At 36.5% G+C, this 72,089-nt stretch overlaps 2 protein-coding genes across 2 annotated transcripts; one reads left to right on the forward strand and one right to left on the reverse strand.

The window, feature by feature from the left end:
- Positions 1-1,599: 1,599 nt before the first annotated feature.
- On the reverse strand, positions 1,600-6,892 carry LOC111886886 (adenine phosphoribosyltransferase 4). The gene is made up of 6 exons (XM_023883128.3): positions 6,731-6,892; positions 6,491-6,601; positions 2,982-3,074; positions 2,677-2,826; positions 2,518-2,576; positions 1,600-1,888 (listed from the first exon to the last, which is right to left on the reverse strand). The coding sequence occupies exons 1-6, from the start codon at positions 6,816-6,818 to the stop codon at positions 1,808-1,810; spliced, it is 582 nt and encodes a 193-aa protein (XP_023738896.1). The 5' UTR covers positions 6,819-6,892; the 3' UTR covers positions 1,600-1,807.
- Positions 6,893-13,170: 6,278 nt separating this feature from the next.
- Positions 13,171-13,944, forward strand: LOC111886893 (uncharacterized). Its single transcript, XM_023883134.1, has one exon. The coding sequence runs from the start codon at positions 13,171-13,173 to the stop codon at positions 13,942-13,944; it is 774 nt and encodes a 257-aa protein (XP_023738902.1).
- Positions 13,945-72,089: the final 58,145 nt, after the last annotated feature.

Here is a 72,089-nt window from a genome sequence, read left to right on the forward strand (position 1 = left end):
TCCCCGTTATTAGGCGTTATTAGACTGCGCGTTACTCCCCGTTACCACCATAACACGTTATAACGTGTTTTTTTGTCATTTTCCTAATAACGTCGTGTGGGCGTTGCCCACACCTACCAGTCTTATATTTTTGTCAACATAAAAATTTGAGGGATTGTTAGCCCTAGGGGTGTTCAAAACCGGATATCCAAAAATTCGGATATCCGAAATTTCAGATAGTGTATTTTTAGTATCCGAATCCGTATCCGAACTTCGGATATCCGAAATTTCGGATACGGATACGGATTCGGATATTAAATCGGATATCCGAGAAATTCAATCCAAAAAAAAAATCTTATTCACTGTATGAAGAAGGAACATGAGATTGATACTTAGAAAAAAATATATCTATCTAGTTTTATATGAAGATCGATTTGAAGTTTCAATAATATTAACATAAAGTGAACCAACTTACGATATTATATTTGACATTTCGTTGTATTTGACATTTCACTAAGAATATATATGAAGATACCTTTCACACATTAAGAAACAACAAAGTTTGTTGATAATTAGATACTAAAGAAAGATATTTAAAGCATAGTTCAAAATATATTAAAGAATGATTCAGTTTTTACTTTGAAATATTAAAAACCACAAGCGCAAGGATTCATTCGTTTAAGTCACCTTCCCATTCACTATTTTTCATTTTGATGCAATAAAAATAAGATATTTAAACAATAATTATAAAAAGTTGTCTAAAACGAAAATCAAAAGAAGATAGTACTAAACGCTATTAATTTTCTTAACCATTTTAAAATAATAAATAAAATATCTAAAAAACAAAAAGGGAACTTTTTTTTCGGATTTTCGGATATCCGAAATATCCAAAAATTTCTAAACTCACTATCTGTATCCGAATCCGAAAAACCGGATATCCGAATTTCGGATATCCGAAAATTTGGTTATCCGAAATTTCGGGTATTTTCGGATTTTTCGGATCGGGTTTTCGGATTAGGATGTTTTTGAACACCCCTAGTTAGCCCCATAATTTGTATTTGATTTAAAGATGACACTTAGTGATTAAATGTCATTTTAAAAAACTGATCTTCTATAAGACTACAAGATTTGTCTCGTTAGCAAATCTCATGACATCTATTTTAGATTTTTTTTTTATATATATAGTTCTTTAATTAGCATATGGGTAGTTGGTTGTCTATCACAATCTCCATCTTGGTATGTCTAAGCTAATTACAAATTTGACCCTTGAAGGCTATGAAGATTATTAATGATTCAATATCCTAATGAAAGATATAAAGTTAAAAGCAAACATGCATGTCTCAAGGTAAGGTACATTCCTTTATAAAGACTCTTCATAAAGTTCAAGCAAACAAACAACCGACAACCTAACAAAATCTCTAAATATCATTCAACTTCATACATTCAAGAATTGTTAGTGTATCACATATCAGTGTAATACAGTCTTTTATTGTATTGTATGTCTGTATAGATTGGAGTTTTGGAGATTAACCACATATTCTTACAAGAACAGGCTAGAAAAGCATAAATGCATTCTATACAAACAACCAAACAACACACACACACACACACAGAGATAAGTAGATTAAAAATCGTAATTGATTGCAAAGAAAAGATGCATTAACCGATAGTGTATATGAATCCACTCATCCACCCACATAAAAAGAATCAAGTCAGAAATCGAGTTTTAGCACCAAAATTTACCACTTGATTTGGGACGAAAAGAGAGTTATGGCCCAAAGAAAGACCCCTCTAATGTACACTTTTTTTTTTCCATAATACAGGAAAGTTATGATTGTTTAGTTGGCTCAAACTGCGACTCGACAAGTACGTACAATTCCTTCCCATGCGATCTCAATCGCTCCCGACCCTACAACAATTTATTCATATTTATTTCAGTTAATTACACTTTTCGTCCCTCGGTATAGTCAAGTTTTGCAATTTTGGTCCTTATTAGATGTCCTTATTCATGTTCTAAGTGACTATTTTTTGGTCCCAGCTTATTTTTGCAATTTTGGTCTTTATTTGATGTTCATGTGACATTTTTGGTCCATATTCTAAACGAAATAACTACGTATGGTCCCTGAATATAGTTGATTTTTGCAATTTTGGTCCCAAAGATTTCTCTTGTAATCTCAGTCCTTATTAGAGGCTTTTGAAAAGTAAAGTGACTATTTTTGGTCCTTTGGTATAGCTGATTTTTGCAATTTTGGTTCCAAAAAAAAATTATTGCAATTTTGGTCCTTATTTGAGATTCTTGAACACTTTTAGTCCAAGTTCCAAGTAAAATGACCAATAGCTGATTTTGATCCCAAACTTAATAATAATTTTACTTGGAATACGGGACCAAAACAATTACAAAAAACCTCAAATAGGGACCAAAATTACAATAGAAAAACTTTTGGGCCAAAATTGAAAAAAAGCAGCTACACTCAAAGACCTAAAATGTAGTTTACTGTATTTATTTTATATATAAAGTCTTAAAGTCATGTGCAGTACCTTCAAGTCTGGTACTTCAATTACACAAGCACACCCCACCACTTCAGCTTCAGCACGCTCTGTGATATTAAAAAAAAAATCAATATTATTTATTTTATATATTAAATATTAATAATAATAATTACTGTCACATGTAAGTAAATAAAGAAAATTAATTACCAAGTAAGTTGATTGCAGCACAAATGGTACCACCAGTAGCAATTAAATCATCAACAACAAGAGCTCTGTCTCCAGATTTAACTGCTCCAACATGCATTTCAAGGCAATCTGATCCGTATTCTAATATATATTTTTCTGATATCACTTCACCTGTATTATTTATAAAACAAAACAAAACAAATATATATATATATATATATATATATATATATATATATATATATATATATATATATATATATATAATTAATTTTTGAATTTATGTAAAAATAGAACAAAGGGAGGAATATATATGCTTAATGTACCTGGTAACTTTTTTGGCTTCCTTAATGGAACAAACTTTGCTCCTATTGCAAGTGCAATTGGTGGACCAAATATAAAACCCCTTGCTTCAATTCCTGAAATTAATCAACCATTTTTTTTAAAAAAAAAATTATTACTAAAACATGCCAAAAAAAAAAACAATTTTATTGTGACAAAAAATGAAGTGGTACTCTACTTTTATAATAATTATTATGCGATGAAAACACAATCTATTTATAAATTTAATACGTATGATATAATTTTATTGGGTTTGGTTCAAGGGCAAAACGGTCATTTTGAAAAAAGTGACTGGCGTCAATGAGAAAGGGTGAGCTTGGTCCAAGGGCAAAATGGTCATTTTTCTATATTTTAAATACTGAAGTAAATTGAAATTAATAAAGAATACAAAGGTGATGTAAAGCGGTAAAGATAATAATTATAATTATGAGTAACTGTAAAGTAGTTAGAAACAAACAAATGTAAATACTAAAGAAATTGAATTTTTATTTTTTTTCTATCGTTTTTATTTTTAAGTATTTAAGACTCACCCATATTAATCATATGTAACAATAAAAAATGAATGGTTAATTTGGTGGCAGGTATCTAGAAGCCCACTCACATTAAAGACAGGGTGTTTTTTTTTTTGATAAAATATTAGGGAACATTGCACAAAAACTATTATATTCTGAGTATTTAACTATTTTTTTTTTGTTTAAACGCTAATATTTTATTTTTCCATAAAAGTTTCAAATTAACCATTTTGACAAGATACTCAAAATAGTTAATTTTGAAAATTAACAGTGAAATTTATATAGAAAATTTGTATGAAACTTTAGGGAAAAAAATATTAGTGGTTAAACTGCAAAATTACCCAAAATTTAATGATTTTTCTTTTTTGTAGTTTGGCCTAAATATAACTTAGAAAAACTGTAGCTACCATTTTTTTTTCGATTTAACCACCACAAAAATATTTTTCTGATTTAACCAATGAGATTTTGATTTTTTTTTAAATCCACTACATAACTCTTTGAATTCTATAAAAACCACTATTGTTTGAAACTTGTTCGTGTTTATGCACCCGACTTTTTTTATAACTAAACCTTAAATTGTTTTATAAAAAAACAACTTTAGCCATAAAATTATTCTTCAAATGATATTTTTTTTTTGCAATTCATTATCAGGGAACACTTTTAATGTTAAAAAAAAAAAAAAAAACAAACTCGGTGATTAGACAAAGAAAGATTTTTTATGAAATTTGGCCAATATGGTTTGAAATTTTTTGAGATCTTTGATGTACATGAGAGACTTTAGTTTGAGGGATGGGTTGTTATTACTTATTACTACATGGGACAATTTAATAAAAGATGCAACATGGCCCATCCTTAAAGTTAAAAAGAATACAAAAATGTCATTATATGGCAAAAGTTAAAAGAGACAACAAGTTAACAAGTGATGGTACCTAACCTAACATGGTTGTACAGTTATACATATATATACTTTTGTTTGCACCCAAAATCCAATTTTTTTTTAAATTGTTTTTATTTAGTTAGGATTTTCATTGGAACTTACAAGAAGTATTTGTAATCCTTAGGATTTGTCAAACAAACAAAAAAAAAAAACTAATGTGCCAAAAGTTCATATGCATACTTTGCTTTTATCATGTATACTTTGATAGTCTCACTAGCATATAAAGACATGTTTAATTAATCCCCACAAGTTAAAAAAAATAAAAAGACTAAAAGCTTTACTTCAAGAAAATTGAGTTTAATATCCAATTTAACAAATATCATATTGAGGACATGATTAGTTGAGTAGTATAGAATTTTTTTTTTTGTAATCTGTTTGTGCTTTTCATACAGTATTTACCTTCTTACCAAACAAAACAAAAATAAGACAATCTTTATCTCTTTTAATGAGAATCTTTATCCATTTTTTTTATTTACTTTTAGGCATATCCTTTTGATTGACTTTCTTTTCTCTAAAAGGTTCTTTCCCTTTACTCCTTTAGCTTAGGTTCCTTGTTAATTATTAGGAAGGATTACTTTTTTTTAACTTTAGGTTTCCTTGTAATTCTCAAACTATGAATAGGCCTTATTACCCATTGAATAAAAGCATCTAGAATTTGGGTGATAAAATTATGAGTATTTGTCAGAAATCCTAGCAAAAAAAAAGCCCATGCTATGCATCAAATGTAAAGAATCATTTTATAGATTTACAATTTGAGGAGAAAATGAGAAATCTAAGTATAGAAAGTAGAAACCTTTGAACACCAATGATTGGTTTAAATTCAGATCAAAGTAAAAAATAATAATTATATATTCTTTGACCCACAAAAAATAAAGCTCCTAAATTTTCATGCTACTAGACAAGAGATGGCAGAAGTGCACACACTGAGCAACCGAACATAGTTTCAAAAAAAAGATAAAATTTTAGTTTTTTTTTTTTTTTTTTAAGAAAACCAAACAAAGCCCAATTGATTACACTAGCCAATCCACCTTTTATAATGATCTACCCAACAATAATTGATCAGCAGAATATGACACCAAGATACATACAATCATGATCCATAAAGAGAGTGTAAGCGTGTGGGGTGAAGAGATGAGGATAAAATCAGTATATAGTATATATATGCACACACATTTAGAAAAGTGAAAAGGAATTGAGGCTTAAAATTGAAAGCATCTCATCCAAACAATGGAAAATCTTTAAAAAAATCCACAATGTGATGAAATGAAATCCAACAAAATTAAAAAGGATCTGTCCCCATATTCAAATAATCCATCATCACACCCCTATGGACCCCACTTGCCTTCCCCCTCAACAACAAGAACCACCATTATATTATCCCACCCAAAATTTGGATCTTGAAAGAGAGAGATTCACATGCTTAGCAAACAAAGACCACTCTTAGCCGCTCATACAAATTCATAGCAAGTAATCAATGACAAAACTCCCTCCCCTCAATTTCCCACTACCTATCAACCACTGAAATATAAATATTGAATGCTCATGTCATTTCACTCCAAAACAAAACAACAAAAAAAGTTTCATATAATGCCACTTGAAGATTTTGTGTTGTAGCTTAAAGGCATAAATAAAGGTATCCACAAACTTACCAAAAAACAAATTTTACAGTATATTTTCTTCTGAATCAACTTGTTTTCATTGGTGTTAGGGACTGACCTTCCATCACGTCACGTCTAGGCAGCTATTTTCCACTTATATCTAGTGCAAATCGTACGATATAGGTTTTGAAGATAACAAAAACAAATACAGTAAAACAGTGCACATCAAAATCCATGGCAGAGTAAGATCACAATGCATATTGCTACACAACAGAGCCTGTTATAATGTTACCCTAGGGTTTTTTGTTTGTTTTTATTTTTGTATGTAAAGTGCAGCATTTGACCCTACCTCGAAATAAATAAACGGCGAAAAGGTTAAGCACGATGAATTTACTCGATTTCACAACGGAAGTGGACAAAATTCTGAAAAATAAATAAATAATTACCTGCAATTACAGAAATGTTTTCATGTTTGTAATGCTCAACGAACAAATCAATCGTGTCTTTGAATGCCTTCGGATCAAGCAACAATGTAGTGATGTCTTGAAACATTATACCTGCGAATCATATAAACAAAAAAAAAATTCATGAATGTGTGAGTCTGTGAGATTATGTATGCTCTCACAAGTCACAAACACGACGAGAGAGAGAGAATCCATACAGAAACCAGTGAGAGACGTGTGTACCTGGTTTCGGAAAGTTAGGGATGACGCGAAGTGCGGATTTGATTCCATTGATACGTCCGTCGGAGCCTCCGTTTTCGCCTGCGGACATTCTTACTGTGATGTAGCAGTTGAAGAGAATTAATGGCGGATTTGAGGGAATATTAGAGTGGGGAAAATGAGAGGGAAACAACTGTATTTATAGGAATATGCGAGAAGGATAGAAGGAGAAAGCTTTTTCAACTTTACTGTTTAAGGGGGGTGGGTGGGCACACTGCACAAGAAGAAGGGACTTGATTGAAATTTTAAATCAACGTCTCGAGAAAGATGAAAACTTTGATCAATTGGCAAATATAGTCCTTGTAGTTTTAAAATTAGCTTTTCACATTCTTTATTCTATTTATCTAGACAAAATTATAAATTTGGTCCCTATCGTTTGTCAAAAATTGAGACTTTGGTTCAAAAAGTTTTCGAGTTGCACAATGGTCCAAAATAAGAATTTTATTGTAGGTTTTGTCCAAAAAAATTTTAAAATATTTCAAATGATGGATATGCTCTTTTAATTTTGTCTTTTTCATTTTCTTTTATTTGTAACAATTAAATAAAAAGATCAAATAAAATACCACATCTCTCTCTCTCTCTAAAAAAAACTATCTCAAAAAATTGAATTAGCATTTAACATGTTGTTTGTCTCCTTCTTTGCTTCAAGTTAAACAAGTCAATATATTTTAGAGGTTAGGGATGATTGCAAGAGGTAAAATCGATTCAAATTAATGTGTGATTTGTTGGTTTTGATTGGTTGGTTTGAAAGCAATTAAGCATAAGAAGAATCAGAAGCTTAGAACGTGTTTAATTTGATATCAACAAAAGGGTATTAAATTATTATCATTAAAGTCGTTGAAGAATCAAGAATCAGAAATAAGGAACAAACATATTTTTTGTTTATCACAATGGAATGTGTCGTTGTTGTTAGTGTGGGTTTTGATTCGATCAGTTGTTTGTTTTTTTGGGGATTTTGCGAACGAAAACCTGGTTCCATTTGTCGTCAACAACTTATTCGTGAATGCCTTATTCTCTCTAACATTGAGCCTAAACAAATCAAAGTTTGGTTTCAGAATCAAAGGTATAAAACCTACAAACCTTTATCTCTTCTTCCTCTTCAACTTTATAGCTTTTCATGTCCTGATTTTTGGTTATTGTGTTCGTGTTCGTGTTATTTTTCATTTATCTTGTATTGTACTATAGATATAGAGAAAAACAGGGCAGAGAACCTTCACGCCTTCAAGGCGTGAATCATAAACTATCAGTAACGAACAATCTCCTTATGGAAGAAAACGATCGATTACAGAAACAAGTGTCGCATCTGGTGTATGAAATGGTTTTTTCGCCAACATACTCCTCAGAATGTAAACATTTTTCATTGAAAATGATTTGCATTACCATTTTAAGTTCTATATAATCGATTCATTGAGATTTCTCATATTGTAGACGACCCGTCCTTTGTGAGTCGATGATGACAACTCATTTGACTCAGAATCCACCACATGATGCTAGTCATGCTAAGTTAGTCACGATTCATTCATTTTTTTCTTTGTTTTCTTATACAATTAAATAACACACTATGCATTTATTTTTGTTAATTTTGTAAACAAAATATTGAATTGAAGTAATGAAGATCCATTCTTTGAGGTGTGTTTTTTGAGAGAGAAAGAAGTGGGAGAGAGAGAGAGGTGGTTTTATCTTTTTTATTTAATTGTTACAAATAAAAGAAAATGAAAAAACAAAATTAAAAGGGCAAATCCATTATTTCAAATATTTTTAAAAAGTTATGGATCAAACCTGCAATAAAATTCTTATTTTTGACCACTGGTATATCTCCAAAACTTTTTGAACCAAAATTCTAATTTTTGACAAACCATAATGACCAAATTTACAATTTTGTCATTTCTTTATATATGATTGAAGGGTTAATTTGTCTTTTCATAGACTTAAATTTTGATCTATTTATTATTTTGTTACTATATATTTTCATTCATCATATGAATGTCTTCTTTATATTTTACAAAAGTTCCTTTTTTATTAGTACTGATATGATATTACAAGAGCATGTATTATAAGTAAAGAAAATATCAATGGATCTGCTTGTTTGTAAGTTATATTTTACTCAAGTTCTTTATGTATAAATGAAGGATTAGTTTGTATATACATACCTTAAATCTTGATCGCTTTATTACTGCATATTCTCATTTATTATATTACTAGTTTATAACTGGCGGAAACCACGGTTATAAAATTAATTCATTTTTCATAGCAAAACTTCATAATTATTAATCAGTTTTCTTAAATAAATTATTAATTAAGAGATATATTAAAAATTTAAAATTAGTTATAACTTCAAATTTAACATATAATTAAAAAAGTAAATATTTCTATAAAAAGTTTAAAATCTATTATTTAAAACCTTAAACTCATTAATTGTGATAGTGATTTGTCTAATATATCTCACTAGCATATGGCATAATATTAATATGGAGTTGTATTAGAGTGACGCATGGCAAAAAGAGATTAAAATTATTTTTTTATTAATATAGAGATATACCATGGGTAGGCGAATGTTGCGGATGTGTATATTGCCCAGAAGCGATCTACCATGGGTAGGCGATTTGGTTTTGTACGTTTTATTAAGGTCAAAAATAATCAGGAACTGGAAAGGAGACTGTGTGAGTTATGGTTTGACAATTATCATGTTTTTGCATCAATATCTAAGTTTAATAGGCAGAGCCAAAGCAAGTCCAACTTAGGGTATGGGCAAACTGATGCTAAACAGAAACAAAAAACAAGTGAATGGAAAGATGGAGAAAGGCAGATAAAGAAATCTTATGCCAAGGCTATTGTGGGGGACGGGAACAGCGAACCTAAGAATACCAGTTCGATACGGAAGGTAAAAATAGGGGGCAGAGAACTAACAGGCATGACTGATGTCCAGTCAACAGTGCTTGCGGAAGTAAGGGAAGCTACTTCAATGTCGAATTTAATAAACTTATGCTCTAAGGAAGGATTTTTTGCTGCCAAGATTCGGTATGTAGGTGGGATGTGGTTATTGGTGTCATTCGATTCTACAAAAGCCTATAAGAACTTTTCTTCTAATGTTGGTATCCAGAATATCTTTTGAAGGAGAAGATGAGTCTTTTGGTTTAAATTCAGATAAGGAGAATGAGGAGTATGGTCAAAACCATGAAGATGATAATGTTAATGAAGTGAACAGTGAAACTGAACCTATACAGGGGGTGGGAAAAAGTAATGAGGCTGGTAATGATGAAATGGGGAAGAATAAACCTCCAAATGCTTATGTACCATTGGTGGGTATTGATTTCGGTTCAGCTAAGAGAATTGACCTTGATAACGTTCAGTTAGAGGATCAAAGGAGTAGTGATAGTATCTCGAAGCCACCTAGTTTCGAGGGTAAGGTGTTCAAAGAATCTCACGATTCTTTTCACTATTCAAATGACAATCCTAGGAAGTCGTGGAGTACGGGGTCGGTAAAGATTTTGAAGAAGGCTACTCCATCTGTGGGGGTTAACTCTTGTGAAGAGGTGAATAAGTTCATTGAGTTAGGAAAAATCTTAGGATACGATGTGGAGAATGCTAAGGTGGATTTGAAAAACCGTCTAATCGGTATGGGAGTGCCTCAATCTTTATGAATTGTGTTTCACTTAATGTTTGTGGCCTGAATACGTCAAAAAAACATAGTTGGGTTAACGAGATTTGCAATAGTCATGTGGTGAATTTTATTGGTCTTCAAGAAACCATATTGACTCGGGTTGACCTTGTCAAAATAAGGGCTCTTTGGGGTAATTCGACCTTTGATTTTGCTTGTAGTACAGCTAGGGGATGCTCGGGTGGTATTTTATCGGTGTGTGTGACATCCCCAAAATCACGGCCAGAAAAGACCGATTTTGTTTATGCTTTATAAAAATCAGAGTACTTCATTTTATAAAAATGTTGCGGAATTTGTTCCCAGAAAAACACGATAAATACGTTATTAAAACATTTTCGAAGAAACGTATTTATTTCATTTTAAAACGTTTGGGATGTCATTGTTAATACAGAAACATAAGCATAAACATAACTTACAATTAATTACACTAGTGATCTACATCTCTTTAAATCTCTCAGTGTAATGTCACTTCATATCGTCACCTGTGATGTAAATAAACTGAGTGGGTCAGGTTGGGAAACCTGGTGAGTACATAGGGTTTTCAACCCACAATAATATAGTTATTATGTTTAAACAATCAAACAATCAACCCAATTACCCATCCCCGTTATCTTCTTTTAGTCTTCCCTAAAGATATTATCTCAAGGGTCATCTCTTATATCATATTTACTTTTCATCTCCTTACATCGTATTTCCTTATATGATTGTTCTTACGAACTGTACCTAAGGATCATCGCCTACATTGCATAGACAATACTAATCCGGGGATTACTCCCTCAATATGTGTCTAGCAAGAGTTAGGGTATCATCGCATGATTACGCAGCCACAACATCGCCTGGACTTGTAAATCATGATAAGGGTTAGTCTATCATCGCATGAATACGTAGCCACAACATCGCCTGGACTCGTACTTCATAATAAGGGTTAGACTATCATCGCATGAATACGTAGTTACAACATCGCCTGAACTCGTAATTCATCACCTACAGGTTGCTAGCCTGCTGGTGTTTCCACGGGGTTGTCTATAATAGTCCGTGGTCGCCATCTATACTCTGGTAGATGACTACATCTCCAAATTGTCGGACAAGGTTGTAGTATCCTACATCACCAATTCATAGTCACCTATCTATCATCACCTATCTCTCATTATTTTATTTCATCACTCACCAACTATTTCATCTACCCATGTTTTATCCCAACATATTTGTAGATATAAAATAAATATACAGTTTAAATCATTTAAAACATGTATAAATCATTCATCCAGCATAGACAACAAGTATTCAAACAATATTCACACATAGCACGTAATTTATATTAAAATACTTCATATCTATGTGTAAGATGAAAGTAACTATGCACTCACTTGAAAGGTGGTGAGTCGGCACTCGGACAACACTTCGTTACTCTTAAAACAATTATCCCTTGACGAAACCTAGTATCATTACCACTAGAGTTTAGTCTAACGCTTGACGAGACTAATTTAATAGTCTAGCTATTATTACTATTATATAAGCGTTAAATAACACTCAATATAACTCATAATAATAGCCTAAATAATTATTTTAAGGTCCTAACAATGTTACTATAATTAAATAAAATCTATATTAAATATACTATAGGCGTAGCTCACTTACAGCGGGTTTTTATTAAAAATCGGGCTTCGCTGGAGCAGCGTTTCCGAGCCGAAAGCTTTTCTTCTCGGAGCCGTCGGGCGCTCCGGGGCTTTCTTCTCGTGATAGGGAGGTTCCCTAGACTTGGGAGGGATTTAGGGAGGCTAGAGAGAAGTTAGAGAGAGAAAGAAAGGCTTATGGTGTGAAGAAAATATGAGGAGTTCACCCTTGTATTTATAGGAAGTGTATAGTAAAGTAGTCTCCAAGCTTCGTCCGTAACTTTTGCATACGAGCTCCGTTTTTGTCTGTCTTTTTACTGTTGAGTTCCTATTAATGAGATCTTCAACTTTCATTTAGACCTCGTTGGCTAATTCTCATTCTATCTCGGATTTACAAAACTGTATCAAATTCGCCGCGCTCGAAAAGTAGGGACTAAGCTTCGTCCATAACTTTTGCATACGAGCTCCATTTTTGTCTGTCTTTTTACCGTTGAGTTCCTATTAATGAGATCTTCAACTCTCATTTAGACCTCGTTGGCTAATTCACATTCTATCTCGTATTTACAAAACTGTATCGAATTCGCCGCGCTCGAAAAGTAGGGACTAAGCTTCGTCCATAACTTTTGCATACGAGCTCTATTATCGACGTTCTTTATATCCACGCGTTGGTATTTACGAGTACTATAACTTTCATTTAGATCCCGTCGGCTAAAAATCGACCGATCTAAAATTCAGATTTCGGGCTGTGCACTGCTATGCTAAATCTTAGAAAAAATCATAACTTCCTCATACGAAGTCAGATTTGGGCGTTCTTTTTATCGATGTTCTTAGTTTAACATATTCTACGACTTTCGTTTAGATCGCTAAGGCTAAATCTCGCTCTATCGTAAATTCACTATTTACGCTTCCCGGTATCGTGCCGGTTCCGTCGCGAAACTTCAACGGGTCATAACTTCTTCGTTATAACTCGGTTTTCGGCGTTCTTTATATGTACGAAAACCTTGTAACATACTCTACAACTTGATTAAGATTATTTATTCTAAATAATCTTTTGTCGAAAAGTCGTTTTCGACCCCTATTGCCTCTAAATTGACTAGCCCGGATTTGCGGGCGTTACAGTGTGGGATAATACAATGTTTAAGAAGGAGAGTATTCACTGTCATGAAAATTTGGTTATTGTTGAAGGCACTTGGATCAGGACAAATATTAAATGTATTATGTTTAACGTGTACGCCCCTCAAGATGCTAGAAAGAAAAGGGAGTTATGGCAATATTTGATCTCGTATATGTCCAAAGTAAATGGTGCTTTTATAGTCTTTGGTAATTTCAATGTGGTTAGATCTTTTAATGAAAGATGTGGGAGTTTGTTTTGTGCTTCACAAGCTACCGATTTTAATCAATTTATTTATGAGGCATATCTGTTTGATATTCCTATGGAGGGCCGAAAATTTACTCGAGTGGATAAGGTTGGTGCTAAGCTTAGTCGTTTTGATCGATTCCTTATTTTTGAAAGTTTGTTAGATGTTATTCCCGATATCTCTTGTATTGCTTTGGATAGGAGGTGGTCAGACCATTGCCTGGTGCTTCTGAAGAAAGATCAGAATGATTATGGTCCTATTTCTCTTAAGCTGTTTAACCCGTGGCTTCAGATGGATGGTTTTTCCGATGTGGTTTCTCAAGCGGTTAGAGATTTTAGCCCAGATTGTAATCTAAACAAGTGTATTAATATGAAGAACAAACTTAACTTCGTTAAGGCCAAGATTAAGGGCTGGCAAGCTGATATGCGTAAGTTGAAAGGGGAACAAAGAAAAGCGTGTATTAACCGGTTGCTCAATATTGATAATCTGATTGATAGTGGGGTTGCTTCGGATGATGTCATGGCCGAGAGAAAGAATATTCTCCAATAGGTGTCGGATATTGATAATGCGGATACTTTGGATTATGTTCAAAAAGCTAAGGTCAAGTGGGTGATAGAAGGAGACGAGAAATCTAATTTCTTCCATGGTATGCTAAAAAGAAAAAGAAAACAGATGGCTATTAAAGGAATCTCGCAGGATGGTATTTGGGTGGCTAACCCAGATAGCGTTAAGGAGGCATTTTTAGAGTTTTACAAAAACAAATTCAAGCATTACAACATGGTCAACTTGGGTACTCCTAGTGCTCGGTTCCAAAAACTTAATGAATTCCAGGTTGAGTCCTTACAAGCTTATTTCTCGGATGATGAAATTAGGGATGCAATGTGGTCGTGTGGGAGTGATAGGGCTCCGGGGCCTGACGGATTTATGTTTCGGTTCTTGAAACAATTCTGTAGTTTGCTTGAGAAGTATGTGTATGATTTCATGCGAGAGTTTTTTTTATATTGGTATCATTTCGCCAGGGTTCAACTCTTCTTTTATCACGTTAATCCTTAAAGTTGAAAATCCCACTAAGATCAAGGATTACAGGCTGATTAGTCTGATTGGGCTACAGTATAAGATAGTTGCGAAGTTATTGGCTAATCGATTGGCTAAGGTGGTAGACTATTTAGTCAGTCCGGTTCAGTCTGCTTTTATAAAAGGTAAACAGATTCTTGACAGACCTCTTATGGTCAATGAAATTTTTAGATGGTCCAGGTTGAAAAAATGAAAATCTTGATGTTTAAAGTATACTTTGAAAAGGCCTACGGCTCAGTTTCATGGGAATATTTAGATAAGATTATGGAGGTTATGGGATTTGGGGAGAAATGGCATATGCGGATTAGGGGTTGTCTGCAGTCTGCTAGGTCATATGTCCTTCTGAATGGTAATCTGATTGTTGAGTTTCAACTGCAGCGTGGTCTTCGTCAAGGAGATCCATTATCCCCTTTTTGTTTATCTTAATCATGGAAGGTTTACATGTGTGTATGGAGGATGCTATTCACAATTCGGTTTTTAAAGATGGTTCTATTGGAGATCAGAATCTGCATATTTCACACTTTTTTTATGCGGATGATTCTATTTTTATTGGAGAATGGGATGTGGAGAATATTAAGAATTTAATTATAATTATTAGGATTTTCTTTATGGTGTCTGGGCTTCAGATTAACTTGCATAAGTCCAAATTGTATGGAGTTGGTGTTGAGCAGGAGGCTATTGCGCAGTTAGTTGCATGTACTGGGTGCGGTGCAGATTCTATTCTTTTTATTTATCTTGGGCTTCCTGTTGGTCAGCTCATGCATAGGAAGTTGGTGTGTGACTCAGTTTTTACTAGGTTTCTCAAAAAGCTTTCTTTATGGAAATCAAATATGTTATCTATTGGGGGCAGGTTAACTTTGGTTCGTTCGATGCTTGGCAGCTTGCGCACTTACTTTTTTTCCATGTTTCGGATGCCTATCTCGGTTTCTAAGGATTTGGAAAGAATTAGATCTAGGTTCTTTTGGGGAGCTGATGATCGAAAAAGATTTTTACACTGGATTAAATGGAAGATGGTCTTAAATGATAAAAAAAACGGTGGCCTTTCTATAAGTAGTTGTCACCCCCCCCCAAAACCGAGAACGGCGGAAACGTTCTAGGGCGGAGGACGTCATGTAATATATCATAACAATGCAAAGTAGTAAACAAGCAACAACATCATCCATTGCATTAATAGTATAATTTTAGTTATATTTAAGTTCTTTCATAGTATAATTCTACAAAATGAATATTCAAAATACAAGACGAGTCTTGACCGCTCCGTCTTCACAGAACTTGGTAGTCGTACCTGTCTGTCTGTGTCCTGGGAATACAAGTTATTTTGAAAGCGAGTATCAACAATAATGCTGGTGAATTCATAAGTATTTATGTGACTTTGATTTGTAAAGCTGTAAAGAAAAACCTGTAAATCTTTGAAGGAAAGTTTGTACCAATGAACAAGTTTGTAAGTAATTGTAAACGTTTGAAATCCTAGAAAATCCCATATTTTCTACTAGTATAAAAAGTAGTCTTCTACTAAGACCCGACTATTTTAAATGTTTGCTATTTGAAATCCAATATTTGCCCATAAGTGGGTGGTAGTTTAAAAGTCCCAAAACTGAACTACCATGGTGTTGTTCATATCTAAAATAATAGATTTTGTGTACGTATATAATTGCTAAGGTACTTGATAACCCCGTAAATCAACGTGTTTTTAATACTCCATGTGAGTTTTATAACCATGCTAATGACCCAGACTGGTTGTAACAACGTTCTTCAGGCGTTGGAATGTTATGACATTTGTCACCTCATACCTGCCGGTCTAACTGTAGCTAACAGTTTAGGTGCGGGATTGTCAATCCCGTATAGATCTATACACAAGTATCACGCTCCCCCTACAAGGGATTATGGTATATAATACAGGACTTAATAATGCATACTCGAAAGTACGTGAAATGTCTCACAAACCTAGTATAAAACAGATTTACGTGTGAAAATGTCCATTTGTTCTTGTATATGAAAATATCTCTTTGATATGGTACTTGTAGTATGTAAAATTTCATGAATATCTAGTACACTATCTTATGTAATTGTATCTCTTGTAATTGTATGTCTTGAAATTTGTATGCCTTGTAATTGTATGTAATCGTATCTCTTCATATAGTATGTAATGTATTAGTATAGACTCATTAATAAACTGACTATTGTGTAATTCCTTGTACTTGGAATGGTAAGTAGTATATCCTAACTATACCTATTATAGTTACTAGTATTGTGCATGTATAACCGAAGTATGCCTTTGCTATCCAAAGGTACTGAACCAACTGATGGAAACTTTTATGTATATATATGTATACATGATATATATATATATATATATATATATATATATATATATATATATATATATACGCGTGCATTTGACAATAAAAATATAAAAGAAGTTTTGTAAAACCTTTGAAAAGTTTAATAATTAAGAGATGATGACTTGATGTCAGTTTATAAAACGATTTGAAAGTAGTTTGTTTGATAAGAACAATTTTAAGTATAAGAAGACTTTTGTTTGAAACACGATTCTAACAGCGTTTGAAAGGAAACATAAAGTATGTAAGACAATTTGATAAAGAGTTTTTAACATGTAAAAATGTTTGTCGTAAACTATTATAGTTTTTCCAAAAGTTTGTTTCGTTATATAATAAACCCTAGTGAAATGCTCACTTGTTATGTAAAGTGTAACTTTTGTAGTGACATAAATGAGCACACATACTCAAAGTAAATAAAGTGTTTGGTTCGTATATGTAAAACAACATATTTAATTTCAAGAGACAAGATGATACCGTGATATGTTTCGCGTACGAAAGGCTCCATGTAGTGTTTATGAATCACATATGATTTACTTGATAAAAATGAGTATTTAGTGAAACTTTGGGTTACACACGATAATAACCGTGTGTTTACTTGTATTCCCCCCCTTAAAAGTGTATAAAAAGCATTGATAACACATTTGAAAATGTAGTTTATAGGGGTATGAACTCACTCGTTTGGTTTGAAGAGAGAGAGGCTAGAGTTGAGCAGAACTTCGACCGCGGAAAGTTGCGTCTTCGGGTTCTTCGGGGATCTCGGTAGCGTAGATCTTTCGTCGGGGCTCGGGTACGGAAACCGAGGGTGTCAGGATGGTCTCTGGAGCTCTAGGGTGTGTGAAAGTGAGAGAGGATATGAGAGATATGTGTCAAAACCCGTAGCTCAAACCCTCTATTTATAGTGCTGGAGGATCGCGTACGCGGGGCGTACCACCGGAGTATGCTGGGCGTACTTCGGTTACGCGGGGCGTAAAAATGCGTCACGGCTTACGACTCCGGTCTAGCTAGCGTAGAGCACTCGAGTCGATGGGACTTGACATTGGGTCTAGTACGTTGGGCGTAATCCAGTCTCTCATCTTCTAAATTCCGTAACTTTCGCGTACGGGCTCCGTTTTTTGCGTTCTTTATATCCACGTGTAGGTGAGATTATGCTCTACAACTTTCATTTAGACTCCGTCGGCTAATTTTGACTTTATTTTTTTATGATATATTTTTAATAGGCCGAGACTGCTAAAGTCCGTTAAAAATTCATAGTTTCTTTATTCGACGTCGGTTTTCATTTGTCTTTTTATCATTTTACTCCTATTGTGGAGATATTCAACTTTCGTTTAGGTGGCGATAGCTAACTAACACTCGATCTTCAATTCGAGTCTTTAGCCCTCTACTACTGTTACGAAACTTAGGAAAATCGTAACTTCTTCATACGAGGTCCAATTTGGGCGATCTTTTTATGCACGCTCACCATTTAACGAAATCTACGACTTTTGTTTAGATACTTAAGGCTAAAAATTATTGTATTGAAACTTTGCGTTTTCCGCTTAATCGGTGTTGCCGGGTTTCGTCGCGAATCTTAGATTAGTCATAACTGCTTCGTTATAACCCGGATTTTTGTGTTCTTTATATGTACGAAAACCTTGATACAATTCCTACCACTTTATTTAACCCAAATAATATTTTAGGAAATTTATATTTTGGCCTAAATTTGAGTGGTGTTACATTATATTGTCTCAAAATGTCGGGTTGTCACAGTAGCTTGGAATCGTTTAGTCACTCTTTGTTGTACAAATGGCGTTGGCAGTTTTTAAATAGCCCTAATCTTCTATGGGTGGATCTTATTAAAAGTTGTTCCGAGAGTGATGGAGGGTTCTGCATGGCTTTACGGTCCAATTCAAAGAAAGGAGTTTGGATGGGGATTGTTAATACGGTTTGGGATATGCATAATAAAGGCTTAATTCTTTTTTGACTCTATATGTAGGAAGTTGGGGAATGGTCATAGTATTAGGTTGTGGAATGATGTTTGGTGTGGTGACATTATGTTGAGAGCTAGATTTTCTAGGCTCTATGTTGTAGCTAGTGATGTTGATGCATTGGTTAGTGACTATTGGGATGGACAAGATTGGAGGTTTCAATGGGTTCGGAATTTTGATGGTGGGGTGTTGGTTGATCAAGCTTTGCAACTGAGGAATTTGCTGCAGTCGGTACATCTTTCAGCTAGAAGAGATTCTTGGCTTTGGTCATTTGGTTATGAAGATACGTTTTTGGTGAAAGAGACTCGTCTTCAATTGGATCGGGCTATTCTTCCTTCAGGTGGTTTGGCGACTAGATGGAATAGGTGGCTTCCTATTAAATTTATCATTTTTATTTAGAGAGTGGTGCTAATTAGAATTCCCACGAGAGATAATTTGGATAGAAGAGGGTTAGACATTGATTCGGTTCTGTGTCTGGTTTGTCAGCAGGCTCGGGAGGACATAAACCATTTGTTTTTTACTTGTTCGGTGGCTTTACAAATTTGGTTTAAGGTGGCGAAGTGGGTGGAGCTTCATATCCATTCGTTTTTTTCTGTTGAAGAGCAGCTGCAATGGGTTGATGGGTTGACGACGGTGCGCTCTAAAAGGTCAATTCTGGATTCGGTGTGCTCTACTTTGCTTTGGGTGTTGTGGACGTTTCGAAATGACATCGTGTTTGGGAATAAGAAGATGAAAAAGGAAATTTTGTTTGATTCCGTTGTTTCCTTTTCTTTTAATTGGTATCGTGCTAGGAATTGTAAGGCCAGTATAAGTTGGACCGAGTGGTTGAAAAACCCGGTCATTAACTAATTGTTTTGTTGTGGTTTTGCTAGTTTTTCGCTAGCTTTTAATTCATTATGCCGTTCAAAAAATAGTTTTTACATTGAGGTGGAAAGCAAACAAGTAATAAGTTATGTTGCTATCCATTTATGGATGAGAAAATTAATTTTTTTGTAAATCTACATCTATAGATCTTGGATCATAACATTACTACACATCACCCGTTGATTTATTGAGAAGATCTATAGCTTCTAGTACAAGAAAACCAAAAGTATCAAACACAAATGATACAAACACGTGTTGATTTTTGATGCACTTTTTCTTATGTTTTGTGACTTTGCATGATGTAACTTTTAAAGCAACTTGTCTCACACTAAAACCCCCATTCCTTAAATCTAGGGAAGGGGAAACCTTTGTAAGATCCACGAATATGTGTTTCCCTCTAACACATCCAAAAATTAAAACGTTGGTAGCGATGAGTGTTAACCTTCCTTCCAACTAGTCAATCAAATAGTTTACATGTGCTTTTTAACAAAAACTCGACACACTTAAATACATCAAAGAGAATATCCATAACCAAGGTTCTAAATGGCGTGAGGCGTGACGTGGCGGCAAGGCCAAGCCTTAAGCTTAACGAGTCATGGCGTTTTTCAAGGCGTGATGTAAGGCGACGATTTTGTATTAATTTAAAATTATATTACCACATAAATATAAATTTATATTAAATATAACAACTTTTTAGAAGTGTTGGATCAATAACTAATAACAAAAAGTTAACAAAAACCACAATACTTGTATCTCCGATTTGAAAAGACATAACAAAGAGAAAAAATTGTGTCTCAAACGAAAAAACACGCGCCATAACACGCCATAACGCGCCATGGCGCGCCATATCATGCCTTGTCACGCGTCACGCCTAACAGCAACGTTATGAAGCTTTTCGTAACGGTGAAGCCACGCCTCATGCCATGGCGCGCCTTTTAGAACACTGTCCATAACCATATTGTGTCAGTACTTAAAACCGATGAACTATCTACAATGTACGATATGTGCCCTCCAAGGAATCCAAACATGCCTTACGACAATTTAAGAATATGTCATCAACCGAAAATAGAGGAACCGTGAGACAACACATAAGGATAGTTTGCGAATTCCCCTGATGACACATGTTGGCGAAGACCATCTATAAGGATAATCAGGAGAAAATTGTGAGCATGTGGTGTGCAAGTTTATTAAAAATGACACTCGCCAATGCATTTTGGGCTTGGGGGGGGGGGGGGGGGGGGTCCTTATTAGTGAAACCATTAGAATCGAAGATTGGAATTGTATCGCGAAGATAAGCCAAAACACAAACATGTCATATACAAGTTTACTAAAAATGGCATTCGTCAATGCATTTTGGGCTTTAGGAGGAAGGGGTGGCCTTATTAATGAAACCATTAAATCGAAGATTGGAATCGTATCACGAAGATAAGTCAAAACACAAACATAATCAGAATCCATACAACATATATCATTGTCTCATAAGATGTAGTATTGTAACACATAAGATTTTACGAGTAAGACGACAAAGGCATGGATTTATGGTACTCTGTAAAACACATGTATAATAGCTTCGATGTTTAATCTTGAGTGTATTTGTTTTCTCTATGTGGGCAATAAAAATATACAAGTTAATACTATCGAATAAATAATTTACAAGCTATCACTTGGTCACTTATACACTTATCCCCATGTGCTTTGTAATTAATAGTCTTTCAACAATAAATACATTCATGAAAACAGATGAAATTTATTTATTTCACTCATTAAGTTTTCCGACCATAATATCGTTAGAAAAAAGCAATATCGTAGCGTAAGATCTTATATGTATAAGATGAAAAACAAAAACTATAACTTTTTGGTTTTTGGTTGTTTGCCAACAAGATACATCACCTTGGTTGGATGATAAAACAAGACAAAAAGAGAGATAAATGGTGTAAAGGACAAATAAATTTATGTTAATGTTGACCATTCTTAAGCTTATACTGTTCATTGGACCACATTAGTTAGTGCCTGGACCGGACTTTTCTATCAAGGTTTTTAAATTGAAGGGCTGTATTTGTATTTTACTTATAGTTAGTGCCATTATTATAAAATTTTCAAAGAAAGGAAGATGAAAATTGAAAATGGCCGAAGGGTATCACGAGGCTCTCCCCCCGCGATTGCGGTTTCGCGCGTTCTTTCTGTAAATTCCGAAAAAACCCTACTGTAAAAAAAGGACAATACAACCCCTCCTTTTAACTCATGGACTATGTTTCATTATTTTGTATTTCGTATTTACCTTCTTAATAAATAAAAATAAAAATAATTTTGTCATTTATTATTTTCTAATATATTATGTCATTTGTTTTTTTCTTATTATTTTCATTTTATTTTTTTTTTCATAATTTTATATTATGATTTTTTCATTTTATTATATTTCACATAATATTTAAATATAATAATAAATACATATTAATTTTATTAATATACTTTTCTTCTATTTTTAAAGTTAATAAATTAAAACCTCATTAGTTTCCTTTATTTATTTATCTAAATTAGTTGTTTAAATTTAAAAGAAAAAAAATACTTTATTTTTAAATAATTCAATATTTTTTTTCTCATTTTTTTACAATATCAAAGATTAAATGTTTAGAATCAAATATTTAATTTTTCTTTTAAATAAACTCATGTAATATATGTGTATCTTACCTGGTATATATAACAAAAGGAATGTTGATTTATACAAGCTCTTTTATAAGAGTTGGGCAAAACGATTTTTCAATTTCTAGAGTTTATTCTTTATCGAAAAAAAATCTAAAAATATATAAATTCATATATTAACATTGTGAATGTGAAAAATATTTTTTGGATTTACCGTGTGAATCCGGATTCACGTTGTGAATTTTCGAAGATTCACATTGTGAATTGGACGTAAAAAAAATCGAATTTTGTATCATTGGAAAAAAGATAAAAAGTTATGAATTTCTGTACTTTTAGGGTTTTTTTTTTTTTTTTTTTTTTTTTTTTTTTTTGGATAAAAGTAAGTTTTAAAAGTTGAAAAAAAGATTGGTTCCTTGGTTAATTATGCTTCTCTATTTAACCTCACCATATATATATATATATATATATATATATATATATATATATATATATATATATATATATATATATATATATTATTTTTATAAATAACATTCTATCAAAATAATTAATTAAAACGATGATTGTTTTAGAATATATCATTATAGAAGTTTTTTTTTAAATTTAATTTAATAATTTTGATAATAAAAACTGATGGAATATATATATATATATATATATATATATATATATATATATATATATATAGAGAGAGAGAGAGAGAGAGAGAGAGAGAGAGAGAATCAATAAAAAATACATAAACCTAAAAAAACCCTAAAAACTTTAAAAATGTATAAAAAAAATATTTTGAGATATTTGATATTTTTTTGACTTTGCAAACATAAAAATCGCTACTTTTTTTATAAAATCGCTGAAAAAATTATTTTTTTTATAAATTTTATTTTCAACAAATTTGTTCCAAAACCTGGGATTTTTAGCCCTATAAAAAAAAAAGATTTGATAGCTTAAAGTATTTTTTTTCTATGTATTACTATTGTTTCTCTTGGTTTTAGGGTTTCCAAACCTTTATGCTTTTTCATGCATCGTTTTTTGCTCATTTTCATTTTTACAGAATACGATTCAATAAACATTCTGACAATATTCAAACATAATGAGAATAATAAAGAAAATCTATAATAACCTTATAGACGATTTCATTAGTGAGAATGTGTGATAATGACGATCGTTATGTAAGATTGAACGTATTCACATTAACAAATAACATATTTTTTTTGTCATTCTCACGGAATAGCATTGTCCACACGTCCGTACAATAGATGTAAATTCACATTTGAACCCCCCTCCCCTCTCTCTCTCTCTTTCTCTCTCTCCTCTCTCTCTCTCTCTCTCTCTCTCTCTATATATATATATATATATATATATATATATATATATATATATATATATATATATATATATATATATATATATATATATATATATATATATATATATATATATATATATTGCCAAATACACGTTCATTGTTTCACAAAAACATCTATGCCTCATATTATCCTTTACCTATAATAAAGTATTGCATTTTTTTAAAATTTATTGTGAGAACTAATTTTTTAAAGACAAAATTGCAAAATGGTCCCTGTGGTATGTATTTTTTGGGGTTTCAGTCTAAACTTCGACTTTTTTTGGATTCATGGTTCTTTTGGCCTAGTTTATATGTAGAATTAGTCCCCCGACTTAACTTCCGTTAAGTTGTTGTTGTTAACAACCTCATGTGCCTCCCACATGAAGGTATATTTGTCTTTTCACTTTTAAAGGACCATTTTTGCATCTAAAAAATATATATATTTAAAAAAAATTAATACCTATTTATTTATTTTAATAATTAAAAAATAAAAGAGGTCTTTTTCTCTCTCTCTCATAAGCACTTAAGCCAAAACACACCACCCATCTTCTTCTTCAAGTTCATTAACCTACATCTAAATATCGGTGAAGAACTATGAATCATATCTCCTCCACCATACTTATGTCCCCTCTAAATCTCATCTTCCCCCTCATTTTTTTTCTTTCTCTGATGAGACCATCTTCTGCCTCTGGCCAAGCCTTCACTAGCGACGACATCGACTTCATCCTCTTCAATCCCCCACTGCATCTCCTCTACCCTACACCTTCACCATTTGAACTACATTTTCTTCCTCCTCCCTCTCCACCAGCCACCTGCGTCATCAAATATACCCATTATAACCTAATTGATTTGACATTTAATATGTGTGAAATTAAGAACATGATGGGGGTGCCCCTTTTTCTCAAGATCGATGCGCGTTCCCTTTTTCTCAAGGCCGATCCAACCATTTTCTCTTTCATTTTTCCCTATAATCACACAAAAAAAAATCAATATCAGCCCCTTCCCTTTCAATCGACTTGCAGGTGTGTGTGTGTGTGTGTGTGTTCTCTCTAGTCGGCCCAATAACTCAATAAGAAGCAAGATAGATCTATTTGTTTTGAATTTGTAGGTCTGATTTAAGAGAAAAAAGAAAAATGAATAACGAGATGGGGGAGGGAACATGTGTTGGTTGTTTAGTGCTTCTTTCACGCAGGTATCAATAATCGTGGCTAGAAATAGAAATAATTGTTGTATTGAGGTTGTTGTGAAGATGATGGTTAGTTTAGGGATGTTGGTGGTCGAAATGGATCCTTGGTGGAGTTGTCTTTTATCCTCCAAAGGAACAAATTGAAGATGATTGTTAGATCATTCATCCCAGGTTCATCAATTATGTGTTATTTAGTTTTAAGTGTGTTTGTATGTGGTTTGATTTGTAGAAGGAATATGTAATGAAGGAGAGAGAGAGAGAGAGAGAGAGAGAGAGAGAGAGACCTCTTTTATTTTTTAGTTATTAAAACAAATAAATAGGTATTAATTTAAAAAAAAGATATATTTTATTTAGATGCAAAAATGGTCCCTTAGAAGTGAAAAGACAAATATACCCTCATATGGGAGGCACATGAGGGGGTTAACAATAACAACTTAACGGAAGTTAAGTCGGGGGACCAATTCTACGTACAAACTAGGCCAAAAGGACCACGAATCCAAAAAAGTCAAGGTTTGGATTGAAACCCTAAAAAATGCATACCATAGGGACCATTTTTGCAATTTTGTCTTCTTTAAACGAAATAGGCAAAATATTTCATATTTTGACAAAAAAAAATTAACATTTTACTTGTAACAAGTCCGACCGATAAGGACGTGTTTGCATAGATCGTGTGTTGGTTACATAATTCGTAAAAGAAATAAAATATAGTTGCATCGGTTGTTAAAAAAAATAAATATGGTTGAATAAATAAGTATTTAGCTAATGTCATGTCATAATGTGATTCTCATGTGTTTTGCTTGTTATGCATGTACTGTTGTGTTGTTCTTATTGACTTTACACCGTTTGTCCCTTTTACAATTTGTCGGGTTCATATGCTTCTTTATGATGTATATACATTTTTGCTTTCACTAACTTACTTTTCTTTGTGATCCTCATTCTCATGTTATCGTTTTTTTCATATGTTAGAGGTCGTCTTTATGACATAATCACTTTTCCACTATAGAGGCAAGATTGTCAACGTCTACATCTCCATACCACATTCTAATGGGATTCTTGGGTCTGTTGTTGCATGTCATAATGTGATTGGTTCCCAATTACAATGTTGTATACATTGGTCCTAATGAAAACATTAATAAAAAAAATACTATGATGCTTTGTGAAAGATTTCTTCTTGACAAGCTTTGAGACAAATTTTTTGTTATATTTAATAATCCCAAGGTCAAACAATCATATGTTTTACCTTCATGATTCTTACGTGTAACCTTTTACATTCGAATTTACCATTTCAATGAAAGGCAATACTTATAATATATATTTTTATCATCACAGTTCTCCATTTTCTTTGGCAATGATGACAATAAAGACCCCATAACCATTCTCCGCATAGGCGGTGTAACATTAATCATCAAGGTAATTTACATTTTGACCCTTAGTATGAGAAAGTTTGCAAGGTTGGTCCCTTGGCACTTAAATGAAAAACGTGGAGCTATGTGTGTACGTTGGGCGTACGTGGTCAATGTTCAAACCCTAATTTTTAGGGTTTGAGCCCTATTTAAGCATCATTAACTTCCAAGACCTTCTCCCCCCATCAACCTCCATTGCCAACTTCGTCCATTTCAAACTCTAATCTCCATTTGTGGTGTTGTGAGCTCATTTTGGTGTTTGCTGTCCACTTTTGAAGGAAGGAAGCCTTTGGAAAAGCAAGGATGGAAGTCCAAGCTTTGTAGACCTAAGTCTTACACTCCTTGAGCAACCTCTATAATGTATAAATCTCTGAACTTGTTGGTTATTTCATTAGATCTTGCTAGATGTGGAGTTTTGTGCTTATTAGTCCCACAATCTTGGTTTATTTGGGTAGGAGCTACTCTGGACCAAATGAGTTGTCCTTTTGGATGTTTTAGAATGTCTTGAGTTATAAAAATGGGATCTTGATTGCTCACATCCCTTCATGCATCCATTTTGGTGGCTTAGAACCTTAGGATATGTTAGGGTTTTGGTGTTGGGCTCTTAATATCCATGCAAGATTATAAAGTTGGAAACCTTATGATTTAAGATGTTATTTAGGACTAGATATGGGCTTTAGACGAAACGACTTAGTATATTAAGCACTTAATAAAGGAGAAAAGGTGGCAGTCGAGTACGATGGGCGTACTTGAGGGTACATTGTACGTACCTGGTTAGGACCTCGTAAGTTGGCCAAAAAAATACACTACGCGGGGCGTAATGGCTAAGTACGCTAGGCGTACTCAGCCTGAGTTGACTCAATTAAATTTTTGGCCTTTGAACTTGAACGAAATTTTGACCAAGTTTGACCTAAGGGTATTTTGGGTATTTTGAGTTGTGACTTGAGTCTAGGTCACTGTTTTCTATATAGGTGAACCGTAGAGTTAACAGTTGGAGCAACGTTCTTTTCGACTATCTTTTCAAACTGTGAGGTGAGTTTTTCTCACTGTACTTGTAGGTCGAAGGCACCAATGTCGTCCTAGTAGATTGTGTATTATGGTTTAGATTGTTGCTATATTGTAGTGAACTGTTAAGATCTTCATGATGATCCGGTTGTTGTTATGTGGTTTTTTGCTTTACATGTTGACATAGTGTGGTTGGGTTGAGACTGTACTGCTTTGTGCTACCGGTCAAAAACCTGGGAAATCCAACCAAAAGGTTGTAGGACGGTGGCAATCTAATTGTAAGGTTGTGGGCCAAAATAGGGAAATCCAACCGTGAGGTTGTGGGCCGGGGCAATCCAACCGGAAAGTTGTGGCCCAGGGGTAATCCAACTGGGAGGTTGTAGACCCACTATGTATTATTTGTATACGTTATGTTGTGTGGTAATTGGGGGAAACTCACTAAGCTTTAGCTTACAGTTTAGTTTATTTTTTCAGGTACCTCAGATGATCGGGGAAAAGCAAAGGCGTGGACGTACACATCCTTCGGTGATATGTTTGGGAGATTTTGTTACATTATGATTATGGGATATTTGTATTTGATAATTGGTTTTGTCTTCGGGGTTGTTTGAAAACAATGATTTTTCCTTAATTTAAAATGAAAAATATTATCATTATTTTTGGGATGTTACAAGTTGGTATCGATGCCCTAGTTTGAGAGAATTGGACGAGCATTCATGTGACTCCAGACTCAAACTGAGGATCTGTAAGATTTTTCAGAATGGTTTTCAAAATTCTTTTCAATAATATCTAAGGAAGGATGAGATGTGTACGATCAACCAGATCAACAAAGTGTACCCCAACTTACCACATTGTTATTTGTTTATGATTTTTATGATAGAACTATATGCTAGTGATATGCTAAGGATATTCAGAAAATGCATGCTAGAACTGCCTGATGTATGATGCCTAATAGCCTAGGAGAACTTCTTGTATGATATATGAAACTGACATCATTATTGCAGTTGCTTAATGTGTGTATCATGGTTGTGCATAACTAATATTTTATAACATGAGAATGTTTGGTTTAGCCTTATTTTTTTCCTTGCCTGATTGTGGGCTTAGGGTAGAATCAAGTATTCGATTGTCTATGGAATCTAGTGTTATGTATGATTAGCATGCACGAGTGACTACAAGGTTGGTGGAAGTTTCATGAGTGAGTCTGTGAGGAGTCGATTGGATGAGGAATGATTAGCCGTTCTCAAGATACAGTGAGTATAGGGTGAATGTGTATCCTAGTTGCGATTTTTTTAGGGTAGTTTGTGATAATTTTTTGAGACAAATACATGTAGGTGTGGAAGGTAGTATGGGCCCATACTACTGGAAGCATGAGACCCGTACGCGTAGCAAGGAAGTCACAAACACTGAGGGTTTTGACTCTTTGTGATGGTTGTAATGGTATAATTGTGGCAATTCTGATATATTTATTGGTTTATTTTTAGTATGGTGTTCATGAGAGGATCTGGTTTTGGATATGGACCGGGTGGCCAAGATAGGCCAGGGTTAACTGATGATCAGATACAAGAGTTAATTGCCATTGAAGTGGATGATGCTTTCCGGAGTTCCATTTCGGAGTTGTTTAATTCTATCAAGACCACTGTGATCGAGCTATTCGATGATCACTTTGTTGCCCTCACTGATACTGTTGCTGCTATAGCCACCATAGTCGTTGTTGTTTCAGGAGGCCGAGGAGGAGGTATATTTTAGTACTGGGACTTCAACAACATGAATCCCCCTGAGTTTGATGGGGTCAAGGACCCAATTTGGATATGAGATGGATTTTGGATGTGAAGGACTATTTTTTCACCTGCTTCTATCCAGAGGACTGGAAGGTTAGGTGTGCCCTGAACCTCCTTTGGCTGAGCGCAAAGGACTGGTGGAACCTAGTGACGGGTTCCTACACTCCTGAGAAGAGGAATGTTGTTACTTGGGAGCAGTTCTCATATATTTTTCTCACGAGGTGTGTTCCCCTGGTGGATAGGGAGAGATTGGCTCAGGAGTACTTGGATTTGAGACAGACGATGAAGTTGGTGACAGAAATCACCAAGATGTTCACTGAGATGGATTTTTCTATCCCAAGTTTGCTGCTTCGAAGTAGGCTTAGATGACGTGGTACTTGAACATACTCAAGACAGATATTCGGCAGTTTGTGTCTATAGTACCTTCACCGAGCTTCAAGATGTCGCGAGGAGGCGAGAGATTGAGATAGAGATCTAGACAAAGGAGCAACATCAGGCTCTAGTTCATTCCCATCCTGCAACGAAGCGGTTGAAGCTCACGAATTCACGATATGGGTTGTACTTGTGGCAAGTATGCCAAGGTTCATGAGGGTGCTTGTCCATTTTCTCCTAGATGCCACAAATTTGGCAGGGAGGGTCACATAGCCAGGGATTATCGCCACCAACTGTTGGATTAGTGTCTAAATCCATAACTATTTTGGTATGCACTTGACCCGATGGTGCATGGTCCTTTTGGGTTGCCTTCACCAAAGCAACTTGATAGGATGAATTATGGACAGAGAGGATTAATTATAATATATCAAAGGAGAAATCATAATGTTTAATTAATATTAGTCAAGAATTAATAAGAATTAAGTTTGTGGCTAAAAGACATTAATTAAACTTAAGGGACTAGAACTGTCAATTGTATGATAGTTGAATATTGAGCTAATGGACTCTATATTAGAGGGGTGGACGAATTCTATGGGGAAACCCATTAGAAATCGTCCTAGGCCTCTAAGGAGGGAGTCAATGGGTTGCTTAGGGCTTAAGCATCCAAATTAGGGTTTCCTTGTTAGATAACCCTAATAGCCTCACTATTTAAAGAACCCTTGAGACTCAAAAAGCTAGTGAACTTGTTCCTTAGGGTTTTCACACGTTTTGGGCAGCCTCATCTCTCCTTGTTCTTCATCCTCTTGCTCTTGGTGTTTGTTGATAGGTTTTATGCATAAGAAAAATTCCTATGTGCTCATACAAACCCTAATGCTTGGATCTAGGTTTCTCTATTGAACATGATTTGATTCCAAGACTTAGAAACCCTAATCTAGCATACCAATAACAAAAATAACATATAGAATCAGATTTAGATGTTTACCTCTTCAATTGTTGGCTTAGATCTTCTCTTGAGCTTAGAGTCACAAATGCAACTCCTCTAATGGTTCACAAACCCCACAAGCAAGAAGGCAATATGAGAGAGGGAGAGAGAGGCTAGAAATTGGCCTAGGGTTCTCTTAGAATCAAGTGGTAGCCGAATTCAATGCCCTAGGGGTCATATTTATACTTACAGGTTACTAGGGTTTCAGTCTAAACCCTAATGGACAACTTAGCCACCAAGCAGCCCAAGGAACCTTCTGGAATAAGGCCTTGGACGAAAATATGATGGATATCCATCATAATTTCGTTCCCCCTTAAGCCCATTAGGTTTCCTTAACCCAAAACTCAACTATCATACATTTGACAGTTTATACCCCTTTATTCAATTAATCTCTTTTGATCACCAAATTAATTCCTAATTAATTTATGACCAATACTAATTAAATAAATATGATTTCTCCTTTAATATATTATTCTTATAATATATTAATAAATCATAATACTCTCTCTTTCTCCTTAAATTACCTTGTCAAGTTGCTTTGGAGAAGGCGACCCAAAATGATATTGCACAACCGGGTCAAGTACATACCAAATATAGTTACGGGCTTAGACACTATTCCAACAGTCTCCCACTTAGATAAGTCTAGTAACTATATCTCACATATGACTTCAGAAACCGATTAGCAATCGTAGCTCTTATACTTTGCTGTCAACTCTGATCAACTTGTCCTTTAGATAAGGGATCGTATAATCCTCTGTTCTGGATATCATGCTGATAATGCTTATTATCCAGCATGAGTTCCTTGATTTTAGATTTGTTTGACATAGAATTTAGTTGAACACATCAACTTCATTCTGATCGGGCCCGACATATAAGTCAAACCAAATCATCAAGTGGACAATATCTCACTTTTATTCTCATAGAATAAAAGGAACAGATCAACTTCGACTCATATGCATCCATTATTTACTAATTGAATTATACATAATAATGCATTTTATAACATCAAGTTACTGATGCGTTTACACATTATCAATGCATAACCAACCAGCAAACAACAATCATATCTCTAAGTTTTAAGACTATATGATGTTATCGCTTTGCGATCACTTAAGGTAAAATACCACGAAGTGATACAACAAACTTGGGTTTATTCCAATGCTCAACTCATATTCATAAGCACTCATGAACTTTGCAGCAAACCTTTGCTATGTCCAAAACCTTTTAGACAATCTACAAACAATTCATGACAGTCTTCATTCATATCTACTTCCAAAATATGATCGACCGTGGACCTTTTTAAATAATCCTATCATTCAGGAAGTCAAAACATGCAAAATGGAAATAATAGATAAACAACCAACACAAGATAGTAGCTTTACTCATAAATAACACATTTTATTTATTCATCGAATGTCAAGTACAAACTATCTATCACACATTTCCTATCTAATCCAAACTTATATCATCCTTCAGCCTAATGCTCCTAGCGTGCTTGACCCTACTCAGTCCCTTCGTAAGGGGATCTGCTGGGTTTTCTTTTGATGATACCCCCTTCACAACGAGGAGTCCCTCTTCTACCCGATGTCTGATAAAATGGTATTTTCTGTCAATATGTCGAGATCTACCATGATCTCTCGGTTCCTTGGTCAAGGAAACCGCTCCTTCATTATCACAGAAAATTTCCATCGGCTCTTTTATGGATGGCACAACTCCAAGGTCTCCAATGAAGTTCTTCAACCATATAGCATCCTTTGACGCTTCGCTCGCTGCAATATACTCTTATTCGCACGTTGAATCAACTACGGTCTCTTGCTTGGAACTTTTCCAAGTCACTGCTCCTCCATTTAGGGTAAAGACCCAGCCCGACTGCGATCGGAAGTTGTCCCGATCCGTCTGAAAACTAGCGTCACTGTACCCTCGTACCCTTTAGTCATCACTCCCACCGAGGACTAGAAACCATTCCTTGGTCCTCCGAAGGTACTTAAGAATATTCTTAACTGCAATCCAATGAGCTCTACCAGGATTCCCTTGATATCTGCTGACCATGCTCAAAGCGAAGGCCACATCAGGGCGAGTACAAGTCATAGCGTACATGATAGAGTCTACTGCAGAAGCGTAAGGTACTCGGCTCATATCAGCTATCTCTGCCTCTGTACCCGGGCTCTGAGTCTTACTCAGCTTGGTATTGCTTTGGATTGGCAACTCCCATTTCTTGGAATTTTCCATACTACAAAGCTTTAGTACCTTTTCCAAGTATGTATCCTGACTGAGTCCTATCAGTCTCTTTTCCCTGTTTCTTACTATTCTTATCCCCAGAATATAAGCAGCCTCTCCGAGGTCCTTCATAGCAAAACATTTCCCAAGCCAGGATTTGACCTCCTTCAAGGTTGGGACATCGTTTCCTATGAGTAGTATGTCGTCGACATAAAATACGAGGAAGCTCACTATACTCCCACTGGCTTTGACATACACACAAGATTCATCTTCGCTTCGCAGAAAGCCAAACTCTTTAACCTTCTCGTCAAAACAAAGATTCCATCTGCGAGACGCTTGTTTCAATCCATAAATGGATTTCTCAAGCTTGCATACTCTATTTGGATGCTTCGCATCGACAAAACCCTCTGGTTGATTCATGTAGACATCCTCAGCCAACTTTCCATTAAGGAAAGCGGTTTTCACGTCCATCTGCCATATTTCATAATCATGAAATGCAGCTATGGCAAACATCACCCTAATAGACTTTATCTTCGCAACTGGTGAGAAGGTCTCATCATAGTCAACTCTGGGAGTTTGAGTAAAGCCCTTCACAACCAATCGTGCTTTATAAGTATGCACTTTCCTATCCATGTCCGTCTTCTTCTTGAAGATCCACTTGCACCTGACTGTCTTACGACCCGGTACATTATCAACCAAATTCCAAACTTGGTTGTCGTACATGGACTGAATCTCACTGTCCATCGCCTCTTTCCATTTCGCAGAATCTGGGCCTGCCATGGCTTCCTTATAGCTGCTAGGTTCATCCAAATTTACTAGTGTACTATCACTAATAAATGTATCCCCTTCAGTAGTAATATGAAAACCATAAAACTAGGGTGGAACACTAGCCCTAGTGGAACGTCGAAGAGGTAAGGACTCGTCAACAGGAGTTTCCTCCTCAAGTTGAGTGCCAGTGTCAGAGGTTCCTTCATCGTTTTGATCTTGAATCTCTTCAAGTTCAATTTGCCTCCCACTGTCTTCTTGGCTTATCAATTCCCTTTCTCGGAAAACTCCTCTTCTAACAACGAAGACAACATTGTCACTCGGTCTATAGAAAAGGTAGCCAAAAGACTTCTGCGGATAGCCGATGAAATAACACTTCTCACTACGAGGTTCTAGCTTGTCGTGAGTCTCTTGTCTTACGAAAGCCTTGCAACCCCAAACCTTGATATGTGCCAACGAGGGAGCCTTCCCTGTCCACATCTCGTGAGGAGTCTTGGAAACCTTCTTGGTGGGAACTAAGTTAAGTATGTGGGTGACAGTCTCTAAGGCATACCCCCAGAAAGCTATTGGTAACGAAGTTCGACTCATCATAGAACGAACCATGTCCAACAAGGTCCGATTACGTCTCTCAGCCACACCATTCAATTGTGGCGTCCTCGGAGGCGTCAATTGCGAAACGATTCCGCATTCTTTTAGATAGTCGTGAAACTCAAGACTTAGGTACTCTCCTCCTCAGTCTGACCGAAGCATCTTGATTTTCCTGCCCAGCTGATTCTCCACTTCATTCTTAAACTCTTTGAAATTTTCAAATGTTTCCGACTTTTGTTTGATTAAGTAGATATATCCATATCTGCTATAATCATCTGTAAAAGTCACGTAGAAGCGGCAAGCATCCCTTGTGGTGGATCTAAAGGGACCACATACATCGGTGTGTATGAGATCCAATAAACCCTCACCCCTTACACAAGTGCCAGTGAAGGGTGAATTGGTCATCTTCCCAAGTAAACAAGATTCACACGTGTCATCGTCCCTAAGGTCGAATGACTCCAACACTCCATCATTTTGGAGTTGGGCTATGCGTTTCTTGTTGACATGGCCAAGGCGACAATGCCACAAGCATGCTTTGTCTAAACTAGTATACGAATCAATATTCAAAACATTATTTCCTAAATTATCAACAATCATCACAGATTCATAAATCCCATTACAAGGTAATGCATTGAAATAAAAGACACCATTCAAGTAAACATTAATAGAACCATTACTATTATAAAAAGAATATCTGAAACCTTGTCTAAACAACCCGTGAAATGAAATAATGTTTCTTGCCATATCTGGCGAATAACAACAATTTTCTAAATCTATCCCTAACCCATTACTTAACACTAAAGAATAAACACCGACTTTGGTCACAGGCGACGATCTTCTATTTCCCATAATCAGGTTCATCTTCCCATGTTCCATCTTTCTACTTCTTTTTAGGCCCTGCATATCAGAACAAATGTGGTAACCACACCCTGTATCAAGAACCCATGAAGTAGCAAATGATGAGTTATTAGATTTAATAGAATACATACCTGCAAAGGTGGGCTTAATCTTCCCATCTCTTATGTCCTGCAGATATTGTGGGCAGCTTCGCTTCCAGTGGCCCTTTTGGTGGCAATAGAAGCACTCTGCTTCTTTAGGATCGGAAGAGGGCTTATCAAGGACAACTTTGGTCCCACTTGAGGATGAACCATCATGGGGTTTCCCCTTATGGTGGCTCTTACATGGAGCCTTCTTCTTTTTGCCCTTTCCTTGACCTATCGCCATCACAGGAGCGGCCACAGCAGGGGACGGTGCAACGGATTTGTCTTTGAGGTTGCTCTCAGCAGTCCTCAAGAGTCCTTGGAGCTTGCTCAAGGAGACCTCCTCTTTGTTCATATGGTAGGTCATCCTAAACTGATTGTAGCAGGAGGGCAAGGAGTGGAGGATTATGTCAATAGACAAATCCTCATCAAACTTAACATTAAGTTTGAGAAGATGATCAACATACCTCTGCATTTTCTACAAATGAGAGGTTAGGGATTCTCCACTCCCCATCTTAGTGGTGATCATGTTAGTAATGATCTCATAGCGCTCTTGCCTCGCGCTCTGGTGATACCTGTCCAGCAAATCCTGATGCATTTCATACGAATACATGTCCTCATAGGACTTTTGGAGTTCGAGGTTCATGGTGGCCAGCATGATGCAGTGAACTTTCGTGGCATCACGCTCATGGGCCTCAAAGGCGGCCAATTCCTCAGGAGTAGCAACATCTGGGATGATCTTCTCAAGCTTATCATCGAGGACATATTCTTTGTCCTCGTAGCGTGTGATCATGCGAATATACCTCATCCACTCGTTGAAATTTGAACCATCAAATGTCACTTTCTGACACAAGTTCATCAACGAGAATGACCCAGAAGCATTGTTGTTGTTGTTGTTGTTGTTTGCAGACATCTGAAAAAAAAAGGAACAAAGTTTGATTAGAAATGAATCCCTAATTAAACACCCAAATGAGAAATTAGGGCTAGGATCCAACAACATTATTTACAACTTAGAAAGGGATGTCGTACTCTAAAAGTAAATAATTTGAAGGTAAGTGAATGATGATTCACTAATTCTCATCATGAAAAATGAAAAAGGCAATTTAGGTTTTAAATGTATTGAAAACTCCTAGATCTTTGAGATTCATTGAACTTTTCAATGGCATGTTTAAATCTCGATATGCATTTCAAATTTGCGACTGGGATACCGAGGATCGCAAACAAATTTGTGAATAACCATGTGAACCAACGTGGTGCACTCAATGTCTCTACCACCTAATCAATGTGCCGGTAAACCACACACGCTCCATTGATCTATGACAAGCATCGAGTCACCCTTCGCTACCAATGTCATCCCCAAATTGATGTGCCGGTTAACCACACGCGCTCCATCAACGTTTGACAAGGGTACGAAGTGTAATTCCATGTATTAGCATCATTTTCACATTTTACCCTAAAGTAACTAGGAATGGGAATTTATAAAACATGTAGTTACTTTATATTTAACATTATACTTTTAATGAGGAGAGGGTTGCCCTATCCTACTCGTTCGTCTAACGACCCTCCACCATTCAAGCAAGCGGTAGGTGTGAGTGTACACCTATTAAGCGCCATTTTATAGGCAACAACCTTATACCCACCTTATACACCGGCTTCGTGAATGAGGCCTACTAACGGTAAGACTAGCATTTTAAGTTATATATATATATATATATATATATATATATATATATATATATATATATATATATATATATTAATTAAACTTGTAATAATATATAATAGTATAGGGTTGAATTTTAAACTTGTAAAATTCTACGGGTTTGAAATTTAAATTACTCAAAATTAAACCTTTAATCAAAAATTCAAATTTCAAAACTTGAGGGCAAGTTTTTGAACTTTTCAAAATACAAGGGATCAAATAACAAATAATTCAAATTAACTAATTAATTTCATAATTATCTTTATTTGACCTAATCTTATTTTAGTAATTAGATAATCACCAAATAACTTTAAATAATCCATATTTATAATATAAACAACTAATATTTAAAAGATTTTAAATTATCTATTGTTTTGGCAAGGATAATCACTTAATTAAGATAAAATTCGGATTTTAACTTCATAAAACAATTTAAGCATCAAATCCAAGTCAAAACAGTAGCTAAAACCCGAAATATCCTCTGCCTGACGAACTGACTCGCCGAGTCAGACCTGGACTCGCCGAGTAGGGGCCAACTCGCCAAGTCCAGATACTAACTCGCCGAGTTGAGTCGGGCAGGGGCCAAAAACTCAATTTTCAGCAAATAAAACAGTTAAACATCATATACAACTGAAACCAATCAAATCTCTGATACCACTGATAGGTTTTATTCATAAGAAACATTCTTATGTGCTCATACAAACCCTAATGCTTGGATCTAGGTTTCTCTATTGAACATGCTTTGATTCCAAGACTTAGAAACCCTAATCTAGCATACCAATAACAAAAATAACATATAGAATCAGATCTAGATGTTTACCTCTTCAATTGTTGGCTTAGATCTTCTCTTGAGCTTAGAGTCACAAATGCAACTCCTCTAATGGTTCACAAACCCCACAAGCAAGAAGGCAATATGAGAGAGGGAGAGAGAGGCTAGAAATCGGCCTAGGGTTCTCTTAGAATCAAGTGGTAGCCGAATTCAATGTCCTAGGGGTCATATTTATACTTACAGGTTACTAGGGTTTCAGTATAAACCCTAATGGACAGCTTAGCCACCAAGCAACCCAAGGAACCTTCTGGAATAAGACCTTGGACGAAAATATGATGGATATCCATCATAATTTCGTTCCCCCTTAAGCCCATTAGGTTTCCTTAACCCAAAACTCAACTATCATACATTTGACAGTTTATAACCCTTTATTCAATTAATCTCTTTTGATCACCAAATTAATTCCCAATTAATTTATGACCAATACTAATTAAATCAATATGATTTCTCCTTTAATATATTAATAAATCATAATACTCTCTCTTTCTCCTTAAATTACCTTGTCAAGTTGCTTGGGAGAAGGCAACCTAAAAGGACCATGCACAACTGGGTCAAGTACATACCAAATATAGTTACGGGCTTAGACACTATTCCAACATTTGTGAACTATTAGAGGAGTGACATTTGTTACTCTAAGCTTTCTAAAGTCATTACAAGGAGGATTTGAGATTGTTATTGCTACATAACAATCAAGGTAAGATCTAAATCCCATTCATAAGTTAATTTGATTAATTGTATGCTAGATCTAGGGTTTAAAGTCTTGGATGAATTGCATGTACAATATAGAAACCTAGATCCAAGCATTAGGGTTTGCATGAGCACATAGGATGTCCTTATGGCTAAAACCCATCAGCAACATGTACTGCCGAGCTCCCGAATTTGTTACCAGTGTGAGAAAGTAGCCCATATGAAGGCCCAATGTCCCTTTCTAATTTAATAAATTATACTTTTAATTTAATTAAATGTAAACCAAAACTTTATGGGTTGATTAAGTCTCTTTTAATTATACACCTTAATTAACTAATAAAACCATAAGGGCGTGATTTGAACTTTTCAAAACAATACTAGGGTTTTAGAATTTAACATTTTTAAATTAAACTTTTAATCAACTTTTAAATTCCAAAACTTGAGGACAAGTTTTGAAACATTTCAAAACATTAGGGTTTAACTTATTTAAATTTCAAAACCAAAACTTTTAAGTTTTAATTTAAACTATAAAACCTAAAGGGATTAATTTGAAACTTTTCCAAACTTTGTCAAGAATATTCTAGATCACATAATTCAAATAAGGCAATTAACAATTAATTGATGGTTATCTAATTAGATCTAGTTCAAATTCTTGCAAGATAATGATCAAATAATTCATATAATTTAACATTTATCAAATAAGGTAACAATTATCTAATTAGATGACCAAAATCTTTTATTTTGACAAAGATAATCATAAGGAATCAATAAAATTCGAATTTTATTAATTTTAAACAATTATGGCAATTATCCTAAGTCAAAATAGGTAAAAATCCCTAAAATCCGCCCGACTGACAGCTAAACTCGCCAAGTCCCCTTATGGACTCGCCGAGTTCACCCTACTCGACGAGTTTGTCAGGCAGATGGCCAAAAACTCGATCTTGCAACATGAATAAATGTACTAGGTATCAATACAATAGAAACCAATCAAGTCTCTGATACCACTGTTGGGTTTTAGCCATAAGAACATCTTATGTGCTCATGCAAACCCTAATGCTTGGATCTAGGTTTCTCTATTGTACATGCAATTCATCCAAGACTTTGAACCCTAGTTCTAGCATACAATTAATCATATTAACATGTGAAAGGGTTTTTAGATCTTACCTTGATTGTTATGTAGTAATAACAATCTCAAATCCTCCTTGTAATGACTTTAGAAAGCTTAGAGTCACAAGTGTCACTCCTCTAATGGTTCACAAACACCAAGAGCAAGAGGATGAAGAATAAGGAGAGAGGAGGCTGCCCAAGAACGTCCAAAACCCTAAAGGAACTCTTGGCCACGTTTTTGGGGCTTAAGGGTACTATATATACATGTAGGCCATTAGGGTTTTCAACTAGGAAACCCTAATTTGACTGCTTAAGCCCTAACCAGCCCATGGACCCTTTTAGAATATCCCTTGGATGATTTCTAATGGGTTTCCCCAAAGAATTCGTCTAACCTATTATTCCAAGGTAATCTATAGCCCAAATGCAATTATCTTATAATTACAGTTCCAGTCCCTTAAGTTTAATTAATCTCTTTTAGTCACAAAATTAATTATCAATTAATTCTTGACTAATATTAATTAAACAATATGATTTCACCTTTAATATATTATTCTCATAAATATTAATAAATCTTAATTAATCCTTTCTCTTCATAATTCATCCTATCAAGTTGCTTTGGTGAAGGCAACCCAAAAGGACCATGCACCATCGGGTCAAGTACATACCAAAATAGTTATGGACTTAGACACTAATCCAACATATATAACATTAAAAGTCTAATATTATATATGTATGAGTAAAGTGTCAAGTCTTACAGTTAGTAGCCCTCATTCATGAAGCTGTTCTATAAGGGGTGTTTAAGGAAATTTCCTATAAAATGGTGATTGAATGGGTATCCACTCTTACCCACCGCACTCTTGACTAGTGGAGGGTCGTTAGCCGAACGGGTAGGATAGGACAGAAACCTTCCATTATAAGTATAATGAAGTACAAAAGTAACTAAACGCTTTTACAAATTCCCAATCTTAGTTAGTTTAGGCAAAAGTGAATTGATGCAATTCCATGAAATTACACTTTGTACCCTTACGAAGACATTCGTGGAGCGTGTGTGGTTAACCGACACACTAAATGGGTCTAAACAAAGGTAGCAAAGGGTGACTGAATGTTTGTCATAGTTCGGTGGAGCGTGTGTGGTTAACCGGCACATCGAATAGGTGACTGTAACATGTGAGGGCACCATGTAAGTTTGCATGGTTATTCGCACCCACTTTGTGATCCTCGGCATCCCAGTCACAAACTAGAGGGGCATATCGAGATTTAAACATGCCATTGAAATGTTCAATGAATCTCAAAAGATCTAGGAATTTTCAATAGATTTAAAACTTAAATTTCTTCTTTGTTTTTCATGGTGGAAATTGGTAAATCGTCATTTACCTACCTTCAAATATTCTGCAACTAGATTACGACATCCCTTTTCTAGGTTGTAGCGTATTATGTTGGGTCCTAGCCTTAATATCTCATTTGGGTGATTTATTAAGGACTCAATCAATCAACTAACTTGAATTTGTTTTCTCCCATTTTGTAGATGTCAAAGTATGACAATTATGGTATTACCAAATCACGTGGAACAAGCTTTCCACATGAAGATGATGTTCCATGATTCGATCGAGGAACAAGAGATCATGCTTCACTTCCTCCACCACCTCCTATTATTCTTCCTAACCCACAAGTTCAAAAGATTGAAAAGTTCAAACTCACTCAAGCCCTTTTGGCAATTAAACATGAAGAAGGAAAGTCAGTGTGTGCACACATCCTAGAGATAAAGTCACACATTGATAGATTAAGAATGTTGGGATCTGTTGTCTGTGAGCAGCTAGCTGTTGACTGGGTTCTTCAGTCACTTCCTGACTCATATAGTGAGTTTGTAAGAGAGTACTATATGATGAACCACGACGTAACCCTCATTGATCTCACCTATATGCTTATTAATGCTGAACCAGCAATGATTTGGCGCACTGGAAATGCAAAGTTGATTGGTGGATCGACCTTCCAGACCTCTATGGATATAGGCAATGGCAACGAAAGGCATGCCATGATCGAAAAGTTTGATCATAAGAGAAAGGCAAAGTCAGAAGTAGTTCTGTTTGCTGTTCCAAAAGAGTCAATTTGCTTTTATTGCCAAGAGAAGGGGCATTGGAGACGAAGGTGCCCTATTTATCTAAGAGATCTAAGAGATGGGAGAGTCAAAACGTATGGCTCTGCTTTAGGTAAAATCCATTAACTAACTCTTTTAAGTTCCTATTCTAGATTCTTAATACATAATGTGATAAGATTACAATTGATTTTTTGTAGGATCGAAGAAAAGAGAGGAAGCTTAAGGGAAGAAGTGAGCGAAATCTAATCGTGAAGAAATGGATTTCGATCGCATTACTAGAAGATTAGAATCTTGAGCTACTACTTAGAGTTATAATAGATTGGTAAGAAATATGTATTAGCATAGTTTTTCAATGAATTGCATTGTAAGGACAAATTTTTCCGCAATAAAATAAATTTTGATTTTATATTATTTATTTATCCTTGCAATGGCGTGTACGAAAAATTGATGTTTGAATGTTTCTATTATTAGCAATAATGGTTTTGATTCTTAATAATGTTATTTGTGGAAATGTCGATAATTTACCAAATAGGGAGAGTTTCTCATCGCCCAAGTTTCAATTGGATAGAAACTTGGAATCATACAACGAATATTGCATGATGAATGAGAAATTTCATATTTGGAAATTAGACTAATTCGTTGACAAAGTGTCAAGTGAAGGACTAGGAGATCGAGAAAACAAAGTTATGTGTTGATCAAGTCCACCACAAAGGTAACAAAGATATTCGTCATGATTTACTAAAAGTTTAGTAAATATGATTATACTTATAGGATTAAGTGTAATTCTGAATTGATTGAAAAGGTTTAAATCAATAGCAGAACGAATAAGAAGAATCAAGTAGGCAGAAAGATAAAAGTTTCTCTATTTTAAGAAGAAGTGAGAGTACCTTTTATTATGTTTTATGATAAGTCTTAATGATTAAGAACCATATCTCAATTGATCCTCTAAATGAGTCTTAGTACAATTGTATGTCTGAGAAGAGGAATCAAGAATTGAAGAAATGGTTAAATCAAGAAGTCAATCATACTTCGTTCCAAAAACAAGTCTTAGAGTTAAGATTGTGACATTGAGTGACAAGTCTTAAGAAGGTTTATAACATTCATCAAATGTGGAAAGTTGTGATGTCTTGGATAAGACAAAGACCAACTAGGACCAATTTTATGAAGTGTTTTGTCTGGATAAAAGCTGTGCTAACCCTTGAATATTTGTTTGTCAATAAATGTTTATTGACAAAAGAATATTATATGTCAAGGAGTCAGTGGGAGTCTCAATGGTCTTGAATGGTTTCAAGAACAAATCAAGAATAAACCTTATCGATCATCACTAGCACACGAGTTAAGGTTTACAACCTATCGTGTTGACACTATCTTGTTTCTGTGCGATTCCAATTGAGTTAATTATGCATGTGAGTTCTTTGATTTCTCATTTGAATGCATAAAAGGAAAGGACCTTGATCAATGAAAAGTACATTGATAAGAAAGGATGAGCTGCTTAACTACTTGGAAGACATGGTGGGCAGCCGCGTTACCATAAGGCAAGAAATCAAGATTGAGAAGGTTCGGTCCATATGAGTTTGGGTTTGTCGCAAACTTTGGTTTTGACAAATTTGCATGGATAGGAACACATACACCATTAAAAATCTAAGTGTCATAAGATTCCCTCCTTCATGAAAATGACTGTGAGGAAATGCTTTCACTAAGAGAGATTTTAAGAAGATAGTGATTGTGAAAATTGTATTCTCAAATTCGATTATGGTTACGGTATCCCTTTCCATGATTCGAATTGTAAGATTTGGCAATTAGTCTGAATTGTTTAGACACACATATGAACTATCTAAGGCAAAGGTGTATAATTTTGAGAAGCTTGATAAAGGATTATCAAAGCATTAGAAATATGAAGTTAAGAAATTCAATAGGAATTGTTTTCTGGAAGTTAAGCTGTTTCTAAATAAATGTCAAAGCTAGTGGGAGCATAAGAGTTATGCTTATGTGATAATAATTATCATATTAGGAGCATCAATGTTGTGCTTGTATGATTATTATGGCAAGTATTGCAAGTTAGCAATATTAATTATAGAAAACAAGAGTTACACTTTGCAAAGTTGTAATGGTTGAATAGTTGTTTTGCTATAATTAAGGGAGAGAATATTATGCTTCATTTCAAATCTAAAGGCTTAGGTTGTGGAATGTTAATAAATTTAGTCAAGGATACATAGTGCGTTCTCAAGTTTCAATTATGATTATGGCATCCATCTTCATAGTTCGAATTGTGAGAACGTGACACATAAAATATTATGGCAGAAGATTGATAAAGTATCATATCTTTATGTAAGACATTATGCATCATGTCCTATACGCTTCGGGTAAAGGATCGATTGCAAATGCTACAATATTTGACCATTCTAAAATTTTCCAAATGTCTAGCGCATTAAGAGGGAAAAAGGACAAGAATCGATTTTGACTAAGATAATTAAACAACAATCAAAGGACGATCCAAAGCTCGCTGAGGATTGGTCGCTTGTGAGTAGTTGGAAGTATGATATTAGATGGACCATATCAACAGTATTATGAATAGATAAGAATCTATTAAGAATGAGTTGTCATATGGCAAATATGGAAATGTTTCCATATTGGGAGTTAGATATTAAGAATCTATGTCTAGATTAGAAATTTTTATGCAAAAGGATGTTCAAGGAATGTACTTTGAGTGAGAGAAATCACATCCATGGAGTTGTATTGTAACAATCTCAAAAAGAGGACTTTGTAATTTCATTGGCAATAATGCTATGACTTTACGAAAGGATCATTGCATAAAATGTTAGAATCTAACATATTCTATAAGTATTCTTATACTTATGATAAGGATTGGGAGTTGTGAAATGAGTATGATTGGAAATGTGTTCATTTGATCTATTTCACAAAGTAAGGACCGTAGGTAAACATTGTGTGCATGTTAAGAGCATGGGACAAGTATAGTTATAATTCAAGTAAGAAGTTGATTACCCGAAACAACAAATAATGAGTAATCGATATGGTGATAAATAAAAGGTGTTTTATTTATACTCAAAGGTTTGAGGCCTTATGGGATTAATATTATTGTGTTTCACTTTGCACGTTTTGACTTCCTGAATAATTTAATTGGTTTAGAACAGTCAAATTATTCTAACGGGCTACAGTCGTTCGTATGTTGAAAGTAGGTACGAATGAAGACTGTCGTGAATTGGTGTGTGGATTGTCTAAAGTGTATTAGACATAAGCAAATGTTTGCTGCAACGTTCATGAGTGCTTATGAATATGATTTGAGCATTGGATTAAACCCACGCTCACATGGATCACTTCATGGATTTTATCACGAGTGATTGGTGAGACGATAACATCGTATATTCTTGAAACCAAGATGTGTGAGTTGTATCTTGCAAATCGGTTGCACATTGATAATATGTAAACGCACCAGTAACTTGGTGTTATAAAACATATTGTTGTGTGTGATTCGGTAAGTGAGTGCAAGCAAGCATTGAATCAAAGTTTATCCGTTCCTTTTATCCAAAGTAGGATAAAAGCGATATCTTTGGGCCCCTCGATGATTTAGTGATGGCACCTAAGTGCTTGGCCAATCCGGGACTAATTTGATGTGATCAATTGTAGTCTGTTGTCAGTCATCATAAATCGGAAGTCGGGAAATAGTATAGAGAGAATGATTAAGTTCATGTCTCATATCTATACGGTATCTAGAATGGAGGAATATATGATCCCTTATCTAAAGGACACGCGTATCTGATAAGATCAGAGTTGACAGCGGCTTTTGAAAGCTACGATTGCAGATCAGGATCTGAAGTCATACGCAAAATAGTTATTAGACTTATCCAAGTGGGAGACTGTTGGATTAGTGTCTAAATCCATAACTATTTTGGTATGCACTTGACCCGATGGTGCATGGTCCTTTTGGGTTGCCTTCACCAAAGCAACTTGATAGGATGAATTATGGACAGAGAGGATTAATTATGATTTATTAATATATTATGAGAATAATATATTAAAGGAGAAATCATAATGTTTAATTAATATTAGTCAAGAATTAATAAGAATTAAGTTTGTGGCTAAAAGACATTAATTAAACTTAAGGGACTAGAACTATCAATTGTATGATAGTTGAATATTGAGCTAATGGACTCTATATTAGAGGGGTGGACGAATTCTATGGGGAAACCCATTAGAAATCGTCCTAGGCCTCTAAGGAGGGAGTCAATGGGTTGCTTAGGGCTTAAGCATCCAAATTAGGGTTTCCTTGTTAGATAACCCTAATAGCCTCACTATTTAAAGAACCCTTGAGACTCAAAAAGGTGGTGAACTTGTTCCTTAGGGTTTTCACACATTTTGGGCAGCCTCCTCTCTCCTTGTTCTTCATCCTCTTGCTCTTGGTGTTTGTGAACCATTAGAGGATTGACATTTGTGACTCTAAGCTTTCTAAAGTCATTACAAGGAGGATTTGAGATTGTTATTGCTACATAACAATCAAGGGAAGATCTAAACCCCATTCATAAGTTAATTTGATTAATTGTATGCTAGATCTAGGGTTTAAAGTCTTGGATGAATTGCATGTACAATATAAAAACCTAGATCCAAGCATTAGGGTTTGCATGAGCACATAGGATGTTCTTATGGCTAAAACCCATCAGCAACCTCTACCGGCGAGCTCCCGAATTTGTTACCAGTGCGAGAAAGTAGCCCATATGAAAGCCCAATGTCCCTTTCTTACTGCTAAACCTATGCAAGCACCAACTACTCATACCCTGCAGATCACTGTTGGAAGCCAAGGTAAGGTGGAGCCCCGAGGGCTCGAGGTCGAGCTTTCCAGCTCATATTAGAGGAGGCCAGGGCTGCGCTAGATGTTGTTACTGGTATGTTTTCATTTACTTTTCTTTCAAGTTACTTTATTGTATGCTTTCGATTATGATTCATCTGGGTACCTTCTTAGTGAATTCCCTGCCAACTCTTATACTTTTTGACTCAAGTACGATTCGGTCGTTTGTGTCTCAGTCCTTCAATAGGAGTTTTGATATGTCTCTTTGAGAGTTGGTGTGTCCTTTGCGAGTTTCCATCGCCAACGAGCACGGGGTTTCTACCTTGAGTATTTATTGGGGTTATGTTATGGAGATTGTCAAGCTGCCTTACCCGATTGAACTGATCCCTACCCCACGGGGGTGTATACGTGATATTAGGGATGGACTGGTTGAGTAGGTTTGCTGTGATGATTGACTGGGATAGATAATGGGTGGTAGTTCGAACCCCAAGAGGGGTAGAACTGACTATTTATGGAGAGGGTACCACGGTAGGATCAACCTTTTTTGTTTACTGTCGTGGCTCGTTAGTATCTTCAACATTGGTGTATGGGTTGTCTTGTGTATGTGGTTGATACTCGGGTAGAGAAGGGAGTTTCGATTTCGGATGTACTAGTAGTCAGAGAGTTTTCATATGTGTTCCCGGAGGAATTACCCGGTGTGCCTCCTAAGAGGCGGGTTGAGTTCAAGATTGATTTGGTCTCTAGTGCAGCCCCGATTGATAAGGCGTCGTACTACATAGCACCACCAGAGATGCAGGAGTTGTCCTCTCAGCTTTAGGAGTTGTTTGGCAAGCATTTTATCAAACTGAGTAGTTCGCCTTCGGGAGCGTTGATTTTTTTTGTGAAAAAGAAGGATGGGTCTCATCGCATGTGTATTGATTATCGGGAGTTGAATAAGTTAACTGTGAAGAACCGTTACCCATTTCCACATATTGATGATCTTTTTGATTAGTTTCAGGGTGCATCTTGGTTCTCTAAGATTGATTTGAGGTCGGTATATCATCAGATGAGGGTTAGGGAAGAGGATGTGGAGAAGACCGCGTTTCAGACTCGCTATAGTCATTACATGTAACGCCCAAAATTTATTAGGTATTATGATGCTTCTTATTCAAGTTATATTTGTGATATGTTTGGAATTTGGGGGCAGACACATACGGTGGGCATACAAGGTGTACGCACGGTGTACATATATGAGGTACAGAACAGGGAGTCCCCATGCGTACGCTCGGTGTAGGTTGATCAGATGCAAAACCTAAATTTTAGGGTTTGCACCCTATTTAAGCAACTTATAACCCTCCAAACCCTTATCCTCTCAGCCTCCCTTTTCCTCAATATGCCCAACTCAAATCCTAACTCCATTGCATGTATCTTGAGCTTACTTTGAGCATTTTAGTGTTGCTTTGGTGATTTTGAAGAGCAATGAGCTTGAAGAATGAACAAGGACTTGAAGAGAGCTTGTAGATCCAGAAGTTTGGCATCTTTTCTGACTCATTTGAGGCATCAAGCTCCAACCTTGACCATTTCATGCTTAGATGTAGTCTTGGGGTGTTTTATGTCACATTTTGGTCCAATATTTGAGGTCCTTTGAGTTTTGGAAGAATCTGTCCATAAGAGCTCTCCTTTTGAGCTCTTGGAAGCATTTAGGACCATAAAAATCAGATCTTGATGGTTTAGCCCCAACCATGCAAGTGATAGATGGCCATAAAGTGAGGTTATGGACTTAATGTGTGTCTTAATCCCCATCCATGCATGCAAAAGCATAAAGTTCATAACTTTATGGTTAAGAACATTGTTAGGAGCCTAGATCTACATTCTGGATGTTAGGGCTTAATGGATTAAGTCAAAAGAAGGATTTTAGGGTGAATGGCAGGAACGATAGGTGTACCCCCTAGTATGTTGTGCGTTTCGGGCAGCTTCCCGCTTCTGGTCAAGGCCAGCGTATGCCAGGCGTACATGCCAGGTACGCCGCGCGTACGCATACAAAGTGGTTAACGTGGGTTTTTGGGCCTTGAGAGATTAGGCCTGAAATTTTTGGGCCTCATGACCCACTGTGGAGTAAGGCCTCTGGGCCTAGGACTGCGATTTATGGTATTGGGCTTTAAAGCTTAAATGAATGGACTTGGGCCTTAAATTGATTATGGGTTGGACCTTGGGGGAAAAGCCCATTAGGGCAAGGACTAGGGGACCTTGCCTTAGGACATGAATTAGAAGTTGGGCCATAAGGGAGTCATACTTGGACCCAATAACTAACCATGGGACTTATTATGCTTTAAGGAGAGGAATCTTGAGCCATCCGAGGAGTACGATTTCGGCACGCACAGTTGAGATGAGTTGCCTTCCTGGTATAAGTGGGTCGATGACACCAATGACGTCCTACTATTAGTTGTTTACATTAGAGATGATTGTCTTTGTGATACTTGTCTAGTATGCCACTATTTGTTGAGATTTATGCGCTTGTATGCTTTGTTATCATGTGGTAATGGTAGGGGTGAAGTAGACCCCGTGACCTGTCGAAAGAGACTGAAAGGGTAGGCCAACACCCAGATATGCCAGGCAGTATGTGATTTATGTGCTTATATACTAGGATATTATGTGGTAGTGTTAGGGATGAAATAGACCCCGTAACTGGTTGAAAGAGACCGAAGGGGTAGGCCAGCATCCAGATATGCTAGGTGGTATCCGGTTGAAAGAGACCGAAGGGGTAGTCCAGCATCAAGATATGCTAGGCAGTCCGGTTGAAAGAGACCTAAGGGATAGGCCGACACCCAGATATGCTCGGTGGTAACCGGTTGAAAGAGACTGGAGGGGTAGGCTAGCACCTGAATATGCTAGGTAGTATTTTTATTGTATGGTATGTGGTATGATGGGGGAACTTACTAAGCTTCGTGCTTATGGTTTTCAGTTTTGGTTTAAGGTACTTCTTCTTTGAAAGGAAAGGATTCGGCATGATCGCAGCGCACCACACTATGATTTTCCGCACATGAGATCTTTAGGAGTTGTACTCTGATTTGTTTTCTTATGACATGTTTTGGATATTGATTTTGATTATGACATATGATGACACTATTGATTTTTTAGACTACTGTCTTTTATAATTACATAATTAAAAATGAAATTTTTGGTCATGAATTTTGGGATGTTACATTACGAGTTTGTGGTGATGCCATTTGGTCTCACAAATGCGTCGGCGACATTTATGGACTTGATGAATCAAGTGTGATGGCCAATGCTCGATCAATCAATTATTATTTTCATTAATGATATCCTGGTTTATTCCAAGACTAGGGATCAGCATGAGGAGTACCTTTGAGAGCTTCTAAGAGTTTTGAGGAGGGAACGGCTGTATGCCAAGTTCTCAAAGTGTGAGTTTTGGTTACGGGAGGTCCAGTTCTTAGGACACCTCGTTAACCAGAACGGAATTATGGTCGACCCGACCAAGATTGAGGTTGTTATGTAGTGGGAGGTTTTGAAGTCTCACTCAGAGATCTGGAGTTTTTTTGGGATTAGCAGGGTATTATCCGAGATTTATTCAAGATTTCTCCAAGGTTGTTGTACCCCTCACTCGTATGACAAGGAAGGGCGTGGTAGGCTACATTTGAGACAATAAGACAAAAGTTATGTGAAGCCCCAATGTTGACCCTCCCTGTGACATCCCCAAAATCTCGGCCGGAAAAGACCGATTTTCATTTATGCTTTTAAATATTTTCAGAGTAAATCCTTTTGATTTGAAAGAGTTGCGGAATTTGTTCCCAAAACAAAACATGATAAAATAATATTCATCAAAGCATTTCATCAAGAGATGCATTTCATTATATAATCAAAGCTCGGGATGTCATGTTCCGATACAGACCATAAAGCATAAACGATAAACATTACAAGTCATTCAACAAATATATACATATACAAACTTGTAAACAAAACAACAAGATGATCCATCCATCTTACGCCCTTGTGCCACTTCCTGTAATACAAATAAAACTGAGTGGGTCAGGCTTGGGAGCCTGGTGAGCATATAGGGTTTTCAACCCACAATAAATAAGTTATATTTAATTTCACCAACCAATCACTATCCCGATTACCCATTCCCGTTATCCTCACTTTACGTCCCTAAAACAACTATCTCAAGGGACCTAATCTAGGATTTTCATCGGGACGGACATCACTGCGAAGGGGTTTCCTCAACAATAGATATCCTAAAGGCAACCATGAGGGGGATAGAGTACACCGGTGAACACATCGTTCACAACACCTACAGGTTATGAACCTGCTAGTGTTCCACTGGACTGTCTAGAAAGAGTCCGTGGTCGTTATCCATACTCCGCTGAATAACTAGATCAACAACAACAACAACATCGAGGCCTCTCATCTGTTTATTACACACCAACTATCTACCCATGTTCTACCCAACATATTAGTAGATAAAATATATATTTTTCATACGTAGTTTAAAGAAAACTTGTATAGCATGCTTTAATCAACACATATATCACATAACAGATGAGGCACACACACACATAACGCATATCTCATAAAGAGATAAGCAGATCTATAAGATAGAAGAGAGTGAATACTCATTCACATATAACACAGCCAAATATATACACATAGCACGTATTTTTATATAAAATACTTCGTATTATTGTATTAGGAGAAATAACTACACACTCACTTGATCAGAAGACGATCCGACAGCACTACGGCTTATAGAAGTAGTATTCCTCAGCAGATCTGGAAGATCTCCTCGAAAATCGAACTTCTCGCGGGCAGAGCTTCGACTCGGGAACCGCGCTTCTCGGGATCTTCGGGATCTCGGGACTTGCCTCGGGGCTAGAGTATGATACCGGGACTTCGGGGTAGTTTCGGCACGAAAAACGATGCAAAAGACTAGAGAGAAGAGAAGAATTTGAACAACAAATGAGGCTGCCTTCGGATCCTTTATATAGAGGCTGGAACCTCGGAGTACGCGGGGCGTACAGGCGTACGCAGCGCGTACGCGTCCGAAATCGTCACTGCATGCGTCATCCGAAGTGTCGACACTATGCTGAGTACGCGGTAGCGTAACCTCGTACGCGGGGCGTACTCCGGATCACACCGGTGACACGGCTTCGGATAATACCTTCGATTTATAATTAAATTTAAATATAAAATGATTAATAAACTTCGGAAATTCATAACTTCTTCATACGAACTCCGTTTTCGACGTTCTTTATATCCACGCGAAGGTGAGACCATGCTCTACGACTTTCGTTTAGACTCCGTCGGCTAATTTTGACTTTATTTTTATTAATTATTTTTAATAGGCCGCGACAGAAACTTTCGTTATAATTTCATAACTTCTTCGTTTGATGTCCGTTCTCGCCTAACTTTTTATCGCTTTGATACCAACAATGAGATCTTCGATTCTCATTTAGATTGCTTCGGCTAACAACCGCTCGATCTCAAATCGAGTAAAACAGGCTGTATACCGCTAAGCCGGAACTTCGATAAATCATAACTTCCTCATACGAAGTCAGATTTGGGCGTTCTATATATATTCGGAAACCTCGTTTCAACTACTACAACATTAACCAAAGATATTAAGTTTATTTCACTCTTAAATTTTGACGCTTATTTTTGTTCTTAATTAATCAGACCACGTAATTAAGCAATTAAGCACAAAACACATAATACTCAAATAATACATTCTTATTATTTCAAAACGGGTTACAAAGGTTAACCTAGACTATTATATTGCTAAAAACGGCAAGCCCGGAAACACAGGCGTTACAATTCTCTCCACCTTAGAATGATTCCGTCCCCGGAATCACACATCAACAAACAAATGCGGATAGCGACCCATCATGTCACTCTCCGTCTCCCAGGTGAGATTCGGCCCATTCGTGTGTTTCCATCGGACAAGCACTAACCCAACCATCTTGCGTCGCAATTTCTTAGTCTTTCGGTCAACAATTGCCTCTGGTTCTTCAATCAACCTTTTGTTCTCATCAATTCTCAATTCAGAAATTGGAATTATGTCGGGAACTTCTCCCGTGAACTTCCTCAAATAACACACATGAAAAGTGTTGTGAATTCCATTCAGTTCTTCTGGTAGTTCGAGCTTGTAAGCTTGGTTCCCAATCCTCTGAAGAACTTTAAACGGTCCAATAAACCTTGGACTTAACTTTCCCCTTTTACCAAATCTTATAAGTCCCTTCCACGGCGAGACTTTAAGCAAAACCGAATCTCCAACTTCAAAAGTCATCGGTCTTCGCTTTTTGTCAGCATAGCTCTTTTGACGATCCTGAGCCGCTAACATTCTTTCCCTAATTATTTTCAACTTTTCAGCAGTTTGATGAACCAACTCCGGTCCCATAAACTGCTTTTCCCCAGCCTCAAGCCAACAAGACGGCGTACGACACTTCTGTCCATACAAAGCTTGGTAAGGTGCCATCTTAATGCTCGAGTGGAAACTATTATTATAGGAAAATTCTACCAACGGTAAATGTTCATCCCAATTACCTAGGAATTCCAGAGTACATGCTCTCAGCATATCTTCAAGTGTTTGTATCGTTCGTTCGCTCTGACCATCAGTCTGCGGATGGTAAGCTGTACTTAAACACAACTTGGTACCCAATTCCTCTTGTAGACTTTTCCAAAACCTCTATGTGAAACGGCTATCACGATCTGACACAATCGTTAACGGAACACCGTGAAGCCTCACAATTTCCTTTACGTAAGAATTCGCAAGCTTCTCCATAGACCATTTCTCCCTGGCCGCTATGAAATGCGCACTCTTAGTGAATCGATCAACGACCACCCAAATCATGTCGTGACCATTCTTTGTTCTGGGCAGTTTAGTGACAAAATCCATAGCAATGTCTTCCCACTTACCCATAGGCACAGGCAAAGGTTCTAAACTCCCGTACGGTTTCTGATGTTGTGTCTTGACTCTCGCACAAGTCACACACTCGGCCACATACTTTGCAACATCAAGCTTCATCGTCGGCCACCAGTAGTAGGGTTTCAGGTCCCTATACATTTTAGTGCTACCCGGATGAATCGAGTACATGGTCTTGTGAGCTTCTTCCATCAGAAGATCTCTGACTCCTCCTGTCTTAGGTATCCAAATCCGATCTTGGAACACCTTCAGTCCATGACTGTTTACACCGAACACCAACGTTTTGCCCAAACGTTCCTCCTTTCTGTCATTCTTCTCAGAAGCTTCGCTATGAGCTTTCTTTATACTTTCCAAAATAGTTGAGACAACTTCAATTCTCAACGCTCTTGGCCTTTTCCTTTCGGGATTGACTTTCCGACTGAGAGCATCAGCAACAACATTAGCTTTACCGGGGTGGTAAAGTATCTCGCAGTCATAGTCTTTAAGTAATTCTAGCCAGCGTCGTTGCCTCATATTCAATTCTTTCTGATTAAAGAGGTATTGGAGACTCTTATGATCAGTGAAAAGTTTGCACTTCGTGCCATAGAGGTAATGCCTCCATATTTTCAGAGCGAAAACTACCGCTGCCAACTCCAAATCATGAGTCGGGTAGTTCTTTTCATGCTCTTTCAGCTGTCGAGACGCATATGCTATCACCTTTTCTCTTTGGGTCAAAACACAACCCAAACCAACACCAGACGCATCGCTATAGACAGCGAAGTCTTCAACTCCATCGGGTAGAGAAAGTATCGGTGCCTCGCATAGCTTCTTCTTTAGCTTCTCAAATGCTTCCTGATGCTTCTCACCCCAAGCATAAGTAGCTCCTTTGTGGGTCAAAGCTGACAATGGACTAGCGATCGAAGAAAAGCCTTGGATAAACCTTCGGTAATATCCGGCTAATCCTAAAAAGCTTCGAATCTCCGTGGGACTTTTTGGTTGTTCCTACTTCGTCACAGCTTCGATCTTCGCTGGATCAACCATTATCCCTTCTTGGTTGACCACGTGACCCAAGAATTGGACTTCACGAATCCAAAAATCACATTTGGAGAACTTAGCATACAGCTTCTCCTTCTTCAAGACTTCTAACACTTCTCGCAAGTGTCTGCCATGCTCCTCCTGGCTTTTCGAGTAAATCAGAATGTCGTCTATGAACACTATCACGGATTTATCAAGGAACGGGTTACAAACCCTATTCATCAAATCCATGAACGCTGCTGGAGCATTGGTTAGTCCAAACGACATAACCAAGAACTCGTAGTGTCCATATCTAGTTCTGAATGCAGTCTTCTCGATATCTTGCTCTCTTACTTTTAGCTGATGATATCCTGACCTAAGATCGATCTTCGAGAAATAGCTCGAACCTTGCAATTGATCAAACAGGTCATCAATCCTCGGCAACGGATATCTATTCTTTACTGTTGCCTTGTTCAGCTCTCTGTAATCGATGCACATTCTCATACTTCCATCTTTCTTCTTTACAAATAACACCGGAGCTCCCCAGGGCGATGAACTAGGTCTAATGAAACCGTTGTCCAATAACTCCTGAAGTTGCATCATTAGCTCCTTCATCTCCGTCGGTGCTAATCGATAAGGTGCTTTTGCTATTGGTGTGGTTCCTGGTAACAAGTCTATTCTGAACTCCACTTGTCTATTAGGTGGTAATCCAGGAAGATCTTCGGGAAATACTTCCGGATAATCACACACCACTGGAATGCTCTGCATCACCTTCTTTTCCTTCTTAGCATCAATCACGAATGCTAAATACGATGTACACCCCTTGGTCAAACATTTTCTGGCTTTCATCAACGAAATGATTCTAGAATTCACTCTGCGTTTATCTCCATACACCATAAACGAATCTTTCCCAGGCGGGTTTACTTTGACTATTTTCTTCTTGCATAAAATTTCGGCGTCGTTGGCGCTTAGCCAATCCATTCCCAATACGATGTCGAAACCATTAAGTTCGATAGGCAATAATTCCTCGTGGAACTTATTCCCATTCAGATCAATTAAGATGTTTTTCATGCGATAGCTAACAGGTACAAACTTGCCACTAGCAACTTCGACTAATAAGGCATTATCTAGTCTAACAACAGGCAAAGCTAGCTTTCTACCAAATTCATGCGATATAAAGGAGTAGTTGGCTCCAGAATCAAATAAAATTTGGGCAGGCAATTCGTTAACGAGAAAGGTACCTGAAGCGACATCAGCTTCATCTTTAGCAGCTTCCAGTGTTATCTGGAATGCTCTCGCCTTTGGCTTTGGCGGAATGTTGGGTCTAGCTGCCTCCTTCTTTTTCGGGCAGTCTCTCGACATATGACCCTCCTCACCACAACCATAGCAAACTTTCTTTGTGAAGGTACACTCATTGGCATAGTGCCCTGGCTTTCCACACTTGTAGCATGTGTTCGCCACCTCACATCTTCCATGATGCTTCTTCTTACATTTGTCGCACCATTTCGCTTCACCTCCACCTCCCCTCGAACCAGACTTCGAGAACTTGTTTTTCTTGTTGGACCCTGAAGTTCCATCGAACTTCCTCTTCTCACCAACATCTATTCTTTCCAGACCCTTTTCCTTCTGCTGGGCCTCCACATTCTTAGCTGCACGAACACTCGTTTTCAGAGTGGTTGCCATTTTGACTGTCGGACCAAAGTCAGCAGGCAGTCCGTTAGCAAACCTCTCAATCTTGGAGAGTTCCGTTGGCACTAGGTACGGAAACAACTTCATCTTCTCAGTAAATGCAGTAGCATAGTCATCTATGCTCATCTTCCCTTTCTTCAAGTTTTGGAACTCATTGTTCAGATCAATCAGATCTATCTCCGAACAATACTGCACCCTTAACTGTTCCAAGAACTCCTCCCATGACATTTTCAGGGCTTCTCCTCGTGGCATAGTATCTGCCAACAACTTCCACCAACTCAAGACCCTAGTTTTCAGTTGTCTAACCGCAAAGACGGTCTTCTGTTTGTTGCTACAGTCGCAACTTTCAAATACCATCTCCATTTCGGAGATCCAATCCATTATCTCAACAGGCTTTGGGCTTCCAGAAAGACTTGGCGGTTTGGCGCCCAAGAAATTCTTGTACATACGCCCATCCTTGTTGTTTCTCCTTTCCGGATCGTTCCTTCGTTCCTCTTGAGTCCCAACTTGACTCACCATGCGACTATTGTTCCCTTCCTCCGATTGCTCGGGAATCAATTCCGGTTCCTCAATAGGTATGATAGGTTCATCCCTATTATTATGCAACATTTGTCGCATCTCCTCCCTTTGTTCGGCTAGCATAGCCCGAATCATGGCTTGCACCGCAGCCATTGTTATTGGTTCTGGTGCTGCTGCTACAACAGGTATTTGCTCAATCACTGGCGGTTGATTCCTGTTTTCATCTGCGTTTCCAACGCCACTCCTTGTTCTCACCATTTTTGATCTACACCGAATAATTTCACCTTATTACTCCAAACGATTACATGCTAGTTCTAATATCGTATACATACGCTTAGAATCCTAAACACATAAACCTTCAGATCCGGTTGGCAACAAACCGTAGATCCGAACAAATAATATCATATATGGCAACATATAACATTTAGCACATAAAAGCATTTTAGGCAACTTTCCTAAAATAAACTAGTGCTCGTGTCTAAAATCCAACAGACACACATCTCATCATTCCATTTAGCATTCTAAGTTTAAGTCTAGAAATCCTACAATTTCCTAGTTCGCTTAAACTAATGCTCTGATACCAACTGTGACATCCCCAAAATCTCGGCCGGAAAAGACCGATTTTCATTTATGCTTTTAAATATTTTCAGAGTAAATCCTTTTGATTTGAAAGAGTTGCGGAATTTGTTCCCAAAACAAAACATGATAAAATAATATTCATCAAAGCATTTCATCAAGAGATGCATTTCATTATATAATCAAAACTCGGGATGTCATGTTCCGATACAGACCATAAAGCATAAACGATAAACATTACAAGTCATTCAACAAATATATACATATACAGACTTGTAAACAAAACAACAAGATGATCCATCCATCTTACGCCCTTGTGCCACTTCCTGTAATACAAATAAAACTGAGTGGGTCAGGCTTGGGAGCCTGGTGAGCATATAGGGTTTTCAACCCACAATAAATAAGTTATATTTAATTTCACCAACCAATCACTATCCCGTTTACCCATTCCCGTTATCCTCACTTTACGTCCCTAAAACAACTATCTCAAGGGACCTAATCTAGGATTTTCATCGGGACGGACATCACTGCGAAGGGGTTTCCTCAACAATAGATATCCTAAAGGCAACCATGAGGGGGATAGAGTACACCGGTGAACACATCGTTCACAACACCTACAGGTTATGAACCTGCTAGTGTTCCACTGGACTGTCTAGAAAGAGTCCGTGGTCGTTATCCATACTCCGCTGAATAACTAGATCAACAACAACAACAACATCGAGGCCTCTCATCTGTTTATTACACACCAACTATCTACCCATGTTCTACCCAACATATTAGTAGATAAAATATATATTTTTCATACGTAGTTTAAAGAAAACTTGTATAGCATGCTTTAATCAACACATATATCACATAACAGATGAGGCACACACACACATAACGCATATCTCATAAAGAGATAAGCAGATCTATAAGATAGAAGAGAGTGAATACTCATTCACATATAACACAGCCAAATATATACACATAGCACGTATTTTTATATAAAATACTTCGTATTATTGTATTAGGAGAAATAACTACACACTCACTTGATCAGAAGACGATCCGACAGCACTACGGCTTATAGAAGTAGTATTCCTCAGCAGATCTGGAAGATCTCCTCGAAAATCGAACTTCTCGCGGGCAGAGCTTCGACTCGGGAACCGCGCTTCTCGGGATCTTCGGGATCTCGGGACTTGCCTCGGGGCTAGAGTATGATACCGGGACTTCGGGGTAGTTTCGGCACGAAAAACGATGCAAAAGACTAGAGAGAAGAGAAGAATTTGAACAACAAATGAGGCTGCCTTCGGATCCTTTATATAGAGGCTGGAACCTCAGAGTACGCGGGGCGTACAGGCGTACGCAGCGCGTACGCGTCCGAAATCGTCACTGCATGCGTCATCCGAAGTGTCGACACTATGCTGAGTACGCGGTAGCGTAACCTCGTACGCGGGGCGTACTCCGGATCACACCGGTGACACGGCTTCGGATAATACCTTCGATTTATAATTAAATTTAAATATAAAATGATTAATAAACTTCGGAAATTCATAACTTCTTCATACGAACTCCGTTTTCGACGTTCTTTATATCCACGCGAAGGTGAGACCATGCTCTACGACTTTCGTTTAGACTCTGTCGGCTAATTTTGACTTTATTTTTATTAATTATTTTTAATAGGCCGCGACAGAAACTTTCGTTATAATTTCATAACTTCTTCGTTTGATGTCCGTTCTCGCCTAACTTTTTATCGCTTTGATACCAACAATGAGATCTTCGATTCTCATTTAGATTGCTTCGGCTAACAACCGCTCGATCTCAAATCGAGTAAAACAGGCTGTATACCGCTAAGCCGGAACTTCGATAAATCATAACTTCCTCATACGAAGTCAGATTTGGGCGTTCTATATATATATTCGGAAACCTCGTTTCAACTACTACAACATTAACCAAAGATATTAAGTTTATTTCACTCTTAAATTTTGACGCTTATTTTTGTTCTTAATTAATCAGACCACGTAATTAAGCAATTAAGCACAAAACACATAATACTCAAATAATACATTCTTATTATTTCAAAACGGGTTACAAAGGTTAACCTAGACTATTATATTGCTAAAAACGGCAAGCCCGGAAACACAGGCGTTACACTCCCTGAGGGTGTTGAGGATTTTTTTGTATATTGTGATGCATCCATCATCATTTTGGGGGCAATCCTTATTCAACAAGGTAGGGTTATTGCTTATGTTTCTTGGTAGTTGAAGCCGCACGAGGTGCGATATCCTACACATGATTTGGAGTTGGGGTGGTGGTGTTTGCCCTCAAAATTTGGCGACATTATCTGTATGGGGTCCGATGTAGCATTAACACAGATCACAAGAGTTTAAGATATCTCAAGGATCATCCGAATCTGAACATGAGACATCGTAGGTGGCTTGACGTTGTCAACGTATATGACTTTGAGATTTGGTACCACTCGGGGAAAGTGAATGTGTTTGATGATGCTTTGATCCGTAATTCATGTAGTTTTTTAGTTGGGAGCTTATGTATGAGGATTTCAATTGATGTGCCACTTCTGGATTTGATTAGGGAGGCTATGTCCGAGGGAGTCAAGAAGGAGAATTGGAAGCATGAGCGAACCAGGGATGAGATCGATGGGTTTTCTATCGATAGTTACGGATTGTTGACCTAGTGCGATCGGGTTTAGGTACCAAATTTTTGTTGGATCAGACATAATGTGTTGGGGGAGACATACAAGTCCAGATTTCCGATTCACCCTGGATCCACCAAGATGTATCGGTATTTGAGACTTAGCTATTGATGGTTGTGCATGAAGATGGAGGTAGCCTGGTATATTGAGAGGTGCTTGACCTTCCAGATGGTTAAGGTCGAGCACCAGAGGCCACATGGTAAGCTTCAGCCTGTGGAGCTTCCCATGTGGAAATGGGAGAAAATCACCATGGATTTCATCACCAAGTTACATCAGATGACTAAGGGGTTGATGCAATTTGGGTGATAGTGGACTGTCTGACCAAGAATGCCCACTTCTTAGCTATTCGGGAGAGCTCCTCGGCTGAGAATTTGGCCAATGTTTATATGTGCTAGATATTTGACCAACATGATGTTCATGTTCTATTGTATTGGAGTGAGATGTTCGGTTCACTTCTTGATTTTGGTAGAGTTTCCCCAAGGAACTGGATACAAGGTTGCGTTTTAGTACTGCTTATCATCCGTAGAATTACGGCCAGAGTGAGCGGATAATTTAGACACTTGATGATATGTTAAGAGCATGTGTTATAGATTTCAGTGGGAGTTGTGATTGTTGGATTAGGTGTCTAAGCCCATAACTATAATTGGTATGTACTTGATCTGATAGTAGCATGATCCTTTTGGGTTGCCTTCACCATAGCAACTTGATGGGATGATTTTTGGAGAAAGAGGTTGATAAATGATTTATTGATATATTATAAGAATAATATATTAATTGAGAAATAATATTATTTAATTAGTATTAATCGAAAATTAATTTGAAACTAATTTTGGGATTAAAGGAACTGATTAAAAGTAAAGGGACTAATATTGCAGATCACCGATAGTTGCAATGTTGGGCTGATGGACTCCTTTAGATAGGAGTGGACGAAATCTATAGGAAGCCCTATAGAGATTTCGTCCAAGGCTTATAGGAAGGAGGTCTATGGACTAATTAAGGGCTAAGCAATCAGAATAGGGTTTCCACCTGAAAACCCTAGCAACCTCAGTTATATAAGGAACCCCTTGGTATATAACTTTCGGCCTATGCATTCTAAGAGAACCCTAGCCAAAAATCGAAGAGCCTCCATTACCTCTCTCCATCATCCTTTGCTAATGGTGTTTTGTGACTCCATTAAAGGTGCAATGCTTGGGGCACTAAGCTCTTAGAAGTCAAGATCAAGCAAGGAATACTTGTTATTACTAGATAACAAGAAAGGTATTCTTCTAACCCTAATAATGTATAGATTTCGATTTTGTATATACTAGATCTAGGGTTATTGCTTTGGAAATTTTATTTTCATGTATAACTAGAGAAAAACCTAGATCCAAAGCAATTAGGGTTGCATGTACACATAGGAATGTTGTTATGCTCAAAACCCATCAGTGATATCAGACCTAGGATGTTTTTATGTTATATTTGATGCAATAGTGATTTGTCTAAAGCTCGAACAAAAACGATTTTGCTTTCTGTCTGATGAACTCGACGAGTTCAAAGATGAACTCAACGAGTTGCATGAACTCGACGAGTCCATGCCCTGACTCAACGAGTTGACTCGTCTGACAACAAATTTTTTGCTTTTCAAATCTATCTTAGATTAGGATAATTACCATAATTCGTTTTTAATGCCTTAAATTGAATTATCTGCTTAGTAATGTGATTTCCTTATCTAAATAGATTGATTTGGTCAAATTTCAAGATAATGTTAAATTATATGATTAATTAATTATTAAAAATTTGAACTAGTAATTTTGAAAAGTTTCAAATTGCACCCTCAAAGTTTTGAAATTTAAAATTTAATTAAAAGTTTAATTTTGAAATATTAAATTCTGAAAACCCTAGTATTTTAAAAGCTTAAAATATAACCCTTATACTATTATAATATTAAAAGATTTATATATATATATATATATATATATATATATATATATATATATATATATATATATATATATAAGATGAGTTAATCTTACCGTTAGTAGGCGTCATTCACGAAGACGATCTATAAGGGGGTATAAGGAAAATGCCTATAAAATGGCAGATGTATGGATACCTACTCTCACCCGCCGCTTCCTTTGATTGGTGGAGGTTCGTTAGCTGAACGGGTAGGATATGACATTAATCCCCTGATTAATAAGTATAATGATTAATATAAAGTAACTAAATGTTTTATAAATTCTCAATCTTAGTTCATTGCAAAGAACTCCCAGGGCTCAAATACAGGCACAATATGGTTAGGGAAGTTTTGGTAGATATATTTAAGTGAGTCGGGGTTTCCGTCAAGAAAGAGGCTTCTTAGTAGAGTACAACGGATCATGCATAGCAATGTTATATCCCCTAGATCTATAGATGTAGTCTTCAAAAAAATTGGCTTTACCATACAAAAAGGTTTAGCGGCACAACTTGTTGCCCGATTTCCTTCTCATTCGTTGTACGATGATAACTAAGATTTATTCTCATATTTACAATAGTTAAAAAGTATGAAGTAATCATACGCTAACTCACTAAGTGAATGGAAACAATGGTTTTGCTTAAAAAATCTTAGTTACTTTAGGAAAATGTGAACTTGGTGCTAGTCCATGGAATTGCACATTGCACCTTGTCAAGTCGTTAGTGGAGTGTGTGTGGTTAACCGACACACTAACTTAGACTAACAAGGGTGGCAATGGGTAGCTTGTAAATTATCATAGATCAATGAAGCGTGTGTGATTAACCGGCACATTGATTAGGTGGTAAATGACATCGAGAGTACCAAGCTAATTTGCAGGGTTATTCACACCTTGTTTGTGATCCTCGGTATCCCAGTCACAAACTTGAAGGGCATAATCGAGATTAAACGCGCCATTAAATAGTTCAATGAATCTCAAAGAATATAGGAATTTAATTTCATTTAAAACCTAATTCTTTTAATTTTGTTTTTCGTGGTGGAATTGGTAAATCATCATTTACCTACCTTCAAATAATTTACAATTGGATTACGACATCCCTCTTCGTATTGTGAATTATTGTGTTGGGTCCTAGCCTTAATATTTCATTTTGGGTGTTATATTAAGGATTCCTTATCTAATCAAAACTTTGTCTTTCTTCTTTTGTAGATGTCTACCTCAAACAACGCTTCCGCTCCCTCCAACAATTCTTTCTCACTCCTGAACATTTGTGCGAGGATTACGTTTTGATGGTTCTAACTACAATGATTGGATCTGAAACATTCGTATGGCCTTGCACTAGGAGGACAAAGAATATGTCCTCGATAAACCGTTGAAGGAGATCGATGAATCAAAAGCTACCCACAAAGAAATACTTGAGTACGGGGTTCACTACAAGGATGCTACTAAGGTATCCTGTATTATGTTAGCCACCATGAATCCTGAGCTGCAGCGGTTCTACGAGGACTATTTGCCTTACGAGGTATGCAAGGACTTGATAGAAAAGTACCATCAAAGAGCACATCAAGAAAGGTACGAGATAGTCACCTCGTTCATCACCACTAAAATGAGGGATGGAGAGTCCATCACGAGCCACTTGCAAAGAATGCAAATATATGTGGATCGTCTCTAGAAGTTGAATGTGAACTTTGACGAAGAGTTGGCTATTGACATAGTCCTACACTCTCTACCTCTTTGCTATGATCAATTCAAGACGACTTATCACATGAGCAATGAGGAAGTCACATTGAGCAAGCTTCAAGGGCTGCTAAGAACTGCTGAAAGTGGATTAAAGGGGAAAAGTGTCGAATCCACTCCTACTCCTGCTACTGCTTTTGTCCTGGAAATTAGACAAGGTAAAGGGAAGAAGAGGAAAGCTCACTCAAAGAACTGGAAGGGAAAGTCCCATGATGGATCTTCTTCAAGTGGATCCAAAGAAAAAACCGGTTCTGCCACTCCCTCCTCTGATCCTAAAGAAGCAGCATGCTTCTACTGCCATGATAAGAACATTGGAAGAGAAGTTGCCCGAAATACATGTAGGACATCAAGGATGGGAAGATAAAGCCCTCCTTCACATGTATTTATACTATTCTATCTAATAACTCATCACATGCTAGTTCTTGGGTCCTTGATACAGGATGTGGTTTTCACATTAGTTCTTATTTGTCGGGGCTAAAAAGAAGTATGGATGTGGAGCATGGGAAGATGAACTTGATAATGGGCAATAGGAAGTCGTTTCTTGTTAACAAGATTGGAGTTTACTCTTTAGTGCTTAATAGTGGGTTAGGTTAGATTTGAATGAATGTTGCTAGTCGTTAGAGATTACGAGGAATATTATTTCCTTTCATGGTTTGTACAGACAAGGCTTTAGATTTTCATTTAATAATGAAGTTAGTGATGGGTTGTGGGCAGAACATCAATCCTATGGTGCACATGCAAATCTTAAAGCTTTGGATCTAGGTTTTTCTTGTTGTACATGCAATAATCATCCAAAGCTTGAAAACCCTAAATCTAGCATACCAAAATTGAAAAACACATCTAATAAACAAGTTAGAATGTTACCTTTGATTGTAGATTAATAAACTTGAGCTTTTGAGAAACTAGCACCTCAAATGTGATGCCTCTAATAGATCACAAACACCAAATCAATTTGAGATTCTTAGAGAGAGGGGGAGGATGCTCAAAAGTCGGTTGGCTATCCTTCTTAGGGTTCAATGGCTGATTTTGGCTGTCCCAAGGGTTCCTTATATAGCTGAGCAGTTAGGGTTTCAGTCAAAACCCTAATCCAGTTGCTTAGTCCTTAAGAAGCCCAAAGGATCCATCCAGAAGGCCCCTTAGACGATTTCCATGTGGAATCCCACATAGAATTCGTCCATTGCTTCCTTATCGATCCTAAGCCTAAGTTTGTAACTATCTTATGATTACAATATCAGTCCCCTTGATTTAACTAATCTCTTTTGACCACAAAATTAATTCTAAATTAATTCTTAACCAATATTAATGAAACAATATGATTTCTCCTTTAATATATTATTCATATAATATATTAATAAACCAAAATAACCTCTTTCTCCATTATTCATCCAGTCAAGTTGCTTTGGTGAAGGCAACCCAAAAGGACCATGCTACAATCGGGTCAAGTACATACCAAATATAGTTATGGGGTTAGACACCTAATCCAACACTTAGTTCTATTAATGCTTATTATAATGGTTTATTTTATTTTGAAGCATTGCCTTGTGACGACGTATATGAAACTGTGATGGTTGTAGATAACTTAGGAAATAATGTGTTACATATTGATCCGTCTAATGGTTTAGACAAGGCATGCTTGTGGCATTGTCGTCTTTGACATGTCAATAATAAGCGCATAGCCCAACTCCAAAAGGATGGAGTTTTGGAGTCATTTGACCTAAATTCGGATAACACGTGTGAATCTTGTTTACTTGGAAAGATGACTAAATCACCTTTCACTGGTACTTGTGAAAGAGGTGAGGGATTGTTTGATCTCATACACACAGATGTGTGTGGGCCCTTTAGATCCACCATAAGGGATGCTAATCACTTTTATGTAACTTTTATCGAAGATTATAGCAGATATGGATATATCTACTTAATCAATCATAAGTCAGAGACCTTTGAAAAGTTTAAAGAGTTTAAGTAAGAAGTGGAGAATCAATTGGGCAGGAAGATATATATTCTCAGATCCGATAGGGGTGGTGAGTATCTTAGTATCAAGTTCCACGACTATTTGAAGGAATGTGGAATTGTTTCACAATTGACGCCACCTAGGACACCACAACTTAATGATGTAGCTGAGAAGCGCAATCGAACCTTTTTGGACATGGTTCGTTTCATGATGAGTCGAGCTTTGCCACCAATCTCATTATGGGGTATGCCTTAGATACTGGCGCCCATATCCTTAATCTAGCCCAACTAAGAAGGTTGCCAAAACACCTCACGAGATGTAGACAGGGATGAGATGTGGACAGGGAAGGTCCCCTCATTGTCACATATCAAGGTTTGGGGTTGTGAAGCTTTTGTAAGACGAGAGACTCATAACAAGCTTGAACCTCGTAGTGAGCGATGTATTTTCATCGGTTACCCACAGAAATCCTTTGGATATCTCTTCTACAGAACTAGTGATAATGTGATATTTGTAGCAAGAAGAGGAGTTTTCCGCGAGAGGGAGCTCCTATGCTAAGAGGACAGTGGGAGGATAATTGATCTTGAAGAGATTCAAGAATCAAGCGATGAAGGAAGCTTTAACACTAGTGCTCAACCTGAGGAAGAGATTTTTATTGAACCAGTTGATGAGTCATTACCTCTTAGACATTCCTCTCGAGTTAGAATGGCACCGTAGTTTTATGGTTTTCATATTACTACAGACGGTGAAACGTTTATCAATGATAGTACACTAGTAAATTTGGATGAGCCATCTAGCTACAAGGAAGCCATGGCGGGCTCGAAGTCTGCAAAATGGAAAGAGGCAATGGACAACGAGATCCAATCCATGTATGACAATAAAGTTTGGAACTTGGTTGACAATGTACCAGGTCGAAAGACAGTTGGGTGCAAATGGATCTTCAAGAAGAAGACCGACATGGATGGAAAGGTGCATACGTTCAAGGCACGACTGGTTATGAAGGGCTTTACTTAAACCCTAGGGGTTGATTATGATGAGATCTTCTCTCCAGTGACTAAGATCAAGTCTACTAGGGTTATGTTAATTATCGCTGCGTTTCATGATTATGAAATCTAGCAGATAGATGTCAAAATCGCCTTCCTTAATGGGAAGTTGGCTAAAGATGTTTACATGTGTCAGCCAGAGGATTTTGTGGATGCTAAATACCCTAATAGAGTGTGCAAGATTAATAAATCCATTTATGGATTAAAGCAAGCATCTCGCAAATGGAATATTTGCTTCGACGAGAAAGTCAAAGAGTTTGGTTTCTCTAGAAGTGAGAATGATTCCTATGTGTATGTTAAGGCTAATGGGAGTATAGTTAGCTTTCTAGTATTGTATGTCGATACCATACTACTCATTGGAAACAACGTTCCAACCTTGCAGGAAGTTAAGTCCTGGTTGGGAAGTGTTTCGCTAGGAAGGATCTAGAGGAAGCTGTTTACATTGTATGGATAAGGATTTTGAGAAATAGTAGTAAGAGACTAATTGGACTTAGTCAGAGTAATTACTTGGACAAGGTGCTGAAACATTTTAGCATGGAGAATTCCAAGAAAAGGGAGTTGCCTATCCAGAGCAACACCAAACTGAGTAAGACTCAGAGTCTGAGTACCGATGTCGAGATAGCAAAAATGATTCGAGTGCCATATGCTTCCGCCATTGGCTCGATCATGTACGCTATGACATGTACTTGCCCTGATGTGGCTTTTGCGTTGAGAATGGTTAGCCGCTATCAAGGGAACTCAGGAAGAGCTCATTGGATAGCAGTTAAGAACATTCTTAAGTATCTGCGACGGACTAAGGACTGGGTCCTTATACTTAGAGGCAGTGATGACTTGAGAGTGACAAGGTATAACGATGCTAGTTTTCAGACTGACAGAGATAAATTCCGCTCTCATTCGGGCTGGGTGTTTACCCTAAATGGAGGAGCAGTAACTTGGAAAAGTTCCAAGCAGGAGACTGTAGCTGATTCAACATACAAATCAGAGTACATAGTTGGGAGTGAAGCGTTCAAAGAGGCTCTATGGTTGAAGAACTTCATTGGAGACCATGGAGTTGTACCAGTTATAAAGGAGCCCATGGAGATTTTCTGTGATAATGAAGGAGCGACTGCCTTAACCAAGGAACCAAAGGATCATGATAGATCTAGACATATCGAAAAAAATACCACTTCATCAGACATCAGCTAGAAGGACTCCTTGTGGTCAAGAGGGTATCATCAGAAGAAAATCCCACGGATCCCCTCATAAAGGGTCTAAGTAGGATCAAGCACGTTCGGCATGCGAGGAGCATTGGTTTGAAGGACGATATTAGTTTTAGTGATTAGATAGATGTTTAGAAACTTGTAATACATAAATGTAATTAAAATTTCGTGATTATATAATGGAGATTTATATATAAGTATTGTTTACTATTTTGTGTCAATTGTTTACTGTTGTTTCACTTTTGCATGTTTTACTTCTAGAATAATTAGATTATTCAGATTATCCACAGTCGATCATACTTTAGAAGTAAGTAATGAGGCAAGACTATCATGTATTGGTTTGTAGATTGTCTAAGTGCTTAGACATAGCAAAGGTTTGTTGCAACCTTCATGAGTACTCCTGAAACAGGATTTGAGTATTGGATCAAACCCACGCTCATTTGAATTACTTCATGGAATTTATCATGAGTAATTATGAGACGATAATATCATATAATCTTTAAACTAAGATATATGAGTTGTTGTTTACGAGTTGGTTGTGCATTGATAATGCATAAATGCATCAGTAACTTGATGTTATAAAACATGTTGTTGTGTACGATTTGATGAGTATATAGTACAAGCATATAAATCAAAGTTTATCTGTTCCTTTTGTCCTAAAGAGAAAAGTGATATCTTGGGCCCCTCGATGATTTCGTGCTGACTTATGTGCCAGGCCCAATCAGGACTGAATTGATGTGTTCAATTAAGTTCGTTGTCAGACAAATCAGAAATCGGGAAACAAAATGCTAGACATTGAGAATGATTATGTTCCATGTCTTTTTCTACACGATATCTTGTAGAACGGAGGATTATATGATCCTTCATCTAAGGGACGCTTCATTGACTAGGTCAGAGTTTGACATCGGCTTTTGAGAGCTATGATTGCTAAGTTAGATTCTGAAGCTACATTGGCAGTTATAGTTATTAGACTTATCCAAGTGGGAGATTGTTGGATTAGGTGTCTAAGCCCATAACTATAATTGGTATGTACTTGATCTGATAGTAGCATGATCCTTTAGGGTTGCCTTCCCCATAGCAACTTGACATAATGATTTTTGGAGAAAGAGGTTGATAAATGATTTATTTATATATTATAAGAATATGATATTAATTGAGAAATCATATTATTTAATTAGTATTAATCAGAAATTAATTTGAAATTAATTTTAGGATTAAAGGAACTGATTAAAAGTAAGGGGATTGATATTGCATATTGTTAGGTGCATTTCATGCATTCATTTTGTAGTTTTAGTTCATAAAAGTGCATTGCATTTAGGTTTAAACTCATGCATTTTGCATATTTTTCGGGATTTTTCAAGATGCAATTCCATTCACACACTTTTATGATATTTCAGGGACTTTTGAAGGTTGGATCTTGATGGAGGAAGTTAAAAAGAGTTGGAGACAAAATTTCAGAAGTTTTGGAGCATTGAAGAGAGAGAATGAAGAAATAAAGAATTTGGCTTCACAGGTATTTTCACGGGCCGTGTAAACGCATACACAAGAGCATTCTACTTCAAAGGCCGGGAAGGATTGAGCATTCTACTTTTCTTGTTTACACGGTCGTGTAAATGGCACCCTTTAATTTACACAGGCCGTGTAAACGTCTCGACAGTTTTTAAAGTAGTTTTACTCTCATATAATTCAGACAATCAGTTTTTTTTGGAAGTTAAGTCGGATTTTGGACAAAGAGAAGGCGATTTTCAGAGCTTTTGGAAGTAGATTAACACTTGGGAACACTTTAATTTCCTTTTTATAAGTCAATTTGAAGTTTAAACTTGTTTGATTTGTATTTTAACCTAGACATGTGTGGTTGATTTCATTATCATTTCTGAATCTGAATTCTTAAGTATGTGTTGTTAGGTTGTAACTTGAACTTGATTTGTGTTTAACATCTAGTAATCTTTGATTTGATCTTAATCATGTGTTTGATTTATTCTCTTTTTCACTTGATCAATGAATTAGGGTTCTTATCAATCTAGTTAATCAAATTGTAAAACTTGTATATGTTTTATGATTTGATGTTAGTAACATGCACTTAATTGATTGTAATTAAATCAAAATGAGTGTAATCAAAGATTAAATGTTCATAATCCCAAGCTTATGAGGAATAGTGAACATTGTTGGTAATTTTTGCAAAAACTTAAAGTCGTTTAATGATTTGATGAAAGAGCTTATTTGAATTAAATCAATTAAATGAAATTTTATTTGAAGAACATGTTTTGAATAAAACATTTTTTGTCAACTCGGATATTAGAGTTTATTAGTATCTAAATTATCAACCTAGATAGAACATAATCATATTCATTTTACATCTTTCAACATAACACATGTATAAGAATCAAAATCGGAAATGTATTTCTTTTACTAAATTCTGTTAACAATCTTGTTTATTTATGAAGTTTAAATCTAGTTCAAAGACAATGCCCCATTTTAATATTATTTGTATTATGTGTGAAAATATGGCAAGATAAGAAGTCCTGTATTCCTGTGGACCGACCCTGCTTACTCTATACTATCTTTAGTATAAGAAATAGGAGTGACTTGAGCTTTATTAATATTATTTTATCCCATTATTTGTTGGTTTGACAGCGAAACACATATCACTGATAGTTGCAATGTTGGGCTGATGGACTCTTTTAGAAGGGAGTGGACGAAATCTATAGGAAGCCCTATAGAGATTTCGTCCAAGGCTTCTAGGAAGGAGGTATATGGACTGCTTAAGGACTAAGAAATCAGATTAGGGTTTCCACCTGAAAACCCTAGCAACCTCAACTATATAAGGAAACCCTTGGTATACAATTTTTGGCCTATGCATTATAAGAGAACTCTAGCTGAAAATTGAATAGCCTCCATTACTTCTCTCCTTCATCCTTTGCTAGTGGTGTTTGTGACTCCATTGGAGGTGCAACGCTTGGGGCACTAAGATCTTAGAAGTCGAGATCAAGCAAGGAATACTTGTTATTACTATATAACAAGAAATGTATTCTTCTAACCCTAATAATATATTGATTTCGATTTTGTATATACTAGATCTAGGGTTATTGCTTTGGAAGTTATATTTGCATGTATAACTTGAGAAAAACCTAGATCCAAAGCAATTAGGGTTTCATGTACACATAGGAATGTTGTTATGCTCAAAACCTATCAGTGATTCCTACCTTCCTCTAGTTGAGTTTTCTTGCAACAACATGTATCACTTTAGTATCGGTGCGTTGCCGTTTGAGCTTCTCTACGGGAGGAAGTGTCGTATCCGGATATGTTGGGGAGAATTTGGTCACCGGTTCATGCGAAAGACCGAAGTAGTTCTTCAGACGACATATATTATACATTAGATACGACAGAATTTGCAGACAACTTAGAGTCGACAGAAGAGTTATGCTGACAGACGGCGATCTAAGTTGGAGTTCCAGATTAGCGATATGGTTTGATTGAATGTGTCACCCTAGAAGGGTGTAATACGCTTCAGCAAGAGGGGAAAGTTGGGGCCCCGATATTTTGGGCTGTTTCGAGTGATTTCCAAGGTTGGCAGGGTAGCCTGTCAATTGGATCTGCCTGAGGAACTCAGTCAAATTCACAACACCTTTCACGTCTCTCAGCTACGGAAGTTTGTAACTGATGATTTATCACAACACCTTTCACGTCTCTCAGCTACGGAAGTGTGTAACTGATGATTTAGCAGTGGTTCCCTTAGATGATATTCAAGTTGATGATTGCTTGAACTATGTTGAGAGATTAGTGGGGATTTTTTATAGGAAGACGAATGCCTTGCGCAACAAAGATGTATTAGTAGTCAAGGTCCAGTGGCAGCATCGGAAGGGTTCCGAATGGACTTGGGAATCCAAGGCAGAGATACGAGAGCACTACCTTGAGTTATTCATGCCAGTGGACTTCGAGGATGAAGTCTGATTTAAGCAGGGGAAAATTGTAACACTCATCATCCAGGTAATTTACATTTTTGACCCTTAGTATGATAATTGTTTCCAAAGTTGGTCCCATGGCACGTAAATGAAAAACGTGGAGATGTGTGCATACGATAGGCGTACCCAAGCATATGTTAGGCGTATTTAGTCGATGTTTAAGCCCTAATTTTTAGGGTTTGAGCCTTATTTAAGCATCATTAACTTCCAAGATATTTTCCCCTCATCAACCTCCATTGCCAACTTTGTCCCTTTCAAACCCTAATCTTCATTTGTGGTGTTTTGAGCTCAGTTTTGGTGTTTGGTGTTTGGTGTCCATTTTTGAAGGAAGGAACCCATTGGAAAGCAAGGAAGGAACTCCAAGTTTTGTAGATCTGAGTCTTACACTCCTTGAGCAACCTCCAGAAGGTATAATCATTTGAACTTGTTGGTTATTTCATTAGATCTTGCTAGATGCGGAGTTTTGTGCTTATTAGTCCCATATTATTGGTCTATTTGGGTATGAGCTACTCCAGACCAAATAAGTTGTCTTTTTGGACATTTTAGAGTGTCTTGACTTATAAAAATAGGATCTTGATTGCTCACATTCCTCCATGCATCCATTTTGGTGGCTTAGAACCTTAACATAGGTTAGGGTTTTTGTGTTGGACTCTTAATAGCCATGCAAGATCATAAAATTGGAAAATTTGTGATTTAAGATGTTATTTAGGACTTGACCTAGGCTTTGGACAAAAGGACTTATTAGATTAAGCACTTAATAGAGGAAAAGGTG

The sequence above is a fragment of the Lactuca sativa genome, chromosome 6, assembly GCF_002870075.4.
Source record: "Lactuca sativa cultivar Salinas chromosome 6, Lsat_Salinas_v11, whole genome shotgun sequence".
In the NCBI taxonomy this organism is placed as follows: Eukaryota; Viridiplantae; Streptophyta; class Magnoliopsida; order Asterales; family Asteraceae; genus Lactuca; species Lactuca sativa.

Coding starts and splice junctions, on each gene's coding strand:
- LOC111886886 (XM_023883128.3), bottom strand. CDS start 6,818: ATGTCCGCAGGCGAAAACGGAGGCTCCGACGGACGTATCAATGGAATC. Junction 2,577..2,676: donor TGCTGCAATCAACTTACTTG/GTAATTAATTTT, acceptor TTAATATCACAG/AGCGTGCTGAAGCTGAAGTG. Junction 1,889..2,517: donor TTGAAGTACCAGACTTGAAG/GTACTGCACATG, acceptor AAATTGTTGTAG/GGTCGGGAGCGATTGAGATC.
- LOC111886893 (XM_023883134.1), top strand. CDS start 13,171: ATGTTTAAGAAGGAGAGTATTCACTGTCATGAAAATTTGGTTATTGTT.